The 72,089-nt window shown below is 42.9% G+C and overlaps 1 protein-coding gene across 1 annotated transcript; it reads right to left on the bottom strand.

Annotated features, from left to right (window-relative positions):
* Positions 1-11,523: 11,523 nt before the first annotated feature.
* Positions 11,524-71,509, bottom strand: LOC137624575 (RNA-binding protein 28). Its single transcript, XM_068355510.1, has 11 exons — positions 71,377-71,509; positions 61,910-62,182; positions 56,164-56,474; positions 54,869-55,037; positions 38,774-39,291; positions 35,283-35,472; positions 34,013-34,230; positions 26,886-27,035; positions 26,527-26,644; positions 23,369-23,490; positions 11,524-12,061 (listed from the first exon to the last, which is right to left on the bottom strand). Exons 2-11 carry the CDS (start codon positions 62,079-62,081, stop codon positions 11,753-11,755), a joined length of 2,277 nt encoding a protein of 758 aa, XP_068211611.1. The 5' UTR covers positions 62,082-62,182; positions 71,377-71,509; the 3' UTR covers positions 11,524-11,752.
* Positions 71,510-72,089: the final 580 nt, after the last annotated feature.

Genomic DNA, 72,089 nt, shown 5'->3' with positions numbered 1-72,089 from the left:
CTTCAAGTCCCTCCAGCTTAACAAGGTGGTGGAGGTGAACTCCGACTACACCACAGCCTTGGCTTACATCTCCAAGCAGGGAGGGACTCATTCGAGGAAGTTGTTCGAGATCGCAAGGGACCTCCTCATTTGGTCAAAAGATCGAAAGCTCACGCTGGTAACGAGGCTCATTCAGGGCGATATGAATGTCATGGCAGATCGCCTCAGCCGGAAAGGTCAGGTCTTCCCCACAGAGTGGACCCTTCACAAGAATGTTTGCAGCAGACTTTGGGCCCTGTGGGATCAGCCAACCATAGATCTATTCGTTACCTCGATGACCAAGAGGCTTCTCTTGTATTGTTCTCCGATTCCAGACCCAGCAGCAGTTCGCGTGGATGCCTTTCTGCTGGATTGGTCCCATCTCAACCTGTATGCATTCCCGCCGTTCAAGATTGTCAACAGGGTACTTCAGAAGTTCGCCTCTCACAAAGGGACACGGCTGACGTTGGTTGCTCCCCTCTGGCCCGCGAGAGAATGTTTCACTGAGGTACTGCAATGGCTGGTCGACGTTCCCAGGACTCTTCCTCCTAGAGTGGACCTTCTGCGTCAACCTCACGTAAAGAAGGTACTCCCAACCTCCACGCTCTTCGTCTGACTGCCTTCAGACTATCGAAAGACTCTCAAGAGCTAGAGGCTTTTCGAAGGAGGCAGCCAGAGCGATTGCCAGAGCAAGGACGACATCCACTCTCAGAGTCTATCAGTCTTTATGGGAAGTCTTCCGAAGCTGGTGCAAGGCCAATGCAGTTTTCCTCAACCAGTACCAATGTAACCCAGATTGCTGACTTCCTGTTACATCTAAGGAACGTAAGCTCCCTATCAGCTCCTACGATCAAGGGTTACAGGAATTTGTTGGCAGCGGTTTTCCGCCACAGAGGCTTGGATCTTTCCTCCAACAAAGATCTACAGGACCTCCTTAGGTCTTTTGAGACCTCAAAGGAACGTCGGTTGTCCACTCCAGGCTGGAATCTAGACGTGGTCCTAAGGTTCCTAATGTCATCAGGATTTGAACCGCTCCAATCAGCCTCTTTTAAGGACCTCACATTAAAAAACTCTTTTCCTCGTGTGCTTAGCAACAGGTAAAAGAGTAAGTGAGATCCACGCCTTCAGCAGGAACATAGGTTTCACATCTGAAACGGCTACATGTTCCTTACAGCTCGGTTTTTTGGCTAAAAACGAGCTTCCTTCCCGTCCTTGGCCTAAGTCGTTCGAGATCCCAAGCCTGTCCAACATGGTGGGGAACGAACTGGAGAGAGTACTTTGCCCAGTTAGAGCTCTTAAGTACTATCTAAAGGTCAAAACCATTACGAGGACAATCAGAAGCCTTATGGTATGCTATCAAGAAGCCTTCTCTACCAATGTCTAAGAACTCAGTTTCTTACTACATCAGGCTTCTGATTAGAGAAGCAAATTCTCATCTGAAGGAAGAAGACCTTGCTTTGCTGAAGGTAAGGACACATGAAGTGAGAGCTGTGGCTACTTCAGTGGCCTTCAAACAGAACCGTTCTCTGCAGAGTGTTATGGATGCAACCTATTGGAGAAACAAGTCAGTGTTCGCATCATTCTATCTCAAAGATGTCCAGTCTCTTTACGAGTACTGCTACACCCTGGGTCTATTCGTAGCAACGAATGCAGTAGTAGGCGAGGGCTCAGCCACTACATTCCCATAATCCCATAACTTTTTAACCTTTCTCTTGAATACTTTTTATGGGTTGTACGGTCGGCTAAGAAGCCTTCCACATCCTTGTTGATTTGGCGGGTGGTCAATTCTTTCTTGAGAAGCGCCAAGGTTAAAGGTTGTGATGAGGTCCTTTAGTATGGGTTGCAGCCCTGTATACTTTAGCACCTTTGAGTTGATTCAGCCTCCCAAGAGGAACGCTGCGCTCAGTAAGGAAGACGATCTTATTAAAGGCAGAGTAACGGTTCAAGTCGACTTCCTTACCAGGTACTTATTATTTCATTGTTATTGTGGATAACTGATTATATGAAATATGGGATACTTAGCTATCCTTTAATCTTGTACACTGGTTTTCACCCACCCCCCTAGGTGTGAATCAGCTACATGATTATCGGGTAAGTTTAATATTGAAAAATGTTATTTTTATTAATAAAATAAATTTTTGAATATACTTACCCGATAATCATGATTTAATCGACCCTCCCTTCCTCCCCATAGAGAACCAGTGGACCGAGGAATAATTGAGGAGGTGTCAACAAGAAGTACTTGAGTACCTGGCCACAGGTGGCGCTGGTAAATACACCCCCTTCTAGTATTGTGATAGCTGGCGTATCCCTCCATAGAATTCTGTCGGGCAACGGAGTTGACAGCTACATGATTATCGGGTAAGTATATTCAAAAATTTATTTTATTAATAAAAATAACATATTTATATAAAAATTCTAAACTATTCAACTACAGACATTTGTTACTTTGCCAACAGTTTTCAGAGAACTAGTAAACTAAGACACCCTTTATTGCCAAGGATTTCACTAACAAAAGATTAATCTGTGCTGAATATGCTTCTAATATTTGTGGCTTTACATGACCTAGCAAATAAGTGTTGGGCATAAACACTGTCTTGTTTGTTAGTTCAAAAGCAAGGTTTCAAATTAGCTAGAAGTGTAACCCATTTCAGAATTCAATGACAATTACGATTGAGGGGGTTTCGTATTTCGCAAGTTTATTGTGATGGCATTACCTACACTCAATTTTTTTTAATGAGGCACATTTGCACTGACGCGCAGCGGTGCCCTTTTAGCTCGGAAAAGTTTCCTGTTATCTGATTGGTTAGAATTATCTTGTTTAACCAATCAGCGATCAGGAAACTTCTCCGAACTAAAAGGGCACCCCTGCGAGTCGGTGCAAATCTGCCTTGCTAAAAAGAATTGACTATGGTAGAATTTTTTTTGGGTGATGAGCTATAGAAAGGTCATTGAAAATTTCATAGATGCTGAACGCTGAAGTTTTTGAGTGCAATGAGGCTTATGAATATAGGATTACAGTATATACATTATAAGATATTTCCTTGGAATCTTTTTTTCAGGTTAGCATGTACCAGCAAGTATATATATATATATGTTGAGCGCAAATGATACGTAGAACTTTAGTTGTTTGATGCAGAATATAATATTTTTCAGACCCGGGTGTCAGCAATGTTTGCCAGTAATAGTAAATCAGTAGTTTCACAGTAGAACAATATTTTTGTATAATTTTGAAATAATTTGTAATTTCCAACTAACAAAGGTTGAGAATTTACATATAAGTATGATAAAATCATTACCACTCCAAGATACTGTAAAGTAAACATGAAATACATACATATAAATGCACTACACAGAAATGGAAGTGTAAAGCAAGAATAAAATACAGTAATCTCTCACTTATCTGGTGAACAGATCCAGTTGATGGTGGAAAGGGCTGATATTTGGATAAGGCAATGTCTTACACTTAGGACTAACTTAAACCTTGACTTAATTGTGCTGTTTTACTTAGCCCATCATATGCAAATGAACACAGTTAAAGAAACTCAAATTCACATAAACAGGAACAATATTACTCCTTAGTACGAACACATTTTACTTGAAATAGACCAATAGATACTTAATTTTAGGAAGAAAAATATATCGCTTGAGAAACTTGTTTTGTTGATAATCAAATTGTTTAGTCTGTTATATAATCTTTAAAGTATTCATAGATGATGTTAAATTGTATGTTGGAGAATTGTCCACTTAAGTACTGTGCTGTACATTTTGACTAAAATGAAGAACATTAAACTTAAAAATATTGTTGAAACCCACACGTAATATTGCGCTCCATATCGTGAAATTTAAAGTAATTTTTGGCTTTATGCACACATTATTAATTATAAAACTCAAATCTAAAATGTTTAGGTCAAGCACAAGTTTCCTTAATGTTACACGCAAGCTAAAAGCCATACTGTCAAAAGTACATGTAATAGTTTCTGTTTTGAAATGCTTAATTAAATATGAAACTACACAAGTGACAGTTTATGGAGTGTAGCCAAGGGTTTTTTCCTTATAAAAACCTTTGTTCATAACTTGTCAAAGCATAGCCTATTCATGCAGAAATATATATGTAAAAAAAAAAACAATAAACAAAACAGTAGTTGTTAGGTAAACATACTGTACAGTATTGACAAGTTTACAGTACTGCAAAACTTCAATAGCAGATACTCTATGGCTGTAAATACATATGTAAAGTAACAAAAAAGAAAAAACATTTCATACTTCCCCTTCCCGCATCAAACTGCAAAACCAGTAATATAACTTACTCTTTTCCCTCCTCGAACCCTCGGATATCATTAATGTAAATACATTTGTATCAAGCCAGTCGGCATATGTACATAACTGAACAAGCTTGCCTGGCAGAAAGGGTAAATGCGACAGTACTTTTGAAACCACTCAAATGTTTCAGCATTTACTTTTGTGCACATTTTAGGTAGATGTGCTTATTATAAAGCCTATACCTTTCACTGAATGAAAGGTTAGAGAGGATATGGAAACTGGGTAATTGAGAGACTGCTGTATGTATATTTGCCAAGATTTTTTCATAGGGTTTCTTGAACAGGATCAAGCTTTTGGTAGCGCATGATTTCAGTATTCCTCGTTTTTGTCTTTTGTTGATGCCTATACATAAAATTCCCTTACTTTATATGATAATCATCATAAGCACACATCTTTGATAACTTCACCATCCTTTACATAGTACAGCTTATGATATTCATCTCGACTGGAGGTGAAGTCTTAAATGTGTTATATCTTCCTACATTTACCCTTGAACCCTATTGAGGCATACAGTCATACATATACACATACAGGGTTGTTTATTATTGACATGTAAATAATTCTGTAAACAATTTAACTCTGGATTACAGCTATAAGACTGTAGTTTACTATATTAAGATTTGAATGCCATGGTTTGAAATATCTTTTTTAAACTAAGATATGTTTGCTTTGAGATTCCAAGTGAGCTTCCACACAAATAATATTTCCACTTTTGATAACAACTACAATTTTGCCCTGTAGAGAATTTTTATTACTCTTAGTCATTAATTTCATAGTTTGCTGTAATATTTCAACTTTAAATTTTAGAGAAAGTAGTAGTTTTTATCAAAATTTTTGAGTGAAACACTTCAAACCAGGCCTAGATTTCTGTTACTCAATAGATGGTTTTAGAAGGGCAAAGAGCAACATGAAAACTATGATTATTAGACAAAGTTTGGCATTGTTTTTGGAATACAGGGGCACTTCATTGTATCGGATGTTGTTACTTAATGGAAAGTTATGAAAACTGAAGTCGTAAAAAAAATGGATTTTTTTAAAACAAAAATCTGATTAAAGTAAGGTGTAGTGGATGATGAAATAGACATGCCTATGTACACTTACGTGGGTTCCTTTGTTAAGTATAGTTAACCCCTCATGCTCTGAGCAGCGCTGTGAGTACCCAGTAATTTTTATTTTTAGTTTTATGCAGCATAAGGAACTTTCTTCTCCGTTTCAAAAATCACACTGTATTTCTGTTTCACACAAGTTTTGTGATTTTTAAGAATATTTTCTACAACTTCTATCATGAATGTGTCAAGCTTTCAACCTACATATTGTTACTGTAAACTTTAAATTACGCTAAAAAAAAAATTATTTTTTATTGGAATTGTCTCATTATCTTAAATAATTTTTTTTCCCTATAAAAATTGTACACTATGTTGCTTTAACAGAAATTTACCTGGTATATTTTGTTATATGAATGTTGGCTATAAATTATTTCATACCTTGTAAGCAGGTAAGCATATGTACTGTGGATAAAATTTCATATCATAGTAATGATAATTTTTGGCATGGATACATAGACATTTTGAAATAAATCTCTAGTTCAGTAAATGAAAAGTACAGAGTAGATTAGACTGGAAATTTCATAGAATTGCTGTATAGGCTATGGATATTGGCTATATTGAATGTTCAAGTGTAGGCTATATAATAGGGTCTTCTTCTTTTGCTCGTTGAATTTAGCGGCTTTTGGAAGCGCAAACTCCTAACATCCGATGAGATGAGGTGCAACTGTAATATCCCTATTGTGTTATGTATTCTTCCTTTTGTTGTCATTTGCTAGAGTAGTTTGTGTAAGGGAAGCTGTCAATATCAATTTATTTTGAATTTTACAAGCTGTCAATACCAGTGAAAAGATATTTTTAAGTTTTTATTTTTACGTTGAGTCTTGATGTGCCATTATAACTCAGTTCTTCTACTTACATGAAAGATTTTTTTCTCCAACATTTATAGTGGTTATAAGACATACTCCCACAATACACAGTAAGTCCCCAAGTCTTTCACATAAAGGTAAATCAATAGTCAGTCAGTACAAATCTTTTGTGAATTGGTTCACTGTAATAACTATAGAATATGAAGCTATTTAATCCATAACAATCCCTTACTCTTTGCTTATTAAAGGAGGGAAAGACTCTTCAAAAATATGAATTATTTGATTAATAAAACATACAAAAAAGGTTTTCATGACAATTATTGAGTCTCAAATTCTTTATATTATTTTAGTGTCATTTATCCATCTTCTTATGCTCTGAGATACATTACTGTATTTCGAGATTTTCTGGTTAATGCAAAATCGAATTAATCAGGCAGAAGACGAGTTTCTAATACTTTTTAGATATTTTCAGCATGTGATGAGAAGGGAGAGATACATTCTCTCAAAGACAGTTAACAAGGAGTGCATGGAGACCAGTGATTAAAAACACATAACTAAGGAGCTGTTTCTTTTGGTATTAGTGGATATAGCTATTGTGTGAAGTAGTGGAGTGGGAGGCCTTCCATAAAGAATAGCTGAGCTGGTAATCCTGTCTCCCAACCAGAGAACTTTTTATTCAAAGGATCAGTACCCTGTAACATCTAGAGGTCCAAGGAAGAGAGAAAATTGGAAATCCAAGGAGGAGAGAAGATTTGAAAGGTACTTTGAAGTCACATCTCTTTTCATCTTCAAGTTAGCCTAATGGTGAAAGGGCCTTGAGCAACAAGAATGAAGGCCTTTACCAAAAAGGAAACTATATTTTCTTTAGGAATGTCTGCTATAGAAGGATTGTCCTGGGAAAGGCTTGAATGAAGAGTGCCAAGGATCCACTCCAGTTTAGAATAATGTGAAATTTAAAGCAGTGTGTTGACTGTTTCCCCACCCAAGGCAAACCTCTGATCAAACTCGGCAAGAACGATGCCAGATATCACTTCCTTGGTAATAGAAGGCTACCTTGGGAGGAAACAATATTATCGTGTTATGTTTTTCTCGGCATCATTATTGAATTTTTATGTAATAGATCACAGAGAGGAGTTGTTGACAGGCACCTTAGTGAGTATACGAATGTGATATCTGGTGTTTACATTCGGATCTTCTCAGACAGTATCATTTGGTTTGTAATACTAGTTACTGTATACAGTAAATTCTAATAGTCATGCTTTCTCCATCATGAGGCTCGGTACTATACAGTATTCTAGAAGTTTTAGTCCAGCTGTGACCAATTTGTGGAATGGTCTTCCTTATTGGGTAGTTGAATCTGTGGAACTTCAAAAGTTCAAACTTGCAACAAATGTCTTAGACATAAGTCTATCTTTATATATAGATGTTTTAATGTTTTTACTGTTCTTAAAATATTTTATTTTAATTGTGGTAAACTTCGGAGAAAGTCCTCTTTGGAATTGAAGCTGAACCTGGCATATCTTTGAATGCAGATAGACGAGGGAAAGGGTTTCCGACGCAGGTAAGAATCGCAAGATTCAAGTTGGTGTTCGGCAATTACTATTGTGAAGCTCGCTACAAGCCCACCTATGGCAGTGCCTGCTAGGTCACCTAGCCTTGTTAGAGAGTGTAGTGCTACACTGTCACCTTTGCATGTGATCACTTCAGTGGCAGTTGAAGACCTTTTGGTCTTGGGATAGGGATCCTCCTGGAATGCTCAGTCCGATGGGTTTGGAGCAGGAAAAAAGATCTGAATTGGTGGATCGTGGTTTCGAATTGTCTCGGAAGGGTAGATATTTTCCCCTCTCAATTTGATGCTCTTCATGGAAGCAACAAAAGAAGGGGATGGGGACTCACCTGTTGCAAGCACATGGCCTCCAGGCTGTGGTCCAAGTCCGATTAGCAATGCTACATGAACTTCCTAGAGTTGAAAGCAATATACCTTGCTTTTCAACATTTCTAACAACTCCTTTTGGGTTACTCGATAGTGTTGAAGTCACAACACTACTATAGGGGCGTAGCAAAACTAGCAAGGAGGTTCTATTTCACGGCAACTATACCAACTAACCGTCGAAATTCTGTGATGAACAGACAATGAAATGTCCCTGTCAGTCCAGTTCATACCCGGCAAAAAGAAAATCTTTGCAGACCATTTGAGCAGGGAACTCTGATAGTTGGCTACAAGGGGTCTTTGGACTCTTGGATGCCAAACAAAGTGATCACTTTGTGGGGTTCACCGACGATAGATCTGTTCCTGATGTCTCTCAACTGGAAGCTTCTGGGCTACTGCTTTTCAGTACCGCACCTGTCGCATTCTGACTTATCCGAGGGTGCTTCCTTTTCTCCACAACTTGGTGCACCAACCACACGCTCAGATTTATCATCAGACAGTGGGATCCCTATGACTTTGCACCTGGAGAGTATCCAGCATCTCTGAGAGGTGTTTGCAACTAATGGGAAAACAAATGTCAAGAGGTTCTCAACCTCTGTCCACCAGGAAAGGTAGGCAATCTGTTGTGGTTAGTGTTGTGGAAGGGGTCTCTCCCCATTCAGAACCAATATATCTAATTGTTGAATTTTTTTCTCTGAGAGACTTTTCCTTAGTTGTAAGTGAGACCACTTCCTTGAAATGTGGTGAAAGTCCCTCTTTTGGAGCAGTTTACAAGCCTTTACACCAGGCTTCATACTTCAATTTCATGTTGAAAATGGTCTTTAATCTCAAGTCATCTCTGCTTAGATGGTAATTTAGTTGCATGGTCTCGCCTACGACGATGCCCATTCAAGGGGAGGGGGGGACAGGTTACTCTACATTCACCTCGTTAGACTCAAATTCCGGCAGTTTCCAATCTTAGGTTCAGTTCATTTCAGATTTCCCTGTCTTAAAACACAGGTCCGTAGACATGTTTTCAATAGGCCCTGTGGTAGCTGCACAGGAAGTGGCATTGCTACATTAGCTCCTCACAGGACTATTAGCAGTCGTTTGGGGGCAGAGGCTACAGTGTTAGTCTTGGATGAATGAAAATGAATGACTGGCCTTTTTTTTTTCTTCATGTCCCCTTCTCTAGGGGCACAGCATCCGAAGACCCTTTCAGGTGTATCTCCTCAAGTGCAGGTATGCCCATGTTGATTGTAGCTGTAGTATATGTTTATAAATTCCCTGTTTGGTAGATCCCCAATCTCCTTAAGAGGGAGAGTTGGGATGTTTGGTCCTCATTATGTATATTCGCAAACCTGTTGATTATACTATACATAGCCCGTAACAATCAGTTACGTTCCTACACTCAAAACCACTTTTGCATGGGCTGTCAACCCACTGGTTTATGGAGTGGCAGGATGATCATCCTTCGCATTATCATTCTCACATGTAGCAATCCTAGGTTTAAAGTTTCAGCCTGGTGAAGGGACTCCCACCAACAGAAGTGCAAGTCTCCTATGTAAAGAAAGTAAGTTTGCATTCTGTGTAGGAACAATGGTAAATTTGGAAGTAATGGTTTGTATTCTTTGTAAGAACAAATGACAAATTTAGAAATACTGTAGCGGTTTATTTTGTGTAAGAACGAATGACAAACTTGGTTTGGAAGTAATGGTTTGTATTGTGTGTAAGAAGAAATAACAAATTTTGAAATACTGTAGTGGTTTATTGTGTAAGAAAGAATGACAAATTTGGTTTGGAAGTAATGGTTTGTAGTCTGTGTAAGAACAAATGACAAAGTTGGAAGTACTGTAGTGGTTTATTCTGTGTAAGAACGAATGACAAATTTGGTTTGGAAGTAATGGTTTGTATCCTGTAAGGGAACAAATGACAAATTTGGAAGTAATTTGTATATTTCCTAACAATACTAACCTAGAATTCTTTACACAGACTTTACCTGCCATCACCTAACCCCTAGTACAGAGTCCCATCTATGATCATAGTGAAGGCATTAGCGAGGTATGGGGGTTGGGTGTTGATCCCTGCTACCACTGGTAACACTGATGGACGACAGCACAGACTGTACTGTTTCAATCCTGAACTTTAACTAACAAACTTGTTCAACAGGAATAGGCAACTGTAAAAGCCTGGATATCCATTTTGAATAACTTGGAGTGCATTTTCCTCTGTTGCATCCATCTTTACCTACAAGTGAGTCGGAACCCGAACAGAACAGGATAAAGGAGGACAGTGATCCAGAAAAAAGATGCAAGTAACCGTCACTTATGATACTCACAACCCAAGTCTTGGCCCTTGTCACGCTGCGCAATGGTGGAACAGACAACCCGCTACTGCTCCTGGCATTGGGAGAGGGAGAAATGCCTGTCCTGGCATTTCCCTCCTTCCCACCACCACCACCACTCCTGAATGGCGTGGGTTTCAGTGCTCAACGAAGTTCATCGTTCCCCCAGAGCCACGGGTCGGGAACTGATCCAGGGTTGTAAGCACAGAGGTGTCAGCAGCATATCAACCCCTTGAGGAGAGAACAGTGGCAGAAGCCTTCCCCAGTTTCTTCTTTGGCATTGCCCAGTAGGACTGATAAATGCCTAGCATGTCCCCTTCAGAGCATAAGCCTGCTACCGCACCGGAGGCCACGATTTACACTCGGCACAAGAGATGTCTGTGAACTGACATACCCCTGACACGAAGAGAGAGGGAGTGAGTCTATGTCCGACTTCGCTATGAAGTGGTTGCAGCACCCACCCTTCTGCCGGCAAACAAGTTTCCTGTTTACGTTTTTCGTTCTATTGTCAACAACCACAAAAGCGATAGAAAAAGTAACCACAGCTTGAAGAGTGGGGTGCCGAGCCTTTGTTCCGCACCCTCACCAGTTGGATAACTGCTCATAAACCTTTTCAACAACCAGTTCCAGCTGATGCTGAAGTAATTGAAGAACGAGAGTTTGTATGTTGCGTAGGAACAAAAAACATAATGAGTATTGCCATTCAAAACCTCATTTGAATCTTGGCATACATAACCCTCATTTGTATGTTGAGGCATATAATAACAAGTCACTCTTGCCTAGGGTTATTACAAATTATCACGTCACTGGTTTGACTGCTCAGCACAGAATGAAGCCCAGTGATCACTGAAGCTGTAAGAGTTTGAAGTGATAAGATTTGTTTGCTAAGCAGAAAGCTCTATGCTTAGAAAAGTTGAGTTACAGTAAAAACACTAAAACCCTACTATTTACCTGAAAACACCTTGGGGAAATTTACGATATAAAATTTACTTTACAAAGGACAATGATAGAATAAAACAAAAGAATATCATTCAATTCACAAAGTTACAACCATCAGTGTAATTAATATTCACAAGGAGAGCTGACATTAACTATGTTTTCTTTGAAGACACGACATTATATAGTTATTCTCTTTGAAACACACAACAAAGAATATACTTTTTATTAAAAACAGCTCAAATAACCCTGTACAGTATGTACACAATGGAAATAAGGCAGTGTTTAAACAAGGAAGGCAAAACTACAGCTAATCTTCATACCACTTTTTACTACTATTTTCTGTATTTACAGCTGTCATCTTTCGCTTGTACGCATTAACCATATCATTGAAAGACCTTTCTTTCCGTAATTCTGCTTGCAAATTTTTAGGGAGAGCCTTTTTCCTCCTACTGTTCTTTGTTTTCGTTGTCTTTACCCCTTCCGCAGGCCTTTTGGCAATAGGCTCTTGTACACTATTGTCGAAGACTCTCAACCTTTTGCGACCTTTTTGTTTATCTTGGTGTTGCTTTTTCAACTGCTTTCTTGTGATCTTACCAGTGGTTCTGTTCTCTCGGACCTAAAAATAAAATACAACATCAATACCCATGGATGGTTTATTTTTTTAAAATTTAAAATAGCTGTACAATAAGAAAATTTTGCTTCCGGTGGACACCTTTTCCTGTTATAATTCAAATTTAATGTGCTACTGACAGCACTACGACCAAAACAAACGACAAATTGGAAGTACAGTAATTTGTATTTTTCCTAATGATACAAACCTGTAGTTAATTAGAGGGATTATAATTTCAGCAAAGCTGGAAGGTATCCACAAGACTTTTAGTGGTGTAAACTACCCTACTTGGGGGGGGGGGGGGGTAGGCCAGGTAGTTGATTACCCCACCCCCACCTGTGTTGCCTCATCACTTTACTTTTGGCTCAGAGAGGGTGGTTGTTTGTCTGTCTCCCCACCCAACTGTTTTACTGTCCTTTGACTTATAGGTACTTTTTTCTTTCACTGTACTTGTCTTTTTATATATATTTAAACATTCTTGTGTATTTATGCATATATTTAAACACACTTTGTTCCAACACGGAGTACTTACCTCGAACTACTTTCTTAGGGGAGTATCTGAGATCTCCTCCCAACCGACCAGAATTTTGTGTAGTTTACCCTACTCCCGTTTTCTATGCGGGGTAACCTCTGGCGGAGTGATACGTGCCACGAGCCGACCCGGGGTCAGAGAGCATGCTTGCTCAGGTCTCGATCTCCAGTAAGTTTTCTGGCCGCGTCGCGATAACATCTCGACGCGCGCTCCTTATCCAGTGCGACCCTTTGTGTCTCACGTGGTCCCATTGTGCTCTTTCCATACTCTTTCCCTGTGTTCCTGTGTCTCGCGGTGCCTTACTAGTGCGTGATGGAGCATCCCCGTTGTTGTCCCGGGCCTATGGCCGGTAAATCGTGTCGCGCTTCTCTTTCGAAGCCTGAAGTCGACCCGCACTCCTTGTGTTCGTCGTGTAGATGCAGCGTATGTTCCCCTACAGCCACGTGTCTGGAGTGTGAGTCCTGGAACGAGGTGCAGTGGGTGCGATATGGCACCAAGAAGAAGAAGGCGTCCAAGAGGTCGCCTAGGAAGCCGAGCGTCTCCTCGCCGCTTACTTCTCCCGATGCTTCGTCAGATAGAGCTTCTCAGCCGCCTTCTCCTACCCAGGGTAGGGGACGAGGCAAGTCAGTTGCGGGGAAGTGGCCCATTGCTCTTCCCCAGGAGTCGGAGATACCCGGTAGTGGGGACGTTTTGTCGGTCCAGGCAAGGGGGGGGGGGGGCCTGGGGGAGGGACTGGAGTGTGTTCGGAGGACGGAGTCCTGGTGCCAGTCTCTTCCGACGGTCCTATGTGGGGGAAGGCAGCTGCAGCCTCTTCCCCCGCTTCATGGGCCTGTATTTCGGGTACGTTTACAGCCGGGGAGACGCCGAGAAGGACTCGCCGCCGTCGGATCCCCTCGCGTGGGCGCCGCCAAGGACGCCCTTCAGGTCGCCCATGAGGCTGGAGGAAGAGTTCGAGGCCTGGTTCCCCAGCAAGAAGTTGCCTCGCTCTCCCCCAGTGCCTTCAGCAACGCTCCCTCCCGTCTTCCTGGAGCCTTCGTCGCCTACGGATCGACACGTGGCACCACCAGCAACGCGGGACGACTCGGAACCTTCGGTGCGGTTTTACAGGTCTTCGGGCTCCTTGTTCGAGTCATACTCTCACTCCTCGGAGGATGGAGCTCCGACCAAAGGAGAAGACGAGACAGGTCCCGCAGGAGGAGGTCCCGTTCCCGCTCCAGATCTCGCCACGCCAGGAGGCACGCTAGATCCCCCAGGAGGCACGCTAAATCCCCCAGGAGGAAGTACAGAAGAAGCCGCTCCCCTAGGGAGGAATGGGTGCGTGTCTCCATCCCGCGCAGCCACCTCCTGGGAGCTTCAGCAGTTCCGGGTACCTCTGGCTGGCTCCCAAGGGCTCGTTCTCCCACCACAAAGTAGCAGGTCTGAGCGTCGGAGGGAGTCCTCACTTCAGGCCCCAGGAGACAGGTATAAGTCCGCGAAGGTTCCAGCTCCATCCGCCCAGCGGAGAGAATCGCCCCTTCAGCCTGGTAGCCGTGTCCCAGCCTCCAAGTCTTTGACAAACCGGCAGGAACGCGAGAGACATCGAGCAGCCACGAGGAAGCCCGCAGCAGCCTGGTCCCCCGTGGGGAGAGAGAAGCCCAGGGCGGAGGCCTCCGTCCCAGCGGCGATGCCCGTCCTCCATCCAGAACCGCGACAAAAAGATGCCTCCTCCACAAGCGGCACCCTCTGTCGGAGGTGTCCCTTCTCAGACAGAGGAACATTCGACGGAGGGCCTAGGAGACGGCGCGGAAGGGTCAGCGGCCGAGGTCTCAGCATACAGGAAGGTTATAGCTCTCATTAGACGGCACCACAGGCTGGACGAGACGAAGCCCGCCACAGACGAAGACTGGCTCTCGGGCCTCAGCAGATTGGTCGATACCCCCGTGCAGCAGAGGCCCTCACTGGCTCTTCCCCTGGCTAGAGACGTTAGGCTGGGCATGGCGCATATCGAGAAGATAGTGGCCAGCCATGCGGATGCCCCCAAGAGTCAGAGCGCCTCCAAGCTCCTCCAGGGTCTCAAGACCCAGAAGCGTTTCTACCTCCCTGAAGGGAGCCGTGCGGGTCCCTGTACAGTAGAACCTGCAGTCGCCATCCTAGGTCAGGGGGCCGCAGAAGAGAGAGCGTCCGCCGCCAGTTTGCTTCTCTCCGTCGGAGACCTCCATGATGGAGAATTTGGCCATGGACCTGGTCTACGTCTCGTAAACGTCATGGCTAGATTGGTGGGCCTGCACCCTGGTGGCCTTTAAGGCCTCACACGACCTCTCAGTTCCGGAGAACCAGACATTGCTGACGGAGCTGATTAGCTCAGGGGTAAGGCCCTCAAGTTCCTGTCCTACCAGTTCCTCTCACAGGCGGCGGCCAATTGGGTTCTTCGAAAAAGGGACACAGTTCTCAGCAAATTGGTCAGGAGGCTTTCGGACAGTGAAGCGAGGGCCCTTAGGAACTTACCCCTGTGGGGTGAGTCAGTGTTCCCTCTGCAGGCGGTGGAGGAGACGGTAGAGAGGGTCAGGAAACTGAAGGATGCAGGAGAGCCCAGACCCCCTCCAACAAGACCTGCCCATAGAAGACCATCTTCCGACGTCTCTCTCCCTCCCCGCGCCTCACCCAGCCAACCCAGAAGGGACGCCCCGACTACGGCCTGGCCCCAGTCTTCGCAGCTCCCCCCGTAGAGGAGCTCCGACTTCGCAGTCAGCCTTCAGGCCTTCCTATTCGGGCTCCAGGAGAGGACGTTCAGGCCGCGCCTCTTGAAGGAGGTAGGAAGAGAGGCCCCCTACTCCTGCCGATGCCTCAGGTGGGGGGATGCCTCAAACGATCTTGGCAAGCACGGCGGGACCACAGAGCGGATCCGTGGACCGTAGCTGTACTAAAGGAAGGGTACAGGCTGCCCTTCCTAGCGGACCCCCCCACCTCTGATCCCAGATCAACAGGCGGAGAGGTTGGCACCCAAGGACCCCTTGAGAGTAGCAGCATTGCAGGAAGAAGTCTCGGCAATGCTGGCGACAGGGGCAGTAGAGCCAGTCAAGAACCCAGGTCCAGGTTTCTACAGCAGGCTCTTCCTGGTGGAGAAAGCGACAGAGGGCTGGAGACCAGTCATAGACCTCTCAGCCCTCAACAAATTCGTGTGCAAGACCAACTTCAAGATGGACACTCCGAAGTCGGTCCTAGCGGCCTTGAGGGAGGAGGACTTCATGATGTCCATAGACCTCAAGGACGCCTACTTCCAGGTCCTGTCCATCCCTCCAGCAGGAAGTACCTAAGGGTGAAATGGGATACTCAAACGTTGCAGTTCAAGACCCTCTGCTTTGGACTGTCGACAGCTCCTCAGGTCTTCACGAGGATCTTCGCAACAGTTTCAGCCTGGGCACACGAACAGGGCATCCGCCTGATTCGGTACCTGGACGACTGGTTGTTGCTTTCAGCCTCAGAGGAAGTACTGAGAGAGCAAGGCGCGAAGCTCCTGCAGTTCTGCAACGTCTTGGGTATCATCATCAACCTGGTAGATCTCAAAGAGTTGTTGTTGATGGGCACCATAGTGAGTATAGGAATGTGATATCCGGTGTTCCACAGGGTAGTGTTCTTGGCCCATTACTTTTCATACTATATACACATGACATATGGTTTGGCCTAGAAAATAAGCTTGTTGCATATGCAGATGATGCTACTCTCTTTGCATCAATTCCATCCCCTGAATGTAGATCTGGGGTTGGTGAATCCCTTAATAGAGATTTAGCTAAAATTAGTGCATGGTGCAAATTATGGGGTATGAAGTTGAATCCTAACAAAACTCAAAGTATGATTGTAAGTAGGTCAAGGACGGTGGCTCCTCAACATCCGGATCTCAGTATTGATAATGTTTCTTTAAATTTGTATGACTCTTTCAAAATTTTAGGCGTGATTCTTGACAGCAAATTTACTTTTGAGAAACATATAAGGTCTGTGTCTTCTTCAATTGCACAAAAAATTGGCTTATTGAGAAAGTCTTTTAAGATATTCGGTGATCAATCTATTCTGAAGAAATGTTTTAATTCTTTTATTCTACCTTGTTTTGAGTATTGTTCTCCTGTCTGGTCTTCAGCTGCTGATTCTCATCTTAATTTGTTGGACAGAAACTTACGGTCTATTAAATTTCTTATTCCTGATCTAGATATTAATCTCTGGCACCGTCGATCAATTAGTTCATTATGCATGTTGCATAAGATTTTTCATAACTCTGACCATCCTTTACATTCAGATCTCCCTGGACAATTCTATCCTGTTCGTAATACTAGGCAGGCAGTTAATTCTAATAGCCAGGCCTTCTCCATCATAAGACTCAATACTACGCAGTACTCTAGAAGTTTTATTCCAGCTGTTACCAAGTTGTGGAATGATCTTCCTAATCGGGTTGTTGAATCAGTAGAACTTCAAAAGTTCAAAGTTGGAGCAAATGCTTTTTTGTTGACCAGGCGGACATGAGTCTTTTTATAGTTTATATATGACATATTTGTTGTTGATGTTGTTAATAGTTTATATATGATATCTCTTTTGACATTACTTTTTTTAGAATGATTTATTGTTAATTTGTTCTCTTCAGTTATTTATTTCCTTATTTCCTTTCCTCACTGGGCTATTTTTCCTTGTTGGAGCCCCTGGGCTTATAGCATCTTGCTTTTCCAATTAGGGTTGTAGCTTGGATAGTAATAATAATAATAATAATAATACCCTCCACCAGGATGACCTACCTTGGAATGGTCCTAGACTCCCGGTTGGCGAGAGCCTTCCCCTCCGCAGAGAGACTGGACAACCTGGAACAGATACTCCGGCCCTTCCTATTGGGCCAGCCCAGGAGAGCCAACGACTGGCAAAGACTGATAGGCCACCTCGTGTCGTTGGAGAAGTTAGTCCCCCAGGGGAGGCTCAAAGTCAGGGAGTGCAGTGTAACCTGAAGGAGCTCTGGAACCAGGGGGACTCCCCGTACAAGATAGTCCCGGTGTCCCCTGACGAAGGAAGTCCTGGAGTGGTGGCACGTCAGATCGAACACCCTCAAGGGAATGCCCTTCGAAGCCGACCCTCCGGAGATGCTTCTGTTCACGGACGCGTCCAAGGAGGGTTGGGGTGCCCACCTCCTCGACAAGACAGCAAAAGGGAAATGGGAAGGCGAGGAGATGAGCCTGCACATAAACGTGCTAGAGATGATGGCAGTACAAAGGGCGTACCTAGAGTTTGTCCATCTGCTCCGGGGAAACACCGTGGCACTGATGTGCGACAACGCCACGGTGGTGGCCTACGTGAAAAAGCAAGGAGGACTGAAGTCGAAGGAACTGTGCAGTCTCACGATGGAGTTCCTAGAATGGGCCATAGTAGAGCAAATAAAAATCTCAGCCAGGTTCATTCCGGGGAAGAGAAGTGGAAAAGTCCCTCATTCTGAAGTGGGGCCTGCCACGAGACTGAACGCACAGCTCCCCGTGTTTTGTTCTCCTGTGCCAGATCCAGCAGCAGCGTTCAAGGACGCCTTCCAACACCCTTGGGACAACCTCAACGTTTACGCCTTCCCTCTCTTCGGGATGCTCAGACAGGTCCTCAACAGGGTGTGACGGCCGGACAACCTGTGGATGACTTTGGTAGCGCCCTGGTGGCCGGAGAGAGAGTGGTTCGCGGATCTAAAGGAACTGGCGCGCCTTCCACCTTGGCCTCTTCCGGACAGACCAGACCTTCTCCGGCAGCATCACTTCCAAAGGTTCCACGAAAACCCTTGGTCCCTCCGCCTTCACGCGTGGAGGTTATCGAGCGTCTTCTGAGGAAGGAAGGATATTCATCGAGGACGGCATCGAGGATGTCAGGGTACCTGAGACGTTCGTCAGTCGCGGTATACCAGGCGAAGTGGGCTACCTTCACTAAGTGGTGCTCCTCGAAGAACATCAGGCCGTTAGGGGCCTCTATTCACGAGATAGCAGACTTCCTGGTCTATCTCAGGGACGAGGTGGGCACGTCCATCCCAACCATCAAAGGAGTCCGGGCAGCCCTGGGACAAGTCTTCCTCCTGAAGGGCATCGACTTAGGGGCCTCCAGACATATCTCGATGCTCATCAAAAGCTTCGAGCAGCCGTGCCCCCCGGCCACTAGAGTACTGAAGATGCTTTCGGAACCTCCCTTCGAGCCCCTCAAGGACATCTCAGACAAGGAGCTCACCCTCAAAACAGTCTTTCTGTGCTCTGGCATCAGCAAAATGAGTAGGTGAGATTCATGGGCTGTCTCACAAGGTCTCACACTCGAAGGGATGGCGAGAAGCTACCTTCAGATTCTTACCCTCCTTCGTAGCCAAGACTTAGAATCCAGCTGTTTGGGACCCCAAGTTTGAAGGATTCTCAGTGCCAGCTATCACTTGTTTGGACAACCCGAGGGACTTGCTTCTGTGTCCAGTCAGGGCGGTACGAAAGTACCTCGAGAGGACGGCCAAACTTCACCCCGAAACCAAGAGTCTGTTCGTCTCCTCGGGACTGGTAAAGAAGCCAGTCTCCAAAAATACGATCTCCTGGCTACGGCAGGTGATCGTGAGGGCCTACAGTAGTGCAGGGGTTCCTCTTCCGGGAAAGCCTAGACCCCACGACATTAGAGGACTAAGTACTTCGTTGGCCTTTGAGAAGAACATGGCAGTGGGCCAAATCCTGAGGGCAGGTACATGGTCTAGTCAGTCAACCTTCACAGCTCACTACTTAAAGGATTGTTCGAGGAGGTCCCTGGACGGATTCTCTTTCGGTCCCATCATTTCCGCGCTCCAAAAGATTTAAAGGTGTAGCCCCGGGAAAACCACAGGCAGTAAGTCCAAGAGACACAGGTTCCTTCCTTACCCCTCTTTTCCCCTATTACCTTCCCTGAAATGACCCTAAAATCCTCTAACTGCCATGGGATACACTGTCAGTAGAAGAATGCGTTACCCCGCATAGAAAACGGGAGTAGGATAAACACCACAAAATTCCCCTAAGAAAGTAGTTCGAGGTAAGTACTGTTAGGAAAAATACAAATTGCTTAAAATTTGTGATTTTATCATCACAGTGTGAATGTTGCTGTTTTTGTGTTAATGGAACGCGGCATTCCCTGAGGAAGGAGAAATTCTCTCTTATGGCCTCTTCTCCTTTGATTCTGGATAACCCGTAGGCTAGTGGCCTGCCCCATTTCTCATAGTACAGGTAGCCGGCCTTTGCAGCAGGGAGTCGCTTCGTGTAAATAGTCCTTTAGGATGTTGTCGTCGCTCTCTCCCTGCGAGTTCATCAGAGGGAAGACCACTTGCGGCCTACCAAGAGCTTGACTTCGATCTTCCTCCTCTTTGCTGACACCACCGCTTTCCCTCATTACGTTGGGCAGCAGCAGATCCTGTGCTTCTTGGGGAACGCCTTCCCTGCCCGCAGGTTAGGCTGTTCTCCAGAGAGATTCTTCTTCAGCCATTTAAATTTAAATAAAATTATTTTAATCTCACTTTTCTACAGCACCATTGATGCCACTCTCCTTTGTTTCGTGATAGCACCCTGGCAAACGGAGTGCCTAGTATTTAGTTTGTTCCAGTGTCTCTCAGGGGACACCTTTTCTGTCCGCGGGTTAGGTTGTCCTCCCGATGGTGTGTGTGTGTGTATGTTTTTTTTTTTTTGTTAAATTGGATGATCGTATGCAGTCTCCACTGCCTTCACCCACACCAGCAGCAGTCCCAGACCACCGGAGCAATGGCTGTTTAGATCTTCTCGGAGTTCTCCAAGCAACACTCTATGTCGACAGTTGGAACTCGTTACAGGGAAGCAGAAAGTGCTGCATGCAGGTTTGCCTTAAGGTGTTGGAAATTTCCCTTCCGAGGGAAAGTCCCTCCACTTGCTGCGGATCGGCAATCTTCTTTCTTCCAGGGAGAATTGCCGACAGTGGCAGCAGAAGTTGGTCGTCTTTTCACGTCCATGGGAGATACTTCCTTCACCTGTTCAGCCCCCCCCCCCCATTCCTGACGTTCTTTGGATAACCATTTGGGGGGGGGGTCTGGGATGCAGAGAACAAGCTTTGGCTTTGTTCTTAGGCAACACTCAATGTCAATCTATTTATTTGAGCTAGAGCTTGTTTGCTGTCTGGGGGTTCACCTCTAGGTGTTGGAATTTCCCCTTCAAAGGGAGTCCCTCCACCAGCCTCTGATCGGTAATCTTCCTCCTTGCAGGGGAATTGCTGACGGGCAGCAGATGTTGGTTGCCTTTCACTTCCGCAGGAGAGTCTTTCTTCACCTGTTCAGTCTCCCCTTCAGGGGATTCCTTCGGTGGTAAATTGGATTCGTCCATTCCCTGCTCTTTCCTATTAGGGAACAGACCTGGTCGCCCAGCTCTTATCTCGTCCTGCGGACTCTTCTCTTCAGCAAGACTCATCTTACCCTGCAGACCTGTCAAACCCAGCTGACTCGTTTCGCCTCACCCAGCCCTGCTGCAGCTACACATGATCACCCACGATCATCCTTCAGCTCGGGACTGCAGACGTTTGCCAGCTTGTAATCATCACTCGTCGGCTTGCCGGCTTGTGATCATCACTCTCCAGCTCGCCATTCACCTGCTTGCTGTTCGCCAGCTCGTGATCGTCAGCTGGCCTGTATGTCTCCTAGCTGTTTGCCGGCTTGTGATCATCACTCGCTAGTTCGCCATTCGCCCGTTTGTGATCGTCACTCTCCAGCTCACCGTTCACCAGCTCATGATAGTCAATCGCCGTTCGCCCGTCAATCTCCAGCTCGTGATTGTCGCTCACCATTCGCCAACTGGATGTTCGTCAGTTCACCGACCGCCAGCACGTGATTGTCACTCGCTTACTCAGGATCATCACTGGTCAGCTCTCTTCTACATTACTGTTTTGTACCAGCAATCACTTTCAGCTCCTAACAGTTTTCCTCTAGCTTCTTTTCCTTCTGAGATAAAGCTGGTCTCTGTGACGATCTGTTCTGGCTGAGACATTAACTTCAAACAAGCATCCTGCTCTTCTCGGTGATTGGAGAGTATCCTCATCTAGATGACATGGATCGTCTTCCCCTAGTTTCTTCAGGTTGCACTACTTCGGTGGCTCTTCACGAGCAGTGGAAGGAGTTTAACACATTCCCTTCTTGGAATCTAACCTAGTACTCCATCGACAGCCAGGGTAAAGCACAAGTGTTAACCTTGGCACTTAATACCCCACTCACCTCTTGGAACTTTATTGTTTTCACGCAGGCAGGGTTTTTGGGTTCCCAATGTTTTTATCTTCTCCGAACTTTGAAGAGCCCTTGTACATGATTGGCAGGCTTCTGTATCAACTCTCCAGTCCTTAACACGTCGCGGATATTCGTCCCTCACGAATTTTTTTTTCTTCACTCCATGATCTTCACTAAGACATGCGCTAGTTGCGCAAGCGCCCGCAAGTAGAACACAATGCTACACAAAGGTTGCCCCCAAACAGAAGTCTTCCGACCTATCACCTCCGTCACCTTACGGTGCATCAGAGCAAATCTTGTGAGCATAATCCTTTAGGGTTATTGGCTTCTCTTCTCTACACAAGTTTGACAGTTCTTGCAGCCAATTTCTTTGGATCTGCTCCTTGGCTCTTCATACCTGCTTCAGGAGACATAACTGCGTGGGGTTATTTTCCCTTTCATTCCCTTGGTTCTACGGGTTTGAATTCAGCACTGGCTTACAATACGGCTACAGCAACTTAGTTACAAGGATTCTTCCAGCTAAGTTATGCAACGGGGGATCTGGTCAGCCCTTGGAGTGGCTGTCGGCATCTCTTCTTGCTCTCTATCTCCGTTGGCCTAAACTCCCTCGGATCTGTGTCTGAGCATTTTCAGCCTCCATCAGCGGAATCCTTCCCCGGAGAGGCATATACAACCAACCTTTACCTTGAACTCGGTCTTGTTCGTCAACCATCGGACTATGATACTCTTCTGCCGCCTGAGTTCTCCTGTCGGCCGATATTTTTTTCGTAGGATAGCTCCCTTTCTCGTCTCGAGTGAAGTTTTTCCAATAGTGGATAATCCCTTCCTACGAGCTAGGAGTACGCACCTCTTTTCGGCAAGGACAGAGAATCCGCAGCCTGGCTATAAGAGCATACACTTCTGTCTCTTCCACCCACCTATTGAGGTGTGAGGGCGGTTTTCTCTTTAATCTTCGCGATCTGAACATCCGGTCGGACAACCAACGTTGTTCGTCAAGATATCTCAGAGCTTCTATAGTCAGTTCTTCCTATGGAAGTCTCCAGTTTTATCCTCTCCTCTGAGAACAAGTTTGTTCATCAAACTCTATCCGGTGAGAAGACTTCCTGTGCATCTTCAACCCCTAGGACTTAAATTCCTTGTTTTTTTATCTTCAAGGAAGCTTTATTCGTTCATACAGGCATTCCATGTCAAGGTTTAATGCTTCAGTTTCGATAGCATTTCAGGGTTTCACAAGGGTTTTTACCCTAGTGTCAACCTGGTCCTACAGGATCTGCCGATTCCAGCTAGCACCAGAACAATCTCCTTAACTAAAGGACGAGGGTTTGTATGCCGCGTAGGAACAAATAAACTTCTGATCAAAATAAAGACCGAATAAAACCAAATACAAATATTTTTTAATGAAGTATAATTATTCTCTCATATTTGCTCATTTGAAAACCATAGTTATTTAAATAATTATTTTGTTGAATATCCGGGTGTCAGAAGAATTGTATCATTTGAATTAGAAAAAATAATAAACAAAAAGACAACTGATTAGATTAAATAGAGATCAGCATATAAAGGTACATACCTTAGGTCCTATATTGGTTGGCAAAGCGTTCTTGACCCCGACTGAAGGATCAGATTTAGAACCCATGAAAGATGCCTTTTCCATCCATCCATCATTGTTTTCACCATCCTGGCTTTTCTTTCCTGAAATAAATAACAATGCTAAGTAAAAAAAAATCTGTGCAATATAATAATCATTGGCCTTTTACACCTTCGTGCTTCAATATATTTATACAGTCAAGAGTAAGAAAGAACGACTCCTTGTCAATAACAAGATTCAATACAAATTCTACTTGTGTATAAACTTTCACCTTTAAATGTTGTAAATTGAAATATTTTTTCCAACTTCCTTCAAGCAATTACATCATGTAATAGGTCAAAACATCTACATCATTGACCAAATAATTAACACCAAGGATTTTGACGAAGTGGTTGGTACTAAAGTCATAATCACTACTTGAACTTGAAATATTTACTTCTCACTGTGGAATATCTTTTCATCCAAATATAAAAAAAATTTTTAAGTCATTTGTATTTTTCCCAACTATACAAACCTGTTGAGGCCCCTGGCGTCAATTGGCGTAGGAGATGATGACGATACAAACCTCAGAACTTTAATGGAAGTATGACTTCAGCAAAGCTGGAATACAGCTGTTAGACTTTTTACAAGTCAGTCATAGTTGGTCACTAGATGGCTAGGAATGTCCACCCACCTGACAGGCAGACCAACCTGTATTTTGACCATCGGCTTAGGTGCTTGCAGGGTGGTTAAGGTGGGCCGTGTAACTTAAAGGTCTCAGGTTTAACCAGTTAAGAAAAATGAAATTATTCAAAAATTTGTGATTTGTTCCTAATCCTCATACAAGTTAATATATTGACCTTTAATAGGAGACTTTTGCTAAGGAGGGAGGAAGTCCTTAAGACTAAAACTGGCTTGGTAAAATGACCTGGGAAATGTCAATTAACTTTGGTCCCATGGAGGAGTGAAAGTCATGGCTCGTATCAACTCCGTAACTTCCTGTGCAATAGGATGCAACAATAGTCAGGGTAACTCATTACCATAAATAGTCAGTCAATAAAGATTCTATATCCCACAGGATATGCTGTCCAGAGTATAGGGATTACATGATTAATGTGTATACAACAGGTCTATTGTTTCCCTTGTTTGGAGGATGAAAGAAATATTGTACTCCATATACAATTCAAAATTGTGAAGAAAGTCGCTTTGGTGCATAACTTAATTGCATCTAACGTCTGGTCAGTTGCATAATACCAGAATTGGGAATGCTCGGTGGGAGTAACTAAATTAACCAGTTAAGAACTATTAATATTAATTTTAGAATGAAAATTCCATATTAATAAACATTACCTCAGGATAATTTATCTAGCCTGATTATCCCCACTGACAAGGAGGAGTGAATAGGAAGAATTTCCCCTTTTTAGAATAGGAGGTAACAAAGTAAGAAAACACTGAACCTAAACAATTTGCCAGATACAAGGCAGACTGCACACTGAAAAGTCAAAGAAAAATTAAAGGTCAGTCCAGACAGTGATAGAACAATCACTTGAAAGAAGGACACTCGTCCGCCAACCTTTCCGAGGAAACAATAAAATATCCCAGCTTATTGCATCATACCAACTACGAACCTAAAGGCGCCGAGAGAAAATATACTACTCATTGCTAAAGGGAGGTCCGAAGACAACACCGGAGAAAAGCCAGATGACAGCCGGAGAGAAGCAAATGAGACTCTCACGACAAATGAAGACGACCCCTTCTTGCCAACTAGGCCTACCTCTCTTCCTCGCATAAGAATGAGACCCGCAGGAAGGCAACATAAAAAACCAAAACATTGGTCAAGACTACTAGAGCCGAACAAAATCTCACAAAGAGTGTGCAGAGGGTGAAAGACTGAAGAGAGACTCAAACGGAAAATTCAGCTCTTGGGGGGAAAAACAAAAATCATCTTTGTAATCCACATAAGACCGAAGACAAGCAGCCAAGAATCAATCTCGATTCTGGCATTAAGAGAAGCCCTTCGTCGCAGCAGACACCAATCAAGAAAGGATATAAAATAAAGGAAGCCTAAATGTCCTGTCAGGGGATCCATAACATACTGTATACAAACAGAATTGGAACGGTCGCTGACCAGAAAACACTAAAAAATACAGAAAAAACCCTGAAAATTACATAATAGGAGGGAAAAACATGGTTGGCAACTCCATCTACCTGAGAAATACTCACTCTCTTGCTGGAACAGTGTTAGGTGAAGTGGGGGGGAGGGGGGAACTAAACACAACAAAATTTTCTAACAAAAATGCAAGAAAAGAATCAACAATCAAGAGAGGAATGCAGCAGCACATTTATGCCCACCACAGCCAAAAGACAAAAGGAGCTAGTCTGTGACAGGTGATTGGGTAGGGTATCCCCTTCACACCACTTATCTTTAACCAATTAAGATTGTAACAATTCAATGGCTGTTCCAGTAATGCTAAATTTTTTTTATGCACACACAATCTAATCTTCATTGTACTGTAAGTGAGAAGACAGATTAGGAGAAGAAACAGAATGAGTAAGGGATAAGAAGAATAAAAAAAACAACCAAACCTTGACTGTTGGAAAGGCCGCTAGAAGTAATTTCAACAGATTCTATCATCTTTCAAGATTCAATTTTCTTTTTTATCCCTCAGCCTTAGAAGGACGGATATCTACATATCTGAATGCCATATACTGGACACTCATACTCCTACTACTTTTTACACTAAAAACTTGGCCTCTAAAGTCAGCATATGAGTGCAGATCACACAAAGACAGGTGTTATAATTTCCTACACAATAACTTCCTTTAGAATCGAAAGGTATACCTAAAAAATAAGACAATTTAATATTCATGAAATATACTAGTCTCAAAGGCATTATGTAGGATGATCCCTAAAATACTGTCACAAATACATGCGCTCAGCAGAAAGTTTGTTCATTGTACCGCGATAAGCAAATAAAAGTTGACAGACTCCTGGCATCAAGGAAGAGAAACGAAAGCGAGAGGCTGGCCAAATCCCAGGAATAAATTTCATGTTCCATTTTTCTTGTCTTGAAGTACACAGCACATGAATATTAGGAGAGATTCAATGAAATAATAGCAATACTGTAAAGAACAAAAACAATGTTCATAAACCTATTTACCTTTTTTCATATATTTTACTTTATTAAATGCAGCATTCTTCTCTTTGCTTTTTTCCAACCTTTTCTCACGTGCTCGAAGAATTTCCAGGTTTTCCATGGAAAATTCAATGATTGGCCTCTGAAAAAAAAAAGAAAAATGAAAAATCATCCATCTGCAAAAACATATAAAGTTGCCAGCTTAAAGACCTCTAAATAAAACAATTTTTTTTTTTTTTATCAGCTTTTATCATGCCTTGTCTCCTTTGTGTAATAGTTTTCTGTCCTTTATATTTGGTGTTATCTAGTATCTATGAATCATTTCATGTGATACAAAGTCAATTCTTAATCAATATTACCTACTTCAAATACAATAAACTTACTCTATTCTTGGTGAAAATATTTGGATTGTTGTTTAGTTTCCGAAGGGCAGCTAATGCGTGTTCATGTTCAGTATATGAAACAAATCCATACCCACGACTTTTAGGTTTTCCATCGTTACCGATTTCACGAAGGTTTCTCATAATTCGGGCCTTGAGAAAGGGGAGAAGAAAAATATTACTTATATACCATTAAATATTAACACATCTATTCACAATAAAGTGTATCATATTAATTAAAAAGCTTTAAACTGACCTTATATTAAACTTAATTCCACCTGATATCAAAAGATACTCAGAGGCCATATTCAAATGTACTCTTCATGTAGGGCACTGGTTTTCACTCTTCAGAATTAATTCAATTGAAATATTTCTATTCGAAAGTACAGTTTATGCCGATTAAATAAAATTTCACTACACAAGTTATATTGCAAGTAAGATAGATCAAGACAAAATATTTTTTGTATTAAAAAAGAGAGAGAGAGAGAGAGAGAGAGAGAGAGAGAGAGAGAGAGAGAGAGAGAGAGAGAGAGAGAGAGAGAGAGAGAGAGAGAGAGAGAGAGAATATTTCAACTTTTGATAATTCTTGTAATATGATATTTTAATTATAAAATAAATTTTTGAATATACTTACCCGGTGAATATATGATAGCTGCTACTCTGCGGCTCGACAGAAAACACACTCAAAAAACTCGCGAGCGATCGCTATGAAGGTTGCGGGTGTGCCCACCAGCGCCAACTGTCGGCCAGATACCACTCTTGCATGTAAACAATTCTTCTCGTCCCGCTGCGTCTCTATTAGGGGGGAAGGGAGGGTCATTTAATTTATATATTCACCGGGTAAGTATATTCAAAAATTTATTTTATAATTAAAATATCATTTTTAAATATTTAACTTAGCCGGTGAATATATAATAGCTGATTCACACCCAAGGCGGTGGGTAGAGACCAGAGTTAATTAAGTTTACAGCGTATAAGCTAAGAGTTTTTTCATTTTGACAGTTATCAATATAACAAAACCAAAATATATAGGTACCTGGTAAGGAAGTTGACTTAGACGATTACTCTACCTTGTAAGTCTGTCTTCCTCACGGAGCCCAGCGATCCTCTTAGGATGCTGAAAGACTCCCAGGAGCTGAAGTATCAAGGGTTGCAACCCATACAACAGGACCTCATCAAACCCCTAATCTGGGCGCTCTCAAGAAATGACTTTGACCACCCGCCAAATCAACCAGGATGCGAAAGGCTTCTTAGCCTTCCGAACAACCCATAAAACAATATTAAAAACATTTCAAGAGACAGATTAAAAGGATATTGGAATTAGGGAAGTGTAGTGGTAGAACCCTCGCCCACTACTGCACTCGCTGCAACGAATGGACCCAGTGTGTAGCAGTCCTCGTAAAGAGTCTGGACATCTTTTAAGTAAAATGACGCGAACACTGACTTGCTTCTCCAAAAAGTCGCGTCCATAATACTTTGCAGAGATTTATTTTGCTTGAAGGCCACGGAGGTTGCTATATCTCTAACTTCGTGCGTCTTAACCTTAAGCAAACATCGGTCTTTCTCATTCAAGTGAGAATGAGCTTCTCGTATTATTAAAAAAATCTGATAAAATATGACAAAGCATTCTTTGACATAGGCAATGAAGGTTTCTTAACTGAGCACCATAATGCCTCAGATTTCCCTCGTAATGACTTAGTACGAGCTAAATCGAACTTAAGAGCTCTAACAGGACATAATACTCTTTCCAGTTCGTTGCCTACGATCTCTGATAAGCAAGGAATATCAAAAGATTTAGGCCAAGGACGAGAAGGCAGTTCATTTTTGGCCAGGAAACCAAGTTGAAGTAAACAAGTGGCTTTTTTCTGTAGAAAAGCCGATGTTCTTACTGAAGGCATGAAGTTCACTGACCCTTTTAGCCGAAGCCAAGCACACTAGGAAAAGTGTCTTGAGGGTGAGATCCTTCAGGGAGGCTGAATGTAATGGCTCAAACCTGTCTGACATGAGGAACCTTAGGACCACGTCTAAGTTCCATCCAGGAGTTGCCAAACGACGTTCCTTAGAGGTCTCGAAAGACTTAAGGAGATCTTGGAGATCTTTATTGTTGGAAAGATCTAAGCCTCTATGTCGAAAGACCGAAGCCAACATGCTCCTGTAGCCCTTAATCGTGGGAGCTGAAAGGGAGTGAACCTTTCTCAGATGTAAAAGAAAATCTGCGATTTGGGCTACAGAGGTACTGGACGAGGACACAGATGCTGACTTGCACCAGTCTCGAAAGACTTCCCACTTCGACTGGTATACTCTAATGGTAGAAGCTCTCCTAGCTCTTGCAATCGCACTGGCTGCCTCCTTCGAAAAGCCTCTAGCTCTTGAGAGTCTTTCGATAGTCTGAAGGAAGTCAGACGAAGAGCTTTGATGGACATTCTTTACGTGGGGCTGACGTAACAGATCTACCGTTAGAGGAAGACTTCTTGGAAAGTCTACCAGCCATTGAAGTACCTCGGTGCACCACTCTCTCGCGGGCCAGAGGGTAGTAACCAACGTCAACCTTGTCCCTTCGTGAGAGGCGAACTTCTGCAGTACCTTGTTGACTATCTTGAATGGTGGGAATGCATATAAGTCCAGAAAAGACCAATCCAGTAGAAACGCGTCTATGTAGATTGCTTCTGTATCTAGGACTGGAGAGCAATAGATTGGTAACCTTTTGGTCAACGAGGAGGCAAAGAGGTCTATGGTGGGTTGACCCCAAGTAGCCCAAAGACTCTTGCCCACGTCCTTGTGGAGGGTCCATTCCGTGGGTATCACCTGACCCCTCCGACTGAGACAGTCTGCCAAGACGTTCAAGTCCCCCTGGATGAATCTCGTCAACAGGGAGATACCTCGAATTCTTGACCATAAGAGAAGGTCCCTTGCGATCTCGAGCAGCGTGAAGGAGTGTGTGCCTCCTTGCTTGGAGATGTACGCCAAAGTTGTGGTGTTGTCTGAGTTGCCTCTACCACTAAGTTTCGAAGAAGCTTTCTAATATCATCAAGGCCAAGTGGACTGCTAATAGCTCCTTGCCGTTGATGTGCATGCTCTTCTGACTTGAGGTCCACAGACCCGAGCATTCCCGACCGTCCAGGGTCGCACCCCAACCCAAATCCGACGCGTCTGAGGACAACACGTGGTTTGGGTTCTTGACTGCTAGGGATAGTCCCTCTCTCAGACTGATATTGCTGTCCCACCATTTCAGGCATGCCTTTACTGGTTCGGAGACTGGGAATGATACCGTCTCTAATGTCTTGTCCTAGTTCCAGTGAGAGGCTAGATGGAACCGGAGACGCAGAAGGTGTAGTCTCCCTAGTGAGACAAACTGCTCCAGGGATGAGAGAGTCCCTACGAGACTGTTCCAACTCCTGACTGAATAAACGTTTCGTTTCAGCATTAGTTGGACTTCGAGCAGGGCTTGACTGCGAATCTCCATCCCCAAATATAGAATAATCTGGGATGGGATCAGTTGGGACTTTTAGGTTGACCAAAAGTCCCAACTCCCTGGCCAGACTCAACGTCCAATGTAGATCTTGCAGACAGCGAAGACTGGACGATGCTCTGAGAAGCCAGTCGTCCAAGTACAGGGAGGCTCGGATCCCCGATAGATGGAGGGATTTTGCCACATTCCTCATGAGCCTCGTAAACACGAGAGGCGCAGGACTGAGGCCAAAGCACAGGGCTCGAAACTGGTACCCCACATTCCTGTAAACAAACCTCAGAAACGGTTGGGAATCTGGGTGTATAGGAATGTGGAAGTATGCCTCCTGAAGGTCGAGAGAGACCATCCAGTCGTCTTCCATAAATGCTGTCAAGACAGCCTGGTAGACTTTATCGTGAAGTTTGTCTCGACAATGAACACATTGAGCGCACTTGCCTCTTACGTACTCCTGCAGTGAACATGGCTGCCAAATCATTGGAGCCATCCCTGAGGGACTTGTTCCTGCAGAGAACGTGGCTGTCAGATCATTGGAGCCATCCCTGAAAGCCTTGTTTATGCATGACATAATAGTACAGCAAAACTTCAAAGGCTCGAAAATAGCTGTGAAGTCGACCTGTAAAATCTTGGAGCGTCTCATGGCCAGGTGCCAGGGAGAGTCTATGAGGTTTGAGAAGTCTATCTGGGCAGAGGCAGGAACTCCCAAGCCAAGAACTTCTCTCGTGTCAGACTCTCGCTCTATAAGCCAGTTTAAAAGAAGGGAAAGCAAAGGCTGTCTCCCCCAAACTCCTCCTGGTGATAAACCAGTCGCCTAGCAAACGTAAAGCTCTCTTAGAAGAGCGAGAGAGCACTAGCTTATAAAACAACGGCTTCGAAGTAGCTAGGCCTAGTGTAAGCTCTGACGTTTAGGCGAACGAGGAGCAGCAGTTACAAAAAGATCCGGACAAAGATCCTTAAAAATCAGCATGATTTATTTAAAGTCCTTAGAGGGCTAAGCAGCTTTAGGCTCCTCTCCGTCTGACAGAGTCCTCAAGGGAATATCAGTAGGAGGGGGAACAGCAACTTCTTCATCTGAAGGAGCCTTGTCCGACAATAGCCGAGTCTCAAGCAAGGGAGAGACCTACCGTGGTGGCAATGCTTTACAAGCAGAGTCCACACGCACTGGTGCATTAGTAGCGGACCAGGACGCAACGTCATGTAACTGCTTGACAGTCTGTGAACTGTCAACAACAACAGGTGCGTGAGGACGCACAGCGTCCACTCGAGACTGCTTTGACCGCCTAGACTGAGCAGTCAAAATAACTCTAGAATGCGGAGGTTGACGCTCAGCGTCAAAACAAGTCAACTCCGATTGTTGGCGAACGTCCTGAACATCAACAGGAGCATCAGCAAGTGGCCTAACGTCCAAATGTGGCTGAAAATCCACACGAGACCGCATCGAGTGTGGTTCTAAACAACCTGACTGACGTGACTTGGCTACGCCAACGTCAACAGGACGCACAAAGGAACGTTAGGGTGGCTGAAGGCCAGGATCTCGATGAGATAAACGGCTAGGCTCAACGGACTTATCGGCAGAATAGTCTTCCATAAGGGAGGCAAGCTTATTCTGCATGTCTTGCCGTACAACCCATTTAGGATCAACGGGAATGGTTGCGGTAAGAGACGAGGGTAACGTCTGTGACCGCAAAACCTTGCCTACAAAAAGACTCTCGGAGTCTGTGTTACGCTTTTGTTAGGCGGCGAGCAGTCTTCCGATGACTGCATAGGGTCAGAGCTGTCCTAATAGTTAAAACCAGGACGCTGGACCTGTCCTGAAAGGACTGACTTTCGCTTAAAGGGCCTCGAAACCTTGTTCCACGGTTTCTTATGCGAAAAGCCTTCGGATGACGAGGAGAAAATCGTCTCTCTCGCCTTATGGTAGGGGTGATCTTGGTAAGATACACCTGATACCATAGAGGGAACGTCTGTTCGCTGATCAAGGCCTCTCGAACCCATAAGTCGTACGACATTACTTCTCCCCTGGGCTTGGGAGCTTGCAAGAGGTCCCGGACTAGGCGAACGACAGGCACGAACAGACGAACCCTCGGTCGCAACACTGATAACACTTTGCGCAATATCACTTTATCACTACGATTTTCTGTTTTGCACTTATTTCACTGAAATCAAATTTTTTAACAATTCACATTAGGTATGAATAAAACTGATTTCTAACTGAAGCACGCAATTCTACCCTCATCAAAAGGTTGTAATTGCGAAATCAGTCGTATAATGTAAGCACATTAATACCAGCAAAAAACAGTAAACATATTTTAAGATAAAAAAAAAAATCAGTGGCTGGGGAAGAGACTAAACACTAGTTCATTCAAAACTACGTTTTCAATCTCTCACCGTACAGTGCCTTGGGACGAGAATAAAAACTAAAAACGTTTTATCCTTTCTCCCCGTACAGAGACTAGGGACGAGAGTAACTCGAGAACAACGTTACTCGCTTGGGACGAGATAAAGATTGGAACGTTCTCTCTCCTCTCTCTCTCTTGATTTCGCACCGAAGAGAAGAGCCCACTTACCTTTCGTCAATAAACAGGTTATTTGACCAAAGGAAAAAACTGAAAGGATTTTCAATTAAAAGTTCCTTTAAAATAGTCTTTAAAACATTTAAGCTTTGAAAGAAAAAAGAACAAAACGTCAGAATCGATTTACTCTTTCTGCAAAGTGAAACCGTGATACTCTCTCTCTCTATCGTAACGATAGAGCGCAAACTGCGTAGCATAAATAAACTAAACGTTAGTTCATCTTTGAAACAGTACGAAGACTATTCAAAGAAAAAAAACTATCATAAAATATTTAATAAAAATATTTCATTTAATAAGTTTTAAATCATTAGCTCTGTAAAAGTTATTTACGATAGAAAAGGGCTCAACGTTGTTTAACTTCGGTATCCAAGTTAGGACCGCCTACTCTCAGGAAAGGTCGCATATAAAAAAATCATTAAAATTTATTTTGATGTTTATTATAAATGGAAAGCTAATCGAAGAGGCCTAATAAAGGCGGTTGAGATATAAAATATATAGAGGAAAATCTATAATTAATTTATAACGTGATAAGATAATTGCTAAAAGCCTAAAACACACTTCCGTCTAAGGGAAGGCTCGGCCATTTAAAAGTCAAAGAAAGTCCATACTCTCTCTCTTGTCATCAAAAATTAAATCTATCCAAAAACGAGTTCAAGATTTAAGATGAAGATAAAACACCTGCACTGCGAAAGCTCAAACCAAAATGAAGTACTTCACCAAATATGTTGAGAAAACTCCAGGTTCTACAGCGAGTATTGATACGTCTTGTCGTCAACGTCGACAGAGAAGAATTGAAGGGTTTGTTTACATGCAAGTGGTATCTGGCCGACAGTTGGCGCTGGTGGGCACACCCGCAACCTTCATAGCGATCGCTCGCGAGTTTTTTGAGTGTGTTTTCTGTCGAGCCGCAGAGTTGCAGCTATTATATATTCACCGGCTAAGTTAAATATTTAAAAACTAGATAATACTGTACTAAGTCACAAGAACGGTACTGTATTTCAATGGGTACATTATAGGGTCCTCCATCTACTTTGTCCCTTTACTAATAAATTAAGGCAAAATCAAACCTCAAGAGAAATATCTCTACTCACTTCTGTAATCTTACAGCCTGGTTCTCCTTCTTTCAGGAATAACTTACGGAGGTCCTTGTCAGTAAAATTCTCGGGTAAGTTATTAATACAGAGGCGCGTTTTGGAGACAAAAATATTAAGGTTCTTGAGCATACGACGTTTGACTTGTTCTCGCATTTGTCTCATTTTCATGTCTGAATCTGATACTCCTACAGCTGCCTGAGTTCCAAGACGCACAACTGAAAAGTAGAGATTACATAAACAGCTTTCAAAAGTTACATACAGTGGTTACCTACTGTGTTTGTATACCCTCAAGTTTCATAATTACTGAATATTCAATATACTTTTTCAGTCTTATTCATTTAAAACTTGTCTCCATGTTAAGGATGGAGTAAAGAGAAAGAGAGATAAGATATCATAAAGTTCAAAGTTTACTGAATATTTCAATAGCTTTCTTTTAAAAATGTTCAGGATGGTAAGAGGACCTAGTATATGGATTGGAAGTAAAAGACTCAGGATATTGTTGAGGAGTAGAAAGGTGAACTTGTGCAACACGATGGGCTTGCGGAATTAAATCGCTTTATGTATTGGATTCAACTAGATCAACCAATTTTGACAAACTACTTTGATGAAAAAAAAGAGGGCTCATAATATTGGCTGAAATCAACCTGTGATTTTTAGTCTGTAAACTCTTATTCACCACAGAACATATCCATTCTCTTCTTTTAGGTATAGAGTCACAATATATTGTGCTAGTTCTGAATCATTGAATACTACCCAATTTCTTTGAAATATTGTACAGTACATCAGTCAAATCACTAAGGTTCAGCAGAACTGATCTCTGATTTCAAGTCTTTTAAAAATATATATAAAACCCATGGGGTAGAATTGACAAAATAATTCATTTATAGGATTCAGTTTAAAGCTTCTAAAATTCCCTTGAATTCTTTAAGAGGAATTTCCCATTCTTTAGTACTGACAAAAAATACCTGCAAATTAATATTTCTTTTTACAATAAGACTTCTAAGCACTAAGCACAACTAACTATCCAACATGAAAACAAAATGAACCTTAAGCATAACAATAAGCACTCTGATGGCATTTCATAAAAATGACCTCTACTCAACGAATATGATAATGGAAATTAAAGACTAATTTAGGAATACCAACAGTTAACAGAATCCATAAAATGCAGAAAATCAAGTGGGAATGTCACCAGTAGGGGTAACTTGAATAAATGTTTATCAAATAGATCACCCGTGGGTAAGTGGAGAAATTTGAAACTACTTACATCCTTCCCTGGCTAAGTAAAGATTACGTTTATCTTTAACTTTCTTATCGGATTCTAGGTCTTTCATTTCTACTAAAGTGTTTCTGCTGACAGCTTTAAAAACGTACATGGTTCGACCTAGAACTACAAACTTCTCTTTTGTCAAAGGATCCTCTGCTGCAGCCAAACATGCTAAAGCCCCTTCTTTAGTCTGTAAAAAAATACAAATCAAATTAAATCCTAAAATTGTATCATACATTTTTTTTTAACAAAGTTGGTGTTCCTTTTGCATCAATAGGCATAAGAGATGATGATGATGATGATAAAGTGGAAAATATTACCTTATATCAATTAGGGTATGTATTGATAAATATAGATTAAAATATTGATAGTCAGATTCTTTGAAAATTTGATCATCCGTGACGGATGAACCGCAAGATGGTGAGGGATTACTGTACTGTAATAGCCAGTTTAATTTAATCCCCAATTACTGATTGCAAAAGAATTATTTGCAGTTATCTCAAAGGAAATCACATCAGAGCATAAGACCTTGCAAAGGATAAAAGTTTTTTAAAATACTGTTTGAAAGAATTCTTGATACTGTATCTATGCTACATACTCAAAGTTCACTGACTTAAATGAAGGTTTGCTAGCACAAAGAGCATATGAAAATTCATGCTTCTTTAATGTTTGAATTGACAGGAATTGCCTTTTTTTTAGCGATGGTACAATAGTAATACCAGGAGAGGGCTGTCCAAGTTGCAAATTCAGTAGTCTGATAATAATATTCATTGTTATATGCAAATGTAAATCAAAATTAATATCTTCATTAAGAGGTGTAATACTTTTCCTCAAATCTTTATGAAATTTTACTGGTTAACACATAACACACCCCATGGTTCCCTGATTATTTGATCAACGATTATGGCATAGACCGACTATTTTCAAAGCAAAAAAATAAGAATTATTTTTAAATATTAGCATAACATATTTACAATATATTGTAAAGATTTCAAGCAATCTAATATAATTTCACTTGGCTATAAATTATGTTCTGTCATGTTCCTTTCAACTTTTTGGGGGATAAATCCTCCTAAGGGAAGATTAAAATATAGTAATGAATGTTACATGTGAAGCGTGAAGTAGAGATAATGAATGGAGAAGTATTGATTTAAAAGCTCAAGATAAAGACGACTGGAGAAATACTGTATACAGTAACCTAGGCCCTTTGCATCAATAGACGTAAGAGATGATTATGATGAATGAATGAATGTTACATGCAAAGCTGGGTTTCCCATGACTTTGTAGAAAACTATAAAACCACTAAATGAAAAACAGATGAATATGGCATGTTCTCAGGAATTTTCAAAATTGTAATCACAGCACAGTAGTGATAAATGCTAAAGATAAAAAGTTAAATGCTACATCATTTCCCCAGAAGTTTTCAAATGTTTTAATCAAAAGTTATGACCTATGAAACAGTTGGAACATTCACTGTCAGGAGAAAGTTTCTTATTTAGTTTGGATATTAGAGGTATCCAATTTTTATTGTTTTGTAGACAGAATAGAATGAAAGACATATCTAAAAAATATAAATTTTTGGAAATTCACCAGGTTATTAATTTTCTAATAATTTCTCACTAATTAACCCTTTTACCCCCAGGCTATTTGGAACTTTCCAACCCTTTACCCCCAGGGGTTATTTTTTTAAGCACATTTTGCAATATAATTTATTTAAATTGCTCTAACAGTCTTAATTTTCGTCATAGAGAGGTCAGGTTGGTCTCATTCTCTTGGAAAATGCCTGAAGTTTCTGAAAAAATTATAAAAAATATGCAAAAAAAAAAAAAAAAATATAAATAGCAGTTTTTTGCAAGGACGTCCATGGGGGTAAAGGGATGGGTTTTGTGAAACGTACCAGTACGTCCTTTGGGGGTAAAAGGGTTGATACTAACAGTTCCTTTTGTCTTTGCTGAAAGATGATATTGCTGTACTCTCAAATTTTTTTTATCCCCACTTTATTGTTATAGCCCCTTCCTGGACATAATGCTTGTTTACCCATTATTACCTCCGCCAACGAAGTTGGAAGGTGGTTATGTTTTCGTCCCTGTTTGTGTGTTTGTTTGTGAACAGCTTCCTGGGCATAATTTTATTCATAAAGTAATGAAACTTGCAGGGATTAACTTTTATGTAAAAAGCTGGAAATGATTAAATTTTGGGAGGTCAAGGTCAGTCAAGCAAATTGTCCAATTCACGTAATCAGCCATAAGTTTGGACATAGTTGTCAGAAACTTCAAACTTGGTACATATTTGAGTGTATGAAAATACACGCAAATTAATACATGTTAAGGTCAAAGATCAAGCAAAAGGCCAAGAAATAAGCCGACGAGGTGGCTATTGAGCACCCCTCTAGTATTTCCTGTTTCTACGTTTGTAACCGTTAACTCAAGGTTTTTCCCTTCCTTTCTTCGTTATCTAAGTTTTGTTCCAACGGGTAGACAGTACCTAGTATAAATCAACATTGAACAAGGTACTTTTATTGTGCTACCACCTTGCTATCCACATTTTCATTGTCTTATTACATTTTCCATAAATTTGACATGCATTATATGTCTCCTTTTTATCCTTAATTTTGTAACCATTTATTTTCATCATATTCATTCATGAAAGTATTGCCAAAGATTTTCTTTCAAGTCTCGCACATTTCCAAATACTCCTTATCAATATCTTGAATATAGCATAGACTTTAATCCCACACTCCTAAACTTCCCCATTCTCAATCAAACAATTTAAAAAATCAAGTCCCTACTTCATAATGGATGAGATTTCTACAGTAGTTTCAATCTGAAAAGAATATTGATTCTTATAAGTCACAAACACTATTACCAACCTACTCTACTTTCTTCAGATCTTCAAGGACAAAGGGCATCAAATATTTTCTCCCATGACTCACAATTTTTGTTAACACTAATTTCTTCATATACCTCAATTTTATTCAATACGCACAATGATCATCAAAGGTAAAATTAAATAAGCCCCGGAAATGAAAGGGCAAAAAAAAAAATGAGTAAGAATAGTAAATCACCCAAGTACAACTTTAAATAACACAAGAAGCAAAGACATGCGAAAATGAGCAAAATCCTTACTCTCCTACTCAAAGTATAAATTTCTAAAACATACAAAGGGTTCCACACAAGGTAAGGGGAAGAAAATAACAGAAACAAGGGAATGAAGGTAAAACTGCCACACCTCATATGGGTGTTGAATATGGACTTACTACCAGATGGTGGGTTATCATAACCATTGGAAATTAGATAAAAAAAGAGCACTGAATCTTTTTCTAGGCTTCAAGTTACAGATAAGGGGAAAAAATGGATGGAAGTATAAGGGTAAAAATGAAAAAAAGCATCGAACCTAAGATACTGGCCATGGAGAGGATATTCTAAATATCAATTATTCTGTCATTTAAATAAAATTTTGTGATAATCAATTATGTAATAACAATTTCTCACCTTGAACTGGGCAAAGGCTGTTCCACGAGGATGTTCAGTAAGAGGGTCCATACACAGGAGGACGTATTTAAGTTCTCCAAACTCTGAAAGAACCGACGATATATCTTCTTGGGTGGCATCAAAAGAAAGATTCTTGATAAAAATTGTCCTCTCTTCTTCTATATCTTTACTTGGATTTGTTGTCTTTGGCCTTTTTGGTTTTCTTTCCTCTTCTTCCTCCTCACTCTCATCATCACTTTCTTCTTCATCTTCATCATCATCATCCTCATCGTCACTTTCCTCGCTGTCATCCTTATCTTCTAACCCACTGTCTTTATCCTCATCCTCTTCTAATTTTTCTTCTTTAATCTTTACATCTGGATACCCAGTATCAAAAGAACTTTCTCCACCTATGATATCTTTGTCTTCAAATTCCTCTTTAATTTCAACGTTCTCCTCTTTTATGTCATTTTCAGTTTTTACAGTCTGTGTTTCATACTTCTTTTTGGCAACAGCTAAATCAACGACAACTGGCCTTCCTGAAATGAGATACAGTCGGGTATTATATAACTTGAGAATTCCTGACAATCTGACCATTACATATCATAGACTTCACAAAAAAGGGATTTTGACGAAGGAAAAATCTATTTCTGGGCGAGAGACCCGTGCCGCCCAGTGAAATGCTCCTTTAACATCATTTCTAAGGTAAAAACTGCTATGAATTTACCAGAGAAAAATTTGTATAGGAATGCTAGGTTGAACCCAGCTCGTTCACCTTAATAAGGTGTCGGTATAATACTGGGGCGCTGAATAAATCACAACCAGAGTCCTCGCACCATTTAGATATCTCCTGTCAATATCCCCGAACAGTGAGGTGCCGTTCAACATCCCACTACTACTAGCAATCCCACGCCAGTGACGTCACTCCTTTAAATAGCACGCAACTTTCTAGCCGTATTTTGCCGTAATACAAAAATGTTATTTTCATTAGTAAAATAAATTTTTGAATATACTTACCCGATGATCATGTAGCTGACAACTCTGTTGCCCGACAGAAATCTACGGTCGGGATACGCCAGCGATCGCTATACAGGTGGGGGTGTACACAACAGCGCCATCTGTGAGTAGGTACTCAAGTACTTCTTGTCAACAAGAACTCAATTTTCTCCTCGGTCCACTGGTTCTCTATGGGGAGGAAGGGCGGGTCCTTAAATTCATGATCATCGGGTAAGTATATTCAAAAATTTATTTTACTAATGAAAATAACATTTTTCAATATTAATCTTACCCGATGATTCACACCCAGGGTGGTGGGTGGAGACCAGCATACATGTTAACAAAGAAGCTAAGTATCCCGTATCTTATTTTAGCCGTTATTCAAAATAACAAACATAAAATAAATAAGTACCTGGTAAGGAAGTCGACTTGAACCATTACTCTGCCTTTTTAAGTACGTCTTCCTTACTGAGCCTAGCGATCATCTTAGGATGCTGAGCGACTCCTAGGTGCTGAAGTATGAAGGGCTGCAACCCATACTAAAGGACCTCATCACAACCTCTAATCTAGGCGCTTCTCAAGAAAGAATTTGACCACCCGCCAAATCAACCAGGATGCGGAAGGCTTCTTAGCCTTCCGGACAACCCAGAAATATTTCAAGAGAAAGATTAAAAAGGTTCTGGAATTAGGGAAATGTAGTGGTGGAGCCCCCACCACTACTGCACTCGTTGCTACGAATGGTCCCAGAGTGTAGCAGTTCTCGTAAAGAGACTGGACATTCTTAAGATAAAAGACGCGAACACTGATTAGCTTTTCCAAAAGGTTGCGTCGAAAATATTTTGCAGAGATCTATTTTATTTAAAGGTCACGGAAGTTGTGACAGCTCTAACTTCGTGTGTCCTTACCTTCAGCCAAGCTTGGTCTTCCTCATTCAGAAGGGAATGAGCTTCTCGTATTAACAGTCTGAAAATAATAGGATAAAGAATTCTCTGACATAGGCAAAGATGAATTCTTAACTGAACACCATAAAGCTTCAGACGGGCCTCGTAAAGGTTTTTAAAATAGAACTTAAGAGCTCTTACAGGACATAATACTCTTTCTAGTTCATTTCCAACCATACGCTAAGTTTAGAATAACGAACGATATTGGTCAAGGCCGAGAAGGCAGCTCGTGTTTGGCTAGAAAACCAAGATGTAGAACATGTAGCCGTTTCGGATGAAAATCCGATGTTCTTGCTGAAGGCATGAATCTCACTGACTCTTTTAGCTGTGGTTAAGCATATCAGGAAAAGAGTCTTAAAGGTGAAATCTTACAGGGAGGCTGATTGAAGTGGTTCGAACCTGTCTAACATAAGGAATCTTAGAACCACGTCTAAATTCCAACCAGGTGTAACCAAACGACGCTCCTTCGTGGTCTCAAAAGACTTAAGGAGGTCCTGTAGATCTTTATTGTTGGAAAGATCTAAGCCTCTGTGACGGAAGACTGATGCCAACATGCTTCTGTAACCCTTGAAAGTGGGAGCTGAAAGAGATCGCTCTTTCCTCAGATATAAGAGGAAGTCAGCTATTTGAGTTACAGAGGTACTGGTCGAGGATACGGATACTGACTTGCACCAGTTTAGGAAGATTTCCCACTTCGATTGGTAGACTCTAAGGGTGGATGTTCTCCTTGCTCTAACAATCGCTCTGGTTGCCTCCTTCGGAAAACCTCTAGTTCTCGAGAGTCTTTCGATACTCTGAAGGCAGTGAGACGAAGAGCGTGGAGGCCTTGGAGTACCTTCTTACGCGTGGAAGACGTAGCAGGTCCACCCTTAGGGGAAGAGTTCTGGGAACGTCTACTAGCCATCGAAGTACCTCGGTAAGTTATTCTCTCGCGGGCCAGAGGGAAGCAACTAGTGTCAACTTTGTCCCATCGTGAGAGGCGAACTTCTGCAGTACCTTGTTGACAATCTAGAACGGAGGGAATGCATATAGATCTAGATGAGACTAATCTAGTAGAAAGGCATCTAAAAGAACCACTGCTGGGTCCGGGATAGGTGAGCAAAGTATTGAGAGCCTCTTGGACATCGAGGTTGCGAAGAGAACTATGGTTGGCTGGCCCCAGGTGACCCAAAGTCTCTTGCATACATCTCTGTGGAGGGTCCAATATGTTGGAATTATTGTCCCTTCCTACTGAGACAAACTGCTAAGACATTCAAGTTGCCTTGGAAGAAACTTGTTACTAGTGAAAAGTCTAGACCTGTTGAACAGGAGAGGAGGTCACTAGCGAACTCGCACCATGTCAGAGAGTAGGTCCCTCCTTGCTAGGAGATGAACATCAAAGCAGGGAGTTGTCCGTGTTGACCTCCATTACTTTGTCTTGAAGGAGAGACCTGAAGCTTTTCCAGGTCAGACGTACTGCCAGAAGCTTCTTGCTGTTAAAATGCATTGTCCTTTGACTCGAGAGCATAATCCCGAGCATTCCCTACCGCCTAAGGTCGCACCCCAGCCTACGTCCGATGCGTCTGAGAAGAGAACGTGGTTGGGAGTCTGAACAGTCAGGGGAAGACCCTATAAAAGGTTGATAAAGTCCTTTCCTCAGGTTAGACCAGACTTATCTTCCGGAAACCGGGATCGAGACCGCTTCTAGCGTCTTGTCCTTTTCCAGTGAAGAGCTAGATGAAACCGAAGAGGACGGAGGTGTAGTCTTCCAAGTGACACCAATTGAACCACGGATGACAGTGTCCTAACCAGACTCATCCACAGCCTGACAGGGCCGTATTCCTTCTTCAGCATCTTCTGGATGGATAGCAGGGCTGGGGATTGATTTTCTTGTTCAGCCATGTCCTCATCAGAGGGTTCCTCATCCGAAACTGATGAGGAAACGGCAACGGAGTGGGCAACGTCTGACTCGCTGAATCCGGTCGCACTGGTGGATGCGTGACGGAGCCGGACACAAGATCATGGTACAGTACTGCTGCACAGTCTGTGAACTATCAACCATGGGGATGCGAGGAAGTACAGCGACAACCCGAAACTGTCTAGACTGTCTGGGTAGTACAGACAACCCCTTATCGGGTTGCTGAGGTTGCCACACTGCGTCACAACAAGTCACCTCTGCTGGTTGTTGAACGTCTTCCCAGTGACACACTGAACGTCCACAACCACCTCCGAGAGTAGCTTAACGTCAACGTGCGACTGGCAACCCACACTGGGTCGCACCGGTGGAGGAACCATCTCAACTGGCGGACATGAGTAGGATACCTCAGCGTCAACAGGGCGTACAACCAACCGGTAGGAAGGTCGTTGGCAAGAAGGTTCTTCTCCGTAAAAAAAAAAAAAAAAAAAAATCCTCTATCAAGGACTAAGCTTGGACTGCATGTCTTGCAACAAAGCCCAAGGTCTATGGGAGCAGGTGTGGCAACAGACGGGGTTAGCGACTGAAGCGGAACCATTTACCCTCCCTGGAAGCATGTTATGCTTAAATTAAAGTCCATAGGAGGGTAAGCAGCTTAAGGCTCCTCTCCAAATGACAGAGTCCTCAAGGGAATATCAGAAGGAGGGAGAACAGCACTTTCTCATCTACAGGAACCATGTCCGAGAAAAGCTAGGTTCTCTCAGTGAGGGTCTCACTGGTGCAAAAGCAGCAGACCAGAAGGCAACGTTATGAAACTGCTTGACAGTCTGTGAACTGTCAAAAACTGAACTGTCAACCACAACAGGAGCGTGAGGACATACAGCACTGGTGTATAAGTAGCAGACCAGAAGGCAACGTCATGTAACTGTTTGCCAGTCTGTGAGTTGGCAACAACCAAAGTTGTGTGGGGAAGCCTCAACTCCTGACTGACTAGTTTGCTGCGGGCGAGTGGCGGTAACCACAGTGTGTAGCGGAGGCTGACACACCGTGTCAAAACACGGCAGCTTGTGGTAGCTCACGCACGGCAACGGAGTGCTCTGTGTGTGGGAGTCATCATACATCTGGCAGGGTTGACTGTGCATGGGTGGAGGAGCTCTCACAACAAGAGTGTGAGAGCAGAAAGCCATGCCGGGCGCACAACCGTGGGAGGTGTAGGCCCACGGGTGCATCGTCAACCTTCTCCGCAGTCGGAGTGTGGGAGCTGGCAACAACAAAAGCTGAGAGTTGGTGCAAGGGAGGGGCTGCGGTGGGTTGCAGAGCATGCTGTATGGTATGCGGAGCATGCTGTATGGTATGCGGAGCATGCCGCATGGGTTGCGGAGAATGCCGCATAGTACTGGAACCCGGCAGCTCTACAGCACCTTCCCACTGCTGATGCGGTAGCTCACGCATGTCAACGGATGGTGCAGCAAGAACATGCGTCTGGCAGGGTGGACTGCGCATCGGTGGTGGAGCTCTCACAGGTGGAGTGTGGGAGCAGGCAGCCGCAGTATCTGCTGAGCGTACAACCGTGGAAGGTTGTAGATTAACAGGTGCATTGTCAACCTTCCAGCACGATACTCCTGCATGAAGGAGCAAGCTGAGACTGTATAGTCTGCAGCATGGACCACTAGGGTCTATGAAAGACGACAACAAACGGAGCTACTGTCCGTTGTGACTGAGGGTCTAAAACAGCTGGTGCGGCAACAGACGGAGTTACTGCCTGTTGCGGTACCGCCTTGCCTCTCTTGGGAGGTGTGCAGTCGTCGGATGACTGGAGCGAGTCCGAACTGACCCAGTGGCTACACCTAGGCCGTTGGACTTGCGCGGAAGGGACCGACTTGCACTTAAAAGCTGCAAGATTTGGTCCATGGTTTCTGCGAGAAACCTCTTCCGCAGACGAGGAATAAATGGGCTCTCTCGTCTTTGCGTGGGTGGGGTGATCACGTCGGCAACGTGTGTAGATACACCCGAAACCACGGAGGGAAACGTCTGTTCGTCGATCAAGACCAGTGGAACCCATAAGTCCTTCGACATTACTTCTCCCCTGGGCTTGGGAGCTTGTAAGAGGTATCGGACTATGTGAACAACTGGCACGAACAAACGAACCCTCGAACGCAACACTGTAACACTTTGCGCATATCACTTTATCACTTTTGATTTTCTGTTTGCACTTATTTCACTGAACTCGAAACTTTAAGTGATTTGTACCTGAAACACGCAATCCTATCCTTCATTAAAAGGTAGTAATTGCGAAAACAGTTTTACAATGTAACAGAAAAACATAATGAAAGATAAAGAATTCAGTGACTGGAAAAGAGACTAAACACTAGATCAAATAAACTACGTTTAAAATCTCTCACCGCATAAAGCCTGGGAACAAGAATAAAACTCTAGAAACGTTTTACCTTTTTCCCCTATAGCGACTAGGGAGAAGAGTAAACAACGAGAACAACGTTACCCGCTTGAACGAAACGTTTATCCTCCTCTCTCTCCCTCCGTCTCTATCTCTCTCTCTCTTGACTTAGAACCTGAGAGATGAGCCCAATTATATATCGTTAAAACATATTATTTGTTAAAGGAAAAAAACTGAAAGGTTTCCCAAATAAAAAGTTCCATTATTAGAATTAAAACCATTTAAGCTAAGAAAGAATGAACGAAACGCTAGAATCGGTTTACTCTTACTGCAACGTGAAACCGTGAAAGACTCTCTCTCTATCGTAACGATAGAGCGCATGTTGAACGTTCTGAACGTCAACAACTGCGGAGACTAAACTAAACGTTAGTTCATCTTTGAAAACAGTACGAGACTATCAAAGAAATTCTTTCAAAAACATTAAAATTAAAATAGCATAAATTCTTAACAGGAAATACGATATGACGGGCTCAATGTTAATTAACTTCGGTTCCAAGTAAGGACCGCCTACTATTAGGAAAGGTCGCATATAAACAAACATAAAAATTAATTTTTATAAGTTTATAATAAATGGAAAGTTAATCGAAGAGGCCTATAAAGGGCGGAGAGATATAAAATAAATCTATAACTTTGTTAAGCAAAATTACCAAAAACCTAAACACACTTCCGTCTAAGGGAAGGGTCGGTCATTAAAAGTGAAAGAGAGTCTATACTCTCTTCGACACCAACACTTCCGTCTAAGGGAAGGGTCGGCCATTTAAAAGTGAAAGAGAGTCCATACTCTCTTCGTCACCATAATTAAATCTATCCAAAACGAGTTCAAGTTTTGAAATGAAGATAAAACCCCTGCATAGCGAAAGCTCAAAACTGGAATAGTGTACTTCACCAAAAAGTTGTGAAAACAAATCCAGTTAGGGACGGCGTATTAGTAGGTCTTGCCGGTGGCACGACAGAGGAAAAATTGAGTTCTTGTTGACAAGAAGTACTTGAGTACCTACTCACAGATGGCGCTGTTGTGTACACCCCCACCTGTATAGCGATCGCTGGCGTATCCCGACCGTAGATTTCTGTCGGGCAACAGAGTTGACAGCTACATGATCATCGGGTAAGATTAATATTGAAAATATCGTTATTATAATGACTACCTATGAGGAAACTAAAGTGTCATTAACATTAAAATATAATGTACTTCACATCACATAAGTGTTAAATATATTAGTGAAATATGATGTTGAACAAAAAAATGGTAATGCTATAAAAAATCTAGTTTTTATAACAAAGGATTTTTCATACAAACATATATTATAATGAACACAAAATTGTGGTTACAGCTGTCCCAATACAAGTCAATTTTAAAATAAGGACACAAGAAGACATATGAGTAACCATATGCACTTGCACACATACTAAAATGAAGGGATGGGAGGTGCGCACCCAAGCGCTCCTTGTTCCTGATACTTCTTTTATATCTTCATGGTTGTTACATATATTTTGTATCATAATTAGAAATTTGTGGTTTATATACATAATAAATAACCTATAAGAAATAAGAAATATATATAAAGAGAGGATACTGTATTCTGGAAACTTACGAGCAAGACCACCTTCAACATAACAAACTACGCAAATTCTGCGTGCAACCACCAACTCTGTATGAGTGGAACTTCATATGTGAATTGCAAATACCCAAATTAAGTATCCTTTGGAAACTTTCATATTCTATCAAATTTTGTAATATTTATATTTCATCATTTTTATTTTTAGTATATGGGGATATCTAGAAAAAACTGTTGTCTCCTAAGAGTTAAGAAGCAAGTTATAGACCCATGAACATGGAAAGAAAGAAATTTAGACTTGCAGGAATATGTTATTTTCATTAGTAAAATAAATTTTTGAATATACTTACCCGATAATCATGTAGCTGTCAACTCCGTTGCCCGACAGAAATCTACGGACGGGATACGCCAGCGATCGCTATACAAGAGGGGGGTGTACTCACCAGCGCCATCTGTGGTCAGGTACTGCAGTACTTCTTGTCAACACCACCTCAATTTTTCCTCGGTCCACTGGTTCTCTATGGGGAGGAAGGGTGGGTCAATTAAATCATGATTATCGGGTAAGTATATTCAAAAATTTATTTTACTAATGAAAATAACATTTTTCAATATTAATCTTACCCGATAATCATGTAGCTGATTCACACCCAGGGGGGTGGGTGAAAACCAGTGTACATGTTAATCAAGAAGCTAAGTATCCCGTATTTCATATTATCAGTTATTCAAAATAACAAATGAAATTATAAGTACCTGGTAAGGAAGTCGACTTGAACCATTACTCTGCCTTTAATAAGTACGTCTTCCTTACTGAGCGCAGCGGTCCTCTTAGGAGGCTGAACAACTCTAAGGTGCTGAAGTATAAAGGGCTGCAACCCATACTAAAGGACCTCAACACAACCTCTAACCTAGGCGCTTCTCAAGAAAGAATTGACCACCCGCCAAATCAACAAGGATGCGGAAGGCTTCTTAGCCCACCGTAACAACCCAAAACAACAATAAAAGCATTCAAGAGAAAGGTTAAAAAAGGTTATGGGATTAAGGGAATGTAGTGGTTGAGCCCTCACCTACTACTGCACTCGCTGCTACGAATGGTCCCAGGGTGTAGCAGTTCTCGTAAAGAGACTGGACATCTTTGAGATAGAATGATGCAAACACTGACTTGCTCCTCCAATAGGTTGCATCCATAATACTCTGCAGAGAACGGTTCTGTTTGAAGGCCACTGAAGTAGCCACAGCTCTCACTTCGTGTGTCCTTACCTTCAGCAAAGCAAGGTCTTCATCCTTCATGTGAGAATGAGCTTCTCTAATCAGAAGCCTTATGTAATAAGAAACTGCGTTCTTGGACATAGGCATCGAAGGTTTCTTAATGGCACACCATAAGGCCTCTGATTGCCCTCGTATAGGCTTTGACCTTTTAAGATAGTACTTTAGAGCTCTGACAGGGCAAAGAACTCTCTCTAGTTCGTTACCCACCATGTTGGAAAGGCTAGGAATTTCGAACGATCTAGGCCAAGGACGTGAAGGAAGTTCATTTTTTGCCAAAAAACCGAGCTGTAAGGAACATGTAGCTGTTTCAGATGTGAATCCTATGTTCCTGCTGAAGGCGTGAACCTCACTAACTCTTTTGGCTGTTGCAAGGCAGACGAGGAAAAGAGTTTTGAGAGTAAGGTCTTTGAAAGAGGCTGACTGGAGAGGTTCAAATCTAGGTGACATAAGGAACCTTAGGACTACGTCTAGATTCCAGCCTGGAGTGGACAAGCGACGTTCTTTAGAGGTCTCAAAAGACCTAAGGATGTCCTGTAGATCTTTGTTGGAGGAAAGATCCAAGCCTCTGTGGCGGAAAACTGCTGCCAACATACTTCTGTACCCCTTGATCGTAGGAGCCGAAAGAGATCTAACATTCCTAAGATGTAACAGGAAGTCAGCAACTTGGGTTACAGAGGTACTGGTAGAGGAAACTGCATTGGCTCTGCACCAGCTTCGGAAGACTTCCCACTTGGATTGATAGACTCTGCGAGTGGATATCCTCCTTGCTCTGGCAATCGCTCTGGCTGCCTCCTTCGAAAAGCCTCTAGCTCTAGAGAGTCTTTCGATAGTCTGAAGGCAGTCAGACGAAGAGCGTGGAGGCTTGGGTGTACCTTCTTTACGTGAGGTTGACGTAGAAGGTCCACTCTTAGAGGGAGAGTCCTGGGAACGTCGACCAGCCATTGCAGTACCTCTGTGAACCATTCTCTTGCAGGCCAAAGGGGAGCAACCAACGTCAGCCGTGTCCCTTCGTGAGAGACGAACTTCTGAAGAACTCTGTTGATGATCTTGAACGGCGGGAATGCATACAGATCGAGGTGGGACCAATCCAGCAGAAAAGCATCCACGTGAACTGCTGCCGGGTCTGGGATCGGGGAACAGTACAATGGGAGCCTCTTGGTCATCGAGGTAGCGAACAGATCTATCGTTGGTTGACCCCACAAGGCCCAAAGCCTGTTGCACACGTTCTTGTGAAGGGTCCATTCTGTGGGGATGACTTGACCCTTCCTGCTGAGGCGATCTGCCGAGACATTCATATTGCCCTGAATGAATCTCGTTACCAGCGTGAGCTTTCGACTTCTTGACCAAATGAGGAGGTCCCTTGCTATCTCGAACAGCTTCCTCGAATGAGTCCCTCCCTGCTTGGAGATGTACGCCAAGGCTGTGGTGTTGTCGGAGTTCACCTCCACCACCTTGTTTAGCAGGAGGGACTTGAAGTTCATTAAGGCCAGATGTACTGCCAACAACTCCTTGCAATTGATGTGAAGCGTTTCCTGTTCCTTGTTCCATGTTCCCGAGCATTCCTGTCCGTCCAAGGTCGCGCCCCAGCCCGAGTCTGATGCGTCCGAGTAGAGATGAAGATCGGGGGTCTGAACAGCTAAAGAGAGACCCTCCTTGAGAAGGATGTTGCTCTTCCACCACATTAGAGTAGTCCTCATCTCTTTGGTAACAGGAATAGAGACCGCCTCGAGCGTCATATCCTTGTCCCAGTGAGCTGCTAGATGGTACTGAAGGGGGCGGAGGTGGAGTCTCCCTAACTCGGTGAACAGGGCTAACGATGACAGAGTCCCTGTTAGACTCATCCACTGTCTCACCGAGCATCTGTTCTTCTTCAGCATGCTCAGGATGCACTCTAGGGCTTGGTTGATTCTTGGGGCCGACGGAAAAGCCCGAAAAGCTTGACTCTGAATCTCCATTCCCAGGTAAACGATGGTTTGGGAAGGAACAAGCTGGGACTTCTCTAAATTGACCAAAAGACCCAGTTCCTTGGTCAAATCCAAAGTCCATCTGAGACTCTCCAGACAGCAACGACTTGTGGGGGCTCTTAAAAGCCAGTCGTCTAAATAAAGGGAGGCTCTGATGTCCGCCAAGTGAAGGAATTTCGCAATATTCCTCATCAGTCGCGTAAACACCAGAGGTGCCGTGCTTAGGCCAAAACACAGGGCTTGGAATTGGTACACAACCTCTCCAAAGACGAATCTCAGAAAAGGTTGGGAGTCTGGATGGATGGGAACGTGAAAGTAGGCGTCTTTCAGATCCAACGAGACCATCCAGTCCTCCTGCCTGACCGCTGCTAGGACCGACTTCGTCGTCTCCATAGTGAACGTCTGCTTGGTGACATAAGCATTGAGCGCACTGACGTCCAGCACCGGTCTCCAACCTCCTGTCTTCTTGGCCACCAGGAAGAGACGGTTGTAAAAGCCCGGGGATTGATGATCCCGGACTATCACCACTGCCTCCTTCTGTAACAGGAGCGACACCTCTTGATGTAACGCTAGCCTCTTGTCCTTTTCCTTGTAGTTGGGAGAGAGGTTGATGGGAGAAGTGGTCAGAGGGGGATTGCGGCAGAACGGAATTCTTTAACCCTCCCTTAGCCACTTGACAGACTGAGCGTCTGCACCTCTTCTTTCCCAGGCTTGCCAGAAGGTCTTGAGTCTGGCTCCTACAGCTGTCTGGAGAGGAGGAGAGTCAATGCTTGCTTTTCGTGGACTTGGCACCTTTCTTGGACCTGCCCCTGTGACCGTCTGGGCGGGTACTTCCTCGGCTGGGGGCTCTGCCACGAAAGGGCGGAATAAATCTGGTAGCAGGTGTATCAGCCACTGGGGTGCGGTAAGTTCTCGGTACTGAAGGTACAACCTTAGCCTTACGTGCTGAAGAGGCCACGAGGTCATGCGTATCCTTCTGTATAAGAGCCGCAGCCATCTCTTTGATAAGATCCTCAGGAAACAGGAACTTGGCGAGAGGAGCAAACAGTAACTGTGACCTCTGGCAAGAGGTGATACCAGTAGAAAGGAAGGAGCAAAGTTGTTCCCTTTTCTTGAGGACTCCCGAGACAAAAATAGAAGCAAGTTCGCCAGAACCATCGCGAATTGCTTTGTCCATACAGGACATGATCAGCATGGCCGAGTCTTTGTCAGAAGGGGCAGTCTTCTTGCTCAAGGCCCCCAGGCACCAGTCGAGGAAATTAAAAATTTCAAAGGCGCGAAAGACTCCCTTCAAGAAGTGGTCCAGATCAGAAAAGGTCCAGCAGACCTTAGAGCGTCTCATAGCTGACCTACGGGGAGAGTCAACCAAACTTGAGAAGTCAGCCTGGGTAGAGGCAGGGATCGCCAAGCCTGGTTCCTCTCCCGTGGCATACCAGACGCCCGACTTAGAAGTCAGCTTAGGAGGAGGAAACATAAAAGACGTCCTTCCCAGTTGCTGCTTGGACTGCAACCAATCCCCTAAAATTCTCAAAGCTCTCTTTGATGATCTAGCGAAGACAAGCTTAGTGTAGGCAGACTTAATAGGCTGCATGCCTAGAGAAAACTCGGAAGGAGGAGAACGAGGGGTAGCAGAAACAAAGTGTTCAGGGTATAACTCTCTGAACAGAGTCAGGACCTTACGAAAGTCAATGGAGGGTGGCAACGACTTGGGTTCCTCCACATCAGAAGAAGGATCATCCAGGTGAGCAGCTTCATCCTCAGAAACCTCATCACCTGAGGGTTGAGAAGCGAGAGGTAACGATAAAGCGGTATGCTGAATGGTTGAATCCTGAAGAACGGGTGCATGCGCACTTGCGGATTCATCATCAAGTCTCTGCTGAAGAGGATGAGGGCTGGTAATGACAAAGTCATGAGGCTGGGATGAAGGAGGTTCTGCGGGGGTCTGAGGAGCAAGCGAGGTGAGAAGCGAATGCTGTAAGGCATGAGGCTCATGCTGCAAAGTCTGCGGTTCATGTTGAATGGGAAGAGGCTCATGCTGCGAAGAATGCGGTTGCTGCATGCGTTGAGCTGGCTGCCTCATAGCATGAGGTTCCTGCCTCAAGAGTTGCGCCTGCCTCAAGCGTTGAGGAGGTGGCTGCGCAGAGAGAGGCTCTTGCCTCAAGAGTTGAGGTTCTTGCCTCAAGAGTTGAGGTTCTTGCCTCAAGAGTTGAGGTTCTCGCCTCAAGAGTTGAGGTTCTTGCCTCAAGGATGGTGGAGGTTGCCGCAACGCAAGAGGTTGCTGCCTCGAGGATGGAGGAGGTTGTCGCAACGCATGAGGCTCCTGCCTCAAGGGTAGAGGAGGTTGCTGCAAAGCATAAGGCTCCTGCCTCAAGTGTTGAGGAGGTTGCTGCATAGCAAGAGGCTCCTGCCTCAAGGAAAGTGGAGGTTGCTGCACAGCGCTGGTATCTGGCAACTCCCAATGCGGCAGCTCACGCATGGAGGCAGGTTGAGGAACCTCAACATCATACGTCTGGCAGGGTGGACTGCGCAGAGGTGGAGGAGCGCTCGCAGGAGGAGGTGTGCTAACCTTCTCTGCCTGAAATTCCTGCATCAACACCGCAAGCTGCGACTGCATAGTCTGCAGCATAGCCAACTTGGGATCAACAGAAGTTGGGGCAGAGGCCTGTTGAGGCATCGCTTTACCTCTCTTAGGAGGCGTGCAGCCATCAGATGACTGCGGCGAGTCCGAACTGGCCCAGTGGCTACATCTGGGCTGTTGGACTCGCTCGGTCTGGACCTTACGCTTAAGAGGCCTTGAGACCTGGGTCCAGCGTTTCCTCCCGGAAACTTCTTCCGCAGATGAGGAAATTAAGGGCTCAATCGTCTGAGAGTGGAAGTGACGATCTCTATAAGATACGCCCGCAACCACTGAGGATACTACTGTGCGCCGATCAAGGCCTGCCGAACCCTTTTGCCCTTCGACATTGCTTCTCCCCTGGGCTTGGGAGCTTGCAAGAGGTCCCGGACTGGGAGGACGACTGGCACGCACAGAAGTATCCTCATGCGCAACACTGACACTGACACTAGGCACAGCACTGGCACTACCACTTCCCACTGCACTTTTCACTTTAAGTTCCTTGACATCTGCCAAGAGAAATTTGTGGTCACTCACTACAGACTCCACCTTATCACCTAAAGCCTGAATGGCACGTAACACATCCGACATATCAGGCTGAGCACTAGTAATAGGTTCGGGGGTCACCACTACAGGGGAAGGAAAAGGTTGAGGATCATGGGGGGAGGAATAAACCAAAGAGCGAGAAGAACTCCTCCTAACTCTCTCCCTCTCTAACTTAGCCGTATACTTGAGGAATTCATTAAAATCGAATTCCGAAAGCCCGGCACATTCCTCACATCGATCTTCCAACTGACAGGATTTTCCCCTACAGTCGGAACAAACGGTGTGAGGATCAACCGAGGCCTTCGGAAGACGCCTATTACAAGTCCTAACACTACATCGTCTTTGTCTAGGAGCTTGAGAATGGTCGGACATCTTGAATAAGAGAACAGTCAAGGGGGGTTTCCAAATTAAAGCAAAGATCGTTATACCATTAATCAAAATCAATCCAAAAGCTATCTAAGCTAAGGGAAAAGCTTCCTGTATAGCGAAGGCTAAATTTCAGAGCAATACTTCACCAAAACCGTGAACAAAGACTCCAAAATCAACAGCGTATCCATGTAGGTCTTGCCGGCGGCACGACAGAGGAAAAATTGAGGTGGTGTTGACAAGAAGTACTGCAGTACCTGACCACAGATGGCGCTGGTGAGTACACCCCCCTCTTGTATAGCGATCGCTGGCGTATCCCGTCCGTAGATTTCTGTCGGGCAACGGAGTTGACAGCTACATGATTATCGGGTAAGATTAATATTGAAAATGACAACTTAATAGGCAAAAGACCAATGTCTGGTTAACACAATTAACCCATACAGCCATCATTTATCAATCTGAAAAGTATACATTATGACAAGGAGACAATTCATCTAATGCTTTGCCATACATGATATTTCAACAGTCCTGCTACACCTGATCAAATCTAATGACATCTACAAGAAGCAACAGGTAAACAATCAGTAAGAGTATATTTCTGTTCTCACATAAAATGGCTTTCACAATTCAAAAAAAAAAAAAAAATTAACCACCACTATCTAAATTTCAAGCACCACCACCCACATTTGAAATAGGAAATAGCAGAAATTTGGAGAACATCCATTTATTTTTGTTTCCCTACAAGTAAGAAAAAAAATGTTTATAGTTTATGGTATGATCATGAGTACTTTTTTATCCTCACACCAAATATTTGCCAGCACTATAAGTCAACCATTTGAACTGTTTGCTTATTTACTTAATGATAGCAATACAAATACAGTATGAGGACTATACAGTGATACCTCTGGATACGAAAGTTTCTGCTTACGAAAAATTCAGGGTACGAAAAGCGATACAAAGATTTTTATGCCCCAGTATACGAAAAAATTTTCAGAATACGAAAAGCTTACGAGATCCCAACTCTTCGGCGAGAGTACAGTACCTTTTTTTTCAGGGTATCAACCCTTAATTTAGGTGTACAGGTAACAATACACCTTCACTGATCCAAATGCTTTACTTACAGTACCGTAACTTTTATACAGTAGTAAAGAAAACAGACCGTTTTCTTAGGGCTTGGAGGGGATAACTAGGCTATAACTACATTATTGAATAATCTCATGGTGGTTTCTGGAATGGATTAGGCTGTTTTTAACGGTTGGGTTAATTACTGAATGATAGAAATGGCTGCATTGCATGTTTATTACTACAGTTTAGCGTGTTTATGAAAGAAAAGGTGTCTTTTCGTAAGGCTTGGAACGGATTAGCCTATTTACATGTAAAATGCGACTCAGGATACGAAAAAATCAGCATACGAAACCGTATCCTGAACAGATTACTTTCGTAAGCTGAGGCATCACTGTATGCTGTACAACCAATCTTAACAACAGTCAAAATAAAATATAAAAATTGCCAGCTTACCTAACAAAGGCTTCATATTGCATTCTTGAATAGCCTTCAATGCTTCCAATTTTGATTCATATTGTAAAAATGCATATCCAGCTAGTTTCTTGCCATCCTTGCGAACAATATTTATCTCGTTTATCTTGCCATACGGGGAAAAATTATCTCTTATTGCCTTCTCGGTGATCTAAAAATTCAAAATAGCATTAGCCAATAATTTATAAGATTAATCTAGAAAGCATTAAATGCTACAAAACAAAAATAATTTTAATTAAGATAGCATTAATAAGTTTACTGTACATTAGTGTACTCAGAATTAAAGTTCTGACATGATAAGAATGACTGGTTGGAAGACAATTACAATTGGATGTTTAGTTTTCATCTACAACCTCAAAAGGGTAGTTTCAAATATTACGACAATACTCCGTGAATCTATTAAAAGAAAACATATTATAACTTAACCCTTTTACCCCCAAAGGACGTACTGGTACGTTTCACAAAACTCATCCCTTTACCCCCATGGACGTACCTGTACGTTCTTGGAAAAAAAATGCTATTTATATTTTTTTTTTGCAAATTTTTGATAATTTTTTGAGAAACTTCAGGCATTTTCCAAGAGAATGAGACCAACCTGGCCTCTCTATAACGAAAATTAAGGCTGTTAGAGCAATTTAAAAAAATATTTATTGCAAAATGTGCTTGAAAAAAAATAACCCTGGGGGTTAAGGGTTGGAAAGTTCCAAAGAGCCTGGGGGTAAAAGGGTTAATGTACTCAGAATTAAAGTTCTGACATGATAAGAATAACTGGTTGGAAGAAAACTATAATTGGATGTTTAGTTTTCATCTACAACCTCAAAAGGGTAGTTTCAAATATTATGACAATACTTCATGAATCTATTAAAAGAAAACATATTGTAACTTAAATGTTAACCCTTTTACCCCCAGGCTATTTGGAAATTTCCAACCCTTAACCCCTAGGGGGTTATTTTTTTCCCAGCACATTTTGCAGTATATTTTTTTAAAATTGCTCTAACAGCCTTAATTTTTGTCATAGAGAGGTCAGATTGGTCTCATTCTCTTGGAAAATGCCTGAATTTTTAAAAAAAATTATCAAAAATATGAAAAAAAAAATTTTTATAGCATTTTTTTGCAAGGACGTACCAGTACGTCCATGGGGGTAAAGGGATGGCTTTTGTGAAAAGTACCAGTACGTCCTTTGGGGGTAAAAGGGTTAAAAGAAATCCTTCCTGTTTAACTAAAATTATTGCCTATATTTTCATCTAAGAAAAGGGCAATACATTTACTGTACATACCTGGAAAGACAGATTTCTCAAGATGATTCTCCCTTTCTTCAAATTCCGGGCTTCACTGTTCACATCATATTTCTTTCTGTTCTTCGACCTTTTCTTATGCTGTACTTCCTCTACTTCCCCATCAAAATGCTCTTCCTTTAGTGCATTTAAGTTCTTGGTTTTTTTAATTTTATTTTTCTCCTTCGCAGTACGTGAAAACTTTATTCTTAAGGCTGAACCTCTAAACTGTTTTCTGTTCAAGGTGGTTTTTGCTCTTTCTGCATCTTGGGCATTGCAAAATTGCACATATGCCATGCCCTTGAATTCCCAACCTGAAATTAAAGCCAAATAAACAACATTCATATATTGAAAAATTAACAATAAAAAATTTTAAGGTAATTTGTATTTTTCCTAACTACAATATAAAAATAAGTATACAGTACATGGGTAAGAGTGGCAAATGGAAGAGTAGTAGAAAGGGCATTAATGGATTATTTGTTGATAACAAAAAGAATGTTTGGAAGATTGAAAGACGTGCACGTGTTTAGGGGTATGGCTAACGGTATGTCTGGTCATTTTTTGGTGGAAGGAAAACTAGTTGTAGCAAAAGAATGGGGGAATAGAGTAGGTGGATGTAAAAGGGAGGTAGTGAGGGTTGAAGAGCTAATAAAACCGGGGGTAAAAAGTAAATATCAGGAAAGGTTGAAAATGATATATGACGAAGTGAAAGTAAGAGAAACTGGCAATTTAGAGGAGGAGTGGAAGTTAGTAAAAGAAAATTTTGTTGGGATTGCAAGTGATGTGTGTGGAAAAAAGGTTGTTGGAGGCAGCATGAGGAAGGGCAGTGAATGGTGGAATGAAGGAGTGAAGGTAAAAGTGGAAGAGAAAAAGAGGGCTTTTGAAGAATGGCTGCAGAGTAATAGTATAGAGAAGTATGAAAAATATAAAGAGAAAAATGTGGAAGTAAAGCGCAAGGTACGTGAGGCAAAGAGGGCAGCTGACCTGAGGTGGGGTCAGGGATTAGGTCATTCATATGAAGAGAATAAGTAGTAGTTTTGGAAAGAAGTGAAGAGAGTAAGGAAGGCTGGCTCAAGAATGGAAGAGACAGTAAAAGATGGAAATGGAAGGTTGTTAAAAGGAGAGGAGGCAAGGAAAAGATGGGCGGAATATTTTGAAAGTTTACTGAATGTTGAGGATAATAGGGAGGCAGATATAATTGCTGTTGCAGGTGTTGAGGTGCCAGTGATGGGAGATGAGAATGAGAGAGAGATTACAATAGATGAAGTGAGGAGAGCACTAGATGAAACGAGAGTAGGAAAAGCATCTGGTATGGATGGTGTGAGAGCTGAGATGTTGAAGGAGGAGGGTGTGACTGTCCTTGAATGGTTGGTGAGATTGTTTTGTGTTGTCAATGGTACCAGTAGATTGGGTTTGTGCATGTATTGTACCACTATATAAGGGTAAGGGAGATGTGCATGAGTGTTGTAATTCAAGAGGTATTAGTTTGTTAAGCGTAGTTGGAAAAGTGTATGGTAGAGTATTGATTAATAGGATCAAGGATAAAACAGAGAATGCAATCTTGGAAATACAGGGTGGTTTTAGAAGAGGTAGGGGTTGTATGAATCAGATTTTTACAGTTAGGCAGATATGCGAGAAATATTTAGCAAAAGGTAAGGAGGTGTATGTTGCGTTTATGGATCTGGAGAAAGCATATGATAAAGTTGATAGGGAAGCAATGTGGAATGTGATGAGGTTATATGGAGTTGGTGGAAGGTTGTTGCAAGCAGTGAAAAGTTTCTACAAAGGTAGTAAAGCATGTGTTAGGATAGGAAATGAAGTGAGTGATTGGTTTCCGGTGAGAGTGGGGCTGAGACAGGGATGTGTGATGTTGCCGTGGTTGTTTAACTTGTATGTTGATGGAGTGGTGAGAGAGGTGAATGCTCGAGTGCTTGGACGAGGATTAAAACTGGTAGACGAGAATGACCATGAATGGGAGGTAAATCAGTTGTTGTTTGCGGATGATACTGCACTGGTTGCAGACACAGAAGAGAAGCTTGGACGATTAGTGAGAGAATTTGGAAGAGTGTGTGAGAGAAGGAAGTTGAGAGTTAATGTGGGTAAGAGTAAGGTTATGAGATGTACGAGAAGGGAAGGTGGTGCAAGGTTGAATGTCATGTTGAATGGAGAGTTACTTGAGGAGGTGGATCAGTTTAAGTACTTGGGGTCTGTTGTTGCAGCAAATGGTGGAGTGGAAGCAGATGTACGTCAGAGAGTGAATGAAGGTTGCAAAGTGTTGGGGGCAGTTAAGGGAGTAGTAAAAAATAGAGGGTTGGGCATGAATGTAGAGAGAGTTCTATATGAGAAAGTGATTGTACCAACTGTGATGTATGGATCGGAGTTGTGGGGAATGAAAGTGATGGAGAGACAGAAATTGAATGTGTTTGATTGAAGTGTCTAAGGAGTATGGCTGGTGTATCTCGAGTAGATAGGGCTAGGAACGAAGTGGTGAGAGTGAGAACGGGTGTAAGAAATTAGTTAGCAGCTAGAGTGGATACGAATGTGTTGAGGTGGTTTGGCCATGTTGAGAGAATGGAAAATGGATGTCTGCTAAAGAAGGTGATGAATGCAAGAGTTGATGGGAGAAGTACTAGAGGAAGGCCAAGGTTTGGGTGGATGGATGGAGTGAAGGAAGCTCTGGGTGATAGGAGGATAGATGTGAGCGTGGCAAGAGAGCCTGCTAGAAATAGGAATGAAGGGCGAGCGATTGTGACGCAGTTCCGGTAGGCCCTGCTGCTGCCTCCGATGCCTTAGATGACCGCGGAGGTAGCAGCAGTAGGGGATTCAGCATTATGAAGCTTCATCTGTGGTGGATAATGTGGGAGGGTGGGCTGTGACACCCTAGCAGTACCAGCTGAACTCGGTTGAGTCCCTTGTTAGGCTGGGAGGAACGTAGAGAGTAGAGGTCCCCTTTTTGTTTTTGTTTCTTTGTTGATGTCGGCTACCCCCCAAAATTGGGGGAAGTGCCATGGTATATGTATGTATGTATGTACAATATACAGACCTGCAAACTTTAATAGGCGCACGACTCCAAGAAAGCTGTAAACTGCCGTTAAACGGGTAAAAAGGTAAATGATGGTTAACTGTCAGGTGGCAGATAGGCCCCACCAACCGAACAGGTAAAGCATACCTCACTTTGACTTTGAACACAAAAAATCTTTTAAGTAATTTGTATTTTTCATAACTATGCAAACTTGAGTCCTTTAAATAGAAAGATGATTTTGGCGCTAGTTGGAATGGCTGCTGAATTCGTTAACAAGGCAGTTGACAACATGCGGTGTGTGTGGACGAGAAGCCCAGCCCATCACTTGTCAGAAAGGCCTCACTTTGACCTTCAGCTCAGGACTGAGAGGTGATTGGGGAGGGAGGTATAGCTAGGCTTTACCTGTTAGGTCTTCCTGATCCAGTAAAGGAGCGTAGGAGATGACTCCACCCACTTCCTATCTGTCTCTTATGGGGATTATTATTATTATTACTTGCTAAGCCACAACAACAATTCCAAAAGCAGGACGCTACAAGCCCAGGGCCTCCAACAGGGAAAACAGCTCGGTGAGGAAAGGAAGCAAAGAAAAATAAAATATTTTAAGAAGAGCATCGAGATTAAAACAAATATCTCCTATAAAAACTTTAACAAAATAAGAGGAAGAGAAATAAGATAGAACAGTATGCCCGAGTGTACCCTCAAGTAAGAGAACTCAAATCCAAGACAGCGGAAGACCATGGTACAGAGGCTATGGCACTATCCCAAGATAGGAGAACAATGGTTTGATTTTGGAGTTTCCTTCTCCTAGAAGAGCTGCTTACCATAGCTAAAGAGTCTCATCTACCCTTACAAAGAGAAAAGTGGCCCTTGAACAATTACAGCGCAGTAAGAAGAATTGTTTGGTAATGTGCATTGTCAGGTGTATGAGGACAGAAGAGGATGTGTAAGGAATAGGCCAAACTATTCGGTGTATGTGTTAGCCAAAGGGAAAATGAACCGTAACCAGAGAGAAGGATCCAATGTACTACTGTCTGGCCAATCAAAAGACCCCATAACTCTGTAGCGGTAGTATCTCAACGGGTGGCTGGTGCCCTGGCCTGTCCAAGATGAATTTCTACATGGTCAACTAAAGAAACCCTTCCCCCAAAGGAGGAAATCAGTCCTCAATATTATACATAGTGTATGATGATCAATGGGTTTGTATATATTCCACCATCCTCCTGCTCATTGGAGAGGACGGGGGAGAAACTTCTATGAGATTAAAGAATAGAGCTCAGAAGTGCAACCTACCACCATCTATTTGGATCTAGCATGTAACGTTCGACCACTTCGTTTCCAAGAGAGGGGAGAAAATAAATGAAGAGGAGCCAGTCATTTATTCCAGATTTACATCTACATGCTACCATAGACAAGATGCTTCCTCTCCAGTGTGGGAGCTGGGCTGGTTGCACAACTAATTAAGCAGCCATCACAGGGCCAAGCACAAAGGTGTCAACGGACTTGTGGGTATACTCCCATAGGTAAAAGGCCGTAAAGGTGGTTTGGCGCTTCAAAACCCCAGCCTTCAACACCTGGACAAATGAAAGGTTTCTCTTGAAGGCTAAGGTGGGGCCTATACACCTGAATTCATGAATTCTGGTCATAGCTGGTGCCTTGCCTCTCTCAGCAGTCGAGGCGTATGCTGTAAGGATCATACCACAAAGATAGAAAAGAGATCATTCCTTGATACCTCTTTCTTGGCCCTACCAGTACTAACAAAGAATAGGGGACACTCAGGTCTGAGGTTTTGGATCCTTTTCAGATAACACCCCAGAGTACTCATGGAGCAAATGCATCTCTCTCGATCAACAGTTAACGCTTCACGTAGAAATGTGATACAATTATCACTTTAAATACCATTTTTATTTTACCGTATAAAGGTATGTAGTCATTAAAAACATTTCTCATGCTTTACTTAATATCAATTTTAATGGCATATTGAAGTTTAGGAGTATTTCACTCTAGTTGCCAATGCACAATAACTGTATCTTTAGCTCTGTGGTGCTTGATTACAAAGCTTGGGAAGCTATTGACTTTTACTTTCAATTCTTTAGGTAGTCTTTGTGTAATTTTGTTTATCTCTGCATAAACCAAAAAAGGTATGATGTAATAATACATCAGTCACATTCTACTTAACATCATTTGTAACAACTGCAGTAATACAATAGTACGAGTTTAATTAGTTTAGAAACTACGATCGTATGTTGAAATATAGTACTCATATGTTGAAGCAATATTCTCCATAAGAAATAATGTAGAATTCAATAATGCGTTCCAGGCTCCCAAAACTTTGAAATATACCCTAAATATCTAGAACAAATATGTAAAAAATTAATAAAACATGATAAATCATAAACATAAAAATGGTGCTTTAATATGACACCTTAACTTGGAGACTAATGACTGGTGATTGGAGACTATTTAACAATAAACCTCAGTATGAGGTTTGCTCTACCAGTCAGGTAGGTGGGGGCTTACTCCCACCTGACAGTCAATCATTGTTTACCTTGGTAAAGTTTAGCAGTCATTTCCAGCTTTTCTGAAGTCATACCCCCACAATACAGTAGGTCGATAGTTTGTTTTACGAGTAAGAAAAAAAAATATATCAAAATGTCTAATAAATAATCATCAGGTATAATATCAATCACTTATCTAACATTAATAATTGCTTCACAAACTTCATCTTACTTTTATCTCGCACAAGATGACATCTCCGTACTGGACCGACTGCTGCAAAAAAATCTTCAATTTCTCGTTTGGTGGCATCTTTAGGTAAATGTGTTGCTACGAGTGAAGTTGGTAAATTTTTCTTCGACTGTCTTGGGACAGTAATGTCGTTTGTAGCTTCTTCTATATCCATGGTGATTGATAATAAAATACGGTTTTCCTAAAATGCTACTCCCAGACACGTTGGCAATTAACGATGATTTTGTTGTTCTTGTCTCAGGGCAAAATACATCTCTGAAAAGAAAAGAATAAAATTAATGTCACTGAAGTTTTATTCAACCTTGAATGAGCAAACTAAGTATATCATTTTCACAAGGAGGTGTTACACTAATAAGAAAAGGAAAAACTTGACCATAATCAGTAACCCTCATGAGCCTCACAAAACTAAAGTACCATGAGACCCAATTATTAGAGGCTAAGAGTATGTTTTTGCAATAAGGAAACCTAAAAATTATTCAAAATTTTATGAAGAGAAATGACATACTTATAACAGAGTTTGTATTTTTCCTAACATACAAACCCGAATTCTTTACTATAGGAAATATTCTACGCGAGCAGGAAAATACGGCAGAAAAACCTTAACAAGGTGGTTAACAACCGGGCAGGTGATTACCCACCTGTTAGTGGTGGGGGGACCGCCAGTTGGTAGCTGCTGTTTACCTTCAATCGGATTCTAGCTAGGACTATCCTAGCGGGCGGTGATGGAGGGAAGATTTGTGTAAAGAATTCGGGTTTGTATGTTAGGAAAAATACAAACTCTGTTATAAGTTTGTCATTTGTTCCTACACTTGATACAAACCCTCATTCTTTACTATAGGAGACTTAGTCTTGAGGCCAGGGTGGCCAAGGAGTTCCCTATTCCTAGGGAAGATAGTCCTCAGACTAGACTCTTTTGAAGCAACAATCTTCCATTAATCTTCTTTCTTTGTAGACCCCCATAATCTCAGCACGACTGAAGGTTTGTAGCTTCGAGGAAACAAATGTTTCAGGAACATTCGACTCGGACCTCTTCAAACTTAGGATCCCCCCGACCTTGCAAAGGAGAAACCTCGTGACCACGAGTATAACTTATACCCTGTGAGAGGAATCAGATGAGTATCATACTTTATTTCCATTGGCGAGTCCAGCTGAAACTGGCTACAGACTAGGATCCCCAGATGGGAGGGAGAAGGAGACGAAGAAGATAGATGGATGTCCTTAAAACCTAGTGTAACCCAGTATCCTCAGCCAATGGTTACTGTCCCCTGAAAGGGCATAAGGTAGCTACAGCACCCATTGACCTGTCACAATATTCCCTATAGAAAGGGTGTCTAGAGACCTGTGTGTCACGTCGTTCAAATAGTGAGTGGTGAATGTAGACTGGCGTTTCCAGACCCCAGCACTTAAGACTTGGGAGACTGAGAAATTTCTCTTAAATGCCAGTGAGGCAGCCACTCCCCTAACTTGATGGGCTCTGAGTCTCTGTGAAAAGACCTCGCAATAAATTTCTTGAGCCAGAAAGGGATGGTGTTGCGAGAGATTCTCTTCTTTACCTTGTTGGTACTAAGGAAGAGATGACGGAGACGTGGTCTGAAAGGTCTGGTGCGCTTCCGATATTTCTTTAGCGCCCTGACTGGGCATAGTAACGACTGGTCTGTATCCTGTGTTACCTTATTGAGGCTGGAAAACGGAAATTCTCGAAATCTCTCATCGGTAGATGAAGGATTATGAGTCTAGCCACCAAGCCCGGTACAAAGTTGCGAGACACCCCCCCCCCCCCATCCCTTAGAATGGGTGACGACGTAAGACAGACCATGTAGCTCACTGACCCTTTTAGCCGAGGACAGAGGTACGAGGAAGACGGTCTTAAGGTTCAGAAAGTAGCCTGAGGCCCTTAAGGGATCATAGGGTAGACCATCAGAGAACGTAAGACACGTCTCACGGTGATGGTCTAATCTCAACTGGGGGGAAAGATCACTCAAAACCCCGAATCAACCAAGGTGATGTCTTCTGAGGTGGAGAGGTCAACCCCTTCTTAGTCTACAGCTGAGGCTCAAGGCTGAGCGATAGCCCTTAATCGCCGAGACTGAGAGGAGCTTTTCTTCACTGAGGTACAAAAGGAAATCTGGGAACTACCAATTCCTTCCTTTTGAGAACCCAATTGCTCCACATGGTCGCTGTTGTAGCGGTTAAGAAGTCCATTGTTTTGGACCCAGCAGTTAGGACTTCCTGTAGGGACTGCCTGGATTCTTGGTTTGACAAGTCCTCGTGGCTCGCGAGGTAGCCGACTGTACCAGACCACGTGTCAAGCCAGAAGGGACATTGAAGTCGCTTCCATTGCAGAGGCTTCTGTGACTGAGAATAGCCTGGAAGAGTAGAGTGTCTCTTCGAGGATTAGCCCGGTGTGAGCCTCGCCGTGAGGAGATCCGAGATCAGAGAAGGGTTGATGTCTCTGATCTCGGCGAACAGACCAGGTTTAAAGGTCGCTCAAAAATGGCAGAGAAAAGGGATAATGACACTGCACTAGCAGTTAGGACAATGCCCTAAAGACTGACCATATATTATATGGTCAACGACCAAGCCTCCTCTCCATTCCAGCTAGGACCAGGGAGGATCAAGCAGTGGCTGCTGATGACTCAGCAGATAAACCTATAGGCTCCCCCAACCTTAGCTCACAAAGATAGTAAGGTTGCAAAACTAATGGCTCTAACGAGTCTGAGTGGGACTCGAACCCCACTGTCAAACACCGGTCCGAGACGTTACCAATCAGGCCACAGCCAGAAGATCAATTCTGGTCTTAGGGTTTCGGGTGGATGACATAGCCTGTCTAAGGCTAAAGTGTCAAGAGGTCGAGGAGACAGATGCAAATCGCCAAGGCATGAGATATTACACATAGTTCTTAGAGTTCTTAAATAGGAGGATTCTAAGTCCCTTGATGACAGCTCTCCCGAGGAATCCTCAGGCTGCGCTAATTCCTTGCGTGTTATTACAGGTAAAGTGGAGACGCGAGTAACAGACAAATCTATGTCTTACCCCTCGCATCTTTCTTATCGAAAGGGGAAGAACGGTAGAAGTCGGAGTGTCTGGAGGTAATGGCAAAGATCGTTGACGAGAGTCGGAAGACTCTCTGTCATAAGAGCAAAACTCTTGATGACGATGGTCGCGCGCATAGCGCTAATTGCGTGCATGAGCGGACACACTGTGTTAATTGTTACGAGAGCCCAACGACTCAGCGTAACTGAAACTCGAAGGTTCCAAGTCGAGTGAACTCGAAAGTCCAGCGCGACAGAGGCCCGAAGGACTCCTAAGGTCATGAGAATCCATAGGATCAACATGAGAGATCAAAGGCTCCCGATCACGCCCGCCGAAAGGGTGATTATCACGAGACCCTGAGGGGTCAACGTGAGGAGAACCAGTAGGTTCAAAAAGATGTCTCCTTACAGCACGAGTGGGAGAACATCAGGGATGAAGATAACTCCTCCGCAGGGTAGATTTGTTCTCCCGAAGGAGAACGTCGCTTAAGACAAGGATTTTGCTCCGCCCCTGGAGGAGAACCAAAAGCGTAAGGGGGAGGAGCGTGGATCAGCAAACTCTTACAAGTTTTCTCTCGTGAATGGGAGGAAGGTTCTCCCGAAGGAGATTGCCTAAAACAAGCTTTCTCCCTGCTATATGGGGAAAAGCGTAGGCGTAATAACCTCTCGCTTGCAAACGAGGGATAAGTCCTCCCGAAGTAGGACATTGCCTAAGGCAAGATCTCTCCCCACTCTATGGGAAAAAATGTAGGCGTAATAATTTCTCTCTCGCGAACGAGGGAGAAGTCCTCCCGAAAGAGGACATCGCCTAAGACAAGCTTTCTCCCAGTTCTAAGGGAAAAAAGCATAGGCGTAATATCTCTTTATCGCGAACGAAAGAGAAAATCTCCCGAAGGAGGACATTGCCTAAGACAAGTTTTCTCCCAGTTCTATGGGAAAAACGTAGGCGTAACAATCGCCCTCTCGTGAACGAGAGAGAAGTCCTCACGAAGGAGGACATCGCCTAAGACAAGCTTTCTCTCAGTTCTATGGGAAAAAAGCATAGGTGTAATAAACTCTCTCTCTCTCGAACGAGAGATAAGTTCTCTCGAAGGAGGACATCGCCTAAGACAAGTTTTCTCCCAGTTCTATGGGAAAAACGTATGCTTAACAATCTCCCTCTCGTGAACGAGAGAGAAGTCCTCCCAAAGGAGGACATTGCCTGAGCCAAGCTTTCTCCCAGCTCTTATGGGAAAAAAGTGTAGGCGTAATAATCTCTCTCGCGAACGAGGGAGAAGTTCCCCTTGAAGGAGGAACAAGCCTTAGACTTGCTTTTTCCCCAGCTCAAAGGGAGAAAGCACAATCTTCGGGGACGAGATAGCAGAGGTAAAACTCGTCGAACTGTTCGCAACTCTTCATGAAGGAGGGAAGGTTGCTGGATGGCTGAAGTGGGGAAGCTCTCCCTCGGAAGGGGGGTGGTTCTCTCACGCAGCCCAATTCCGAGGAAGGTTATCACTCCCTCGTAAGGGGAGGTTCTCTAACCCCTAGAGGCGAACCTCCTGGCAGCAATCTATATTTCCCAACAACAAGTTGATCAAGTTGCAGGTTGACAACAAGTGCTACCTCGTAACATGGGGAGCTCATGAGCTGCCACATGAAGCACAGGATAACGAACAGAGCAGCCGAAGCCATCGGCATTGTGTTCTACGACACTGCTATCAGGGTGTTTTCTTTTAGCCTCTCTAACACGTTTCCCCTTTTCCTTCTGCTCTCAACCGAAGAGAAGAAGGGCCGAACCCCTGTATCTTCTTCCGAGGTTTCCGAGAGAATCGTAATCCTTAACTCATTAGGGAGCAAAGGAACTGGGGAGGTTGTCCTGTCTGAAACACGAAAGGAAGGGATTGACCCTGCGAGTGTATGACAGGAGATTTGCATGTGTAGCGCTAATTGTGTGCGAACATCTTGCGTGACGGGAGTCTGAAGACTCTGCCATAAGAGTAAATCTCTTGATGATCATGGGCGCAGTGTTGGTTGAGCGTACGCGAACAATCCGCGTGACAAGAGTCCGAAGACTCTCTGTCATAAGAGTAAAACTCTTGGTGACTTGTTTCACGAAAACCAGAAGGTTCAGCGTGATCGTGTGTGCCGCTATTGTGTTGCGAGAACCCTTAGGGCCAGAGCAACGAGAACCGGAAGTTTCCCTTGTCACGAGACACCCAAGTGTCAGCGTGACTAAATCCACGAGAGCCCGAGGTTTCAGCAACTTGAGTTGCGAGAAAACGAAGAGATAGCGCACCGGGAAACCGAAGTTTCCTTGTCACAAGACCCCAAAGGATCAGAGATCAAGAAGTCGAAGGCGAGAGCGATTTCTCTGATAAGGAGTGAAAGCGAGGAGAAGCGCTCTTTCTGACTTTACTAGAGCGAACGGAGACCCTCAAACTATTAAGCGAAGAAGAGGGTTCGAGGTCAGGACGTGCTTTGCCCCTGGCCGCGCTCCTGGCTTCTAAGATGATCCCTCGCAAGAGAAAGACGACAGCGAGGCAGAAAGATGACGAGAGGGATCTCTCTACTTAGGTTTGTGCCAAGAGCACTTATAGTCTTGAGGAGAGACAGAAGGCGAGGAAGAGCAAGAACGATGATGTCTCTTCCTATATCGCCTGTCTCTTCGGCGAGAACATCTAGGTGAAGGCGCGATAGCTCTCCTTTTCCTCTTCTCTCTCCCTCCTGACCTCCGAAGAGGGCGATGACGAGGAGGAAGCGCTCTTCTTGTTTGTGACGAGAGCGCTTATAGTCTTGCGGCGAGACATCTCGTGAAGAGATAAAAGGCGAGGAAGAGAGAGAACGATGATGTCTATTCCTATGTCGCCTGTGTCTCCGGCAACAACGTCTGGGCGAAGGAGAGCGAGCTCTCCTTTTCCTCTTCTCTCTCTCCCGGGCGAGGAGGAGGAGGAGGAGGAGGAGGAGGAGGAGGAGGAGGAGGAGGAGGTACTGCGATGCTTGCGCTCGCGACATTGTAATTTGTAGATGCGCAACGAAGTGCGAAGTAGGCGCCGCAGGAGCTGAAGTTACTACTGTATATCCACTAAAACTTCCATGGGCGCCGACTGAGATGATGGGAGGTAAGCGAGGTCCGGAACTCCCGAGGGTTCCAAAACAGAAGGGACCTGAGGCCCTACCTTGCCCGTGAGGAACTGGTTTCAAATTTCCTCTGAAGGAGAACCAGGAAGTGCAAGGGCAGGCCATACCGCTCGTACATGATCTGGAATGGAAGCAGTAACAGAGTCATTCCCGGTGGCGGAAAGTATTGCCCCACTGGGGGAGACAACGTGATCCGCCTGATCAAGAGGAATGGAGATTAAATCAATGGTGCCACTCTTCCTCGACTTCCCCCGGGAGGAAGGCAGGCAGGGAAGAGCAAGAGTCTGAAAGGAGAGATCGAGAGGCCGAAGAAGAGGTCCATGACTCCTTACCTCCGACGGCGATCCTTGAGGTAATGAGTCCTTCTAGGACTTCCTATACTACCTCTCTCGAACTTCTCCCACTGAGAGGGCGACCACTTCTACATACTTGGTAGGAGGAGCCTTCAGAACACCTATGACCTCTGTACCCAGGGCATAGGGAAAGAAGGATCCACCTACAGCGGCGACATAAAGGTGCCCGGAACACTTCCTCATAATAGAGGACATCACATCTAACAAAGAAAAAGAAAAAACGATTAATAAAAAAATAAAAAAAGAAAGGCTAATCCGCCAGTCAAATAAAAGCAGGAGCTGCGGTGTTACCACTGCGACGGCTAGAATTCGATTGGAGGTAAACAGCAGCTACTGACTGGCGGTCCCCCCACCACTAACAGATGGGTAATTACCTGCCCGGTCGTTAACGACCTTGTGAAGGTTTTTCTGCCGTATTTTCCAGCTCGCGCTACAATATCTCCTATAGTAAAGAATGTGGGTTTGTATCAAGTGTAGGAACAAACACCTTATATTATATTAGCTTTGTAAATAGTTAGGTGGAAGGCAAGCAAACAACTGACGATCCAATGACATTGTTATAAAAACCCAGAACTTTTGAAAGATTTCAGTATTCACTAGTTCACAATATCCCAGGTAGCAATACAAGACACTATATTTTGAAGAGTGATGAAATGACTTGCAATAACTTCACTAACAGAGACTTAGTTGGTTACCAAGTGCTCCACGAGTAAAAAAACAATTAAAATTTCTATGTGAAACATAGTTAATAAAGTATTACCTTCGACGACTAATAATATAAAAAAATGCATCAATGAAAATCAATTATAAAATACAAATGGCAAAACTCAGTAAAAATTGACTTTCATTTTCAAGACTACACTAATGACTATAGCAACTAACACTTGCCTGACCTTTACATGACCTATGCAGTGATAATTATTGAGATGATTGGGAACTGGTGTATTCGAAGTAAATACTGAACCTTCAAACTCTTAACCCTTTTACCCCCAAAGGACGTACTGGTACATTTCACAAAACCCATCCCTTTACCCCCATGGACGTACCGGTACGTCCTTGCAAAAAAATGCTATAAAATTTTTTTTTTCATATTTTTTGAAAAAATTCAGGCATTTTCCAAGAGAATGAGACCAACCTGACCTCTCTATGACAAAAATTAAGGCTGTTAGAGCAATTTAAAAAAAATATACTACAAAATGTGCTGGGAAAAAAATAACCCCCTGGGGATTAAGGGTTGGAAATTTCCAAAGAACCTGGGGGTAAAAGGGTTAAGTATCTTCTTTACAGGTGGTCACCTTATAGACGCGCAGACCTTGAGGGTGACCACATGGCTTTTTAGTTTCTTGTGTGGCTATTTTGCTTGATTAATCCAGTCAAACCTCTCCTTTACAGTCCTAAAAAGTATGCCTTTAATTTAAAAGGAGGCTACCTAACCTAACACATAACATCCATGGCTGTCTTTGTATAGACGCTGGTCTGACTAAGGTTATGTGGGCTATCTTAGGCAAGGATATATCCCTTTGATTTAATTACAACTCTTTGGCAAAGACACATTATCTTGAGTTCCGTACAACTCTCTTGCTTGAGGGTACACTCGGGCACACTATTCTATCTTGTTTCTATTCCTCTTGTTATTTTCAAGTTTTTATAGTTTATATATGAAATATTTATTTTGATGTTGTTATTGTTCTTAAACTTCTTGTAGTTTTTCCTTATTTCCTTTCCTCACTGAGCTATTTTGCCTCTTGGAGCCCTTGGGCTTATAGCATCCTGCTTTTCCAACTAGGGTAGTAGCTTAGCAAATAATAATAATAATACCACAACGGCGAACTATGTCGGCATAAGTATAGCAATAAAGGATTGACACTTCATTTCTTTGTTCTTTGCCATTAGCAGCATCATAATCAGTTTTAAACTTTTTTTTTTTATGCTGGAAAATGGAAATTATGGAAAATATGCGTCGCTTAAAAATCTATTTATGTCTGGCACAAATGGAGGGATGCAAGTAGTTGGTTGGGCCAGGCATAAACTTTCTTATTAATTGAAAGCAAGTTAAGATAACTCCTAGATTAGGTTAGGTAGTGTTCTTGTGTTTGTTTCCCATTTAAATTGTGGCTTTTCAGTCATAACTATTGGAATACTGTAAACATCTAAAATTTGAAACAAAGCATGGGTTTCTCCCAATTATTTGCATCAGTACAGTTCAAAGTACCTAAAAATACACCCAGAACACTAATAATTTTCTTTGTTAGGATTATTGGGGTTGTATGTATGATAGCGGCCACCTGTATATACCGGTATTATTATTGCTAGCTTAGAATACAGCAGTGTAAGGGGGGTCACAGGGGGCAGTAACTCCCCCCCCCCCAACCCCCCGCGTTAAGTATGTAGGTAAGGAGACGGCTTGTAGGTTAGGTTAGGTTAAGGGGGAAAGTTTTGGTCCATTTTTAATCAACATATGAGGAACTGGCCGCTGATATACAAAGGCTCCGATTATTGTACTATGGTAAATATTTACCCACATTTTAATTTCTAACAGGGTCTGTCCCAACTAAATACAAAAGCTTCATAAAAACAAAAAAACAAAAAATACACCAGGAAACCCACTTATCAGCATTGTTATCAGGATCATAGAATGTATATACCCGTTTGAAGGCATGCCATAAGTTGACGAGGAAGGTGGGTTGGCAAAGGCTGTCACCTCGAAACCACCACAGTGCTTTGGACTATATTCTATAAGTTAGTATACGGAGAAAGCATGATCAACACACATAAACAAACAACCTTTGGTTACACTTGACCAAGGAAATAAACAACAATAAATTACGTAAACACAGGCCTCAGCTTACCCAGTAAGATAACATAGGGTATATCTACGCATGAAGAAATTCGTAGAATTACAGTGGACTTATTAATCTAATTATTACTGCATACTTATTTTACTTACCATAGATAAACGTCCATTCAGCATGTGTATAATTGGATGTTAAACTACTTCGTTAATTATAAAAATACGTATCCTGGAAGATCAAAGTTTAGCACGTTGCTTTAGATTGTTTACACTTGACATCAAATAAGACTCTTCTTCTTCTTGTCAAGATTCAAGCTTTTTTAAAGTTCTATTAGACCCTTTCCTTTAACATAAACAAATTTACTACTTGATAGAAAAACAATCAGAAAGTTATGTATTCATAAACTGATGTTTTTTTTTATAAGACAAAAACTTATCCAAGACAAGCAATTAGCATTCGTTTAGGGAAGAGGCATAATTGTTGCAACGGCGCCTCTAGAGATCTTGTGTTGTATTTTAGTTTTGATTTCCTTCATCTTATTTAGTCTTTTCTCCAAAACTCGTATAAAATATCTCAGGTCTTTTTTACATTTTCCTCTGAATTAAAATGATCCTACCACTTTCTTTCAATATTATTTTTTTTGGTTATTGTAGCTGAACTAATTAATTTCTTTCTTCATATTTCTAGCAAAATAGAAATATAGGTTATATCTTCTTTCATATTTTCACAAAAGTTACAGTTTACACTTCCGCATTTGTGTCTATTTATGATGTTTGATTTTAACTCGTTTGCTCTTGCTCGGAGATACTGATGCAAATGTAATGTCATATATTTTTTTATGTCTTTCTTCCACTTTCTGTATATTTCT

The sequence above is a fragment of the Palaemon carinicauda genome, chromosome 31 (assembly GCF_036898095.1).
Source record: "Palaemon carinicauda isolate YSFRI2023 chromosome 31, ASM3689809v2, whole genome shotgun sequence".
Taxonomy (NCBI): domain Eukaryota; kingdom Metazoa; phylum Arthropoda; class Malacostraca; order Decapoda; family Palaemonidae; genus Palaemon; species Palaemon carinicauda.
This window is presented reverse-complemented; position numbering and strand designations above follow the sequence as displayed.

Coding starts and splice junctions, on each gene's coding strand:
- LOC137624575 (XM_068355510.1), bottom strand. CDS start 62,081: ATGGATATAGAAGAAGCTACAAACGACATTACTGTCCCAAGACAGTCG. Junction 56,475..61,909: donor TCATCTTGTGCGAGATAAAA/GTAAGATGAAGT, acceptor CTTTAATTTCAG/GTTGGGAATTCAAGGGCATG. Junction 55,038..56,163: donor TGAGAAATCTGTCTTTCCAG/GTATGTACAGTA, acceptor TTGAATTTTTAG/ATCACCGAGAAGGCAATAAG.